We start from the raw sequence: 68870 nt of genomic DNA, 5'->3' as shown, positions 1-68870 counted from the left end.
TCCTCTGTTACTGCCGGTGTATAAAAAGCGCTATTGACTTTGGCATATTTATCATGTCTCTGGCTGTATCACTGAACTCTCATTATTTTAAATAGCTTTTCAGATGATTCTCTTGGGTTTTCCTGATATAGCATACTGTCTTAAAAAACCTGATTTCATCTCCTCCTCCGGAAATAATATCTATTATTCCTGCTTTGTAGAGACTTGCAGTGGGTGGGAATTCAAGAACGATGTGGACTCATAAATTACCCTCCGGCATCCTTTTCTCGCCCCAATTTAATGGCAATCTCTGTGGTTCTTCACTATCAAATGTAAGATGAAGTTTGATGTTCTGGTCTTCCTAATTTTCTAAAACGTTTCAGAAATGTAAACCGAAAATGAATATCACATTTTAGCAAATGCCCTTTACAAATGGCATTTGTGAAGACTTTTCATAAATGAATTTTACTAAATTAACAGTTTACCTACTATTAAGACATTGTTATAAGCTAATCTGATTTGGGGCTTGTGAATATTTACTTGTTTTTCCACCCACGTTTTGTATAAATAAGTGCACCTCTGTAGGTCCGTGTGGGCGGGCCCTGGGGTCAGAGTATACGTAGGAGCCTGTACACAATGTGCCTAAACATTGGAAAGCTGTAAGCCAAACTTATAAACCACTAACTAATACATACTCTAGCCTGCCTTTGCAAATATACCTGGACAATGTCAAAACAAATAATCTGTAACACTGTGATTTTTGTGTGATTAGAAGTTGGCAAAATGTTTAAGGAAGAACTGAATGGTTATAGTCCATGGGTGGGTGTGCGGATGACGGGCTATCAATGGTTGGGTGTGTAATACACTCTATAAGGACAAAATTCTTAAACTGCTACATATGTATTTAAAAATTCTTCTTATTTCTTCATTTATTCCTTCATTTCAGCAAATTCACTAATTATATCACAAGGATCCAAGTTATCACACAGTATTTTCTACTGACAGTAATGAGTTAAAGTATTGAAAAGTAAACATAACTGAATTCAAAGTTTGCAACATGTGAATATGTTTTTATAAAAATGTAATAAAAAATGCGAAGGACAAAAAAATTAAAAATTGTTGATGTTTCCTACTTACTTTTTTCTAAAATATTTACAATCATCTTTTATTAAAGGATAGAATGTGAAATAATTCATATAAAATTTTAAATTAGAATTACTCAAAGATTTATTTATTTATTTTTAAATTTAATATTATTAGATATTTTACTAAATATAAAACCCTTTGCAAGTCTAGCATATTTGGCAATGTGAAAAACCTATCTTAAGTTTCATGTGGGTTTGTCTATAACGGCGCTATCCAAATTTGGGAGTAACAGCAATTACGCAATACTGAAAAATATGCTCCCAGCGGCCTTGAGCACCTGTTGGGAATGCTGTGCTAATTTGTGAGGATCTCCAGAAGCACACATTGTCACATAAAAGGAAGCAGCAGAATGAACGTTAGGACTTTGGAAAAACGATACATTACTCAAGAATCTACGGCACCCTTGCTCTCCGAGAGGAAGGGTGGACCAGCCTTCCTTCTTACCCATGCATTCAAATCCTGCCCATGCTCAGAGGCAGGCTCCGTCTCCAAAATCAACAGGGACACCGCCCACATTCCTTCCCAGCACCTGGACACACTTATGTTTTGTTTTGACGACATGGGGCAAAAAACACGGAGACGCATTTCTGCTTCCCCGGGCCCTGAACAGAATTCATCACGAGAGTAGATGCTCAGGCTTGCACTGAGTCAGGGGCGCCGCCTCAGTGCCCCTTAATATGCTCATGTGTGTATGCACCTGCACACCTGTGTGCAAGAGTATATGAGTGTGTGTGTTTATGTGTATATATATATGTGCGTCTTGACGTCCACAACTTATTTTCAAAGGGACTGGCAGAAATGTGTGGATGTGTGCATGTGTCATGTGGATCCATACACATGTATATGCGTTTATATTTTATATGTAGCCACAAATAGGAGCTTAAAAAGAGGCAAGGAGAGAGCACCCATGTTTGTTGAGCAGATGGATTACAACAGTCAACCAGAACTTTAAGAGACAGACAAGGGGGAGTGGGGCATCCGGTAACGTGCTGTTTGTAAGAAACTGGAGCATTTCTAAGTGCAGTTGGTGAGAGCTTAGTCTTGGGGCCCCCCATCGAGATGACATTCAAGTGCGAAAGGACAAGAATGAGAATTCCAGGCCACACGGGAGGGAACACGCGGTGCCGGGCCCAGGCTGCAACAGGGACTGTTCTCTCACCATCCTGGTTAAGCGTGCTCCTGGCTTCCTTGATGCTGAGAGCCAGCGGCGCCATGACAAGTCCCCGGTGGGTATCCCTGAGGCATACACTTACGCTAAAATTAACTTGATATGTAGTTCTTATTCCAACACATGGCGTCAGTCATTCTCAATCAACTTTTTTCTTATATGCACAAAGCTCCAAGTTAAAGAAGCTCTCAAAATGGGTTGGACCTTCTTTGTATGATTCGTTTAGTTGAGGTTTTGGTTTCTCAGAGTGGGCAAAGCAGAGACCCTTCTGCACTGTCTTGGTCACCTACAGAGGCTACAAGTTGCAGATACGGGAATGGGTGGGACCAGCACAGATGGGAATAGAGGGTGGAGCTAAGGGACGGTGTCCGGGAACAATGCTGGACCCATGACTCAGCACATGTCAAGAAGTGCATCGACCCAAAGGATGTAGGCATACAGTGACAGGCAGGGCTGAGCACTGGTGTAGCAGGCAGATACCAGCTCTGAATAAGTTTGTCCTGTGGATGGGTACATAATGTTAGGTGAATCAACCTCCCCAAAAGCAGTCTCCCTACAAACTATTAACCAAATAATAACAATTAAAATGTAGTAGGCAATTATTTTTACTCCGCTAACTTAGCTGGACAACAAATATTACATTTTCTTATTTTTTAAATTTAAATTCACCTGGCCCTGACTCCCCATCCAGTTGGCTAGAAATTCATTACCAGTCCTCAGGAAGTGGGTGTGGGGGGGTACTCCTCTCTTCTAGGTATGTAACTGAAAAGGAAACTCCTACCAGGCTCATTAAATCATACACACTCCTTGGCTCTTCCATCCTCATGATGCTTCTGGGATGCTTGTTGATAAATCTGTATTGTCACAGGCGTGGGGCCTGACTCGCCAGTATCTGTTCTAAGGGGAATCTATCGCTGTCACCGCGGTCCCTTGGCGGGGATGGCTTTGGAGTGTAGGTCTTCCTGATCTGAAAGCTCTTTCTCACGCGGGCAGGCCCTATGCCCAGAGTTCCTAGAGTGGGCAACGTGGAGTTGGGGCAGACCTCTGAGTGGGAAGCCCAGTTTGTCCCCCAGCCTCTGTTAGAGCGTCACAGCTCCCTGATGTGTCATCACCACGCTCCCCAGGTAACGTCAGGTTGGTGTTTTTCACGTGAAGTTCGTGGTTTAGGTAGATATAAAATTCTCCATTGGGGGCAGGCCTTTCAGGGTCTCCACCATGAGCAAGGAAGCTGTGAGAGCAACCTTCATGGGGGTATCTGCCTAAGATAAGAAGATAAAGAACACATTTGGCATTCTAGGGCCATGTGATAACTTTAGCTGGAAAAAAAAATCTCTTTGCTGAAATGGAATTAGAGTTCACCTTTTAAAAAATATCTGGGTCTTAGCTCGTCAGAAAAAAACGTCATCCAATTCTGATACACACGCAAGTCCATGCAGCCAGGAAATTGTGGTCAATTGCCTTGAACCTTCTTGGTATGAAATTTCAGAGGCATGGAGGATTACATAATTGTTTCCAATACTCGGAAACACATAAACACTTCATTTCGTTGTTGGGTGGGTCCTAGCTGTGGTCTTGTGCTGGCGAACTCCAGAGAACCAGTTACACCGGAGAGTTTTTGTTCTCCCCCTCATTTAAAGTTGTGTGTGTGTGTGTGTGTTTGCATGTGTGCGTTTTGAAGAGGTAATATTCCCATTGTTCAAAATTCAAAGTAAATGAAAGAAATACAGTAAAGTCTTCCTTCAAACCTCTTGCGGGCATCAAGGTCCTTTTCCCAAAGATAAGCACATTTTCAGCAACTTGAACATTTTTTCCCCAGAACTATTTTATTCATATATGAATGGCAGCATACTATCCCCATCTCTCTGCTCCTTGCTCTTTTCATGTAGTTAATAACTACATAGACTTGATGATTTTTGCATATCAGTTCCCAAAAAGTCACAAAGAGTTTATTCATTTTTGTCTTCATCACATTCATTGCATGAACAAACTGTCATTTATAGACCAGTATTAAGGTTATTTTCTTTTTCTTTCTTTTTAATTTTTATTTTTGACTTTGTTTTATTTTTTAGCTTATTATTTTTTAAATTTAATTTTATTTTTATTTTTATTCCTATCCCCCATCCATTGCCATTGGCAACCATCTGCTTACTCTCTATATCTATGGGTGTGTTTATGTTTTATTTTGTTTATTTATTGATTTTGTTTTTTTAGACTTCACATAAAAGTGTATCATACGGTACCTGTCATTCTCTGACTGACCTATTTCCCTTAGCATAACGCCATCCAGGTCCGCTCATGTTGTTGCTAAAGGCCAGATTTCATTCTTTTTTACTGCTGAATAATATCATATTACATATATGTATCCAGAGAAGGAAAACTCTGACTCCAAAAAACCTCCGCTGCCTTGCGGCATACCTCTTCAGGGGAAAGGCTAAGGGAGTAAACCCCGACAGAAAATCCGGAGCCGGAGTCCCTAAGGTGGTTTGACGTTGTAGTCAACACCGGCAACTCCTGCGGCGCACCTGAAGCCAAGCTGTATTGACTCTGTCTTTCCCTTGGATCCTTCAGCTGCGAAGAGAGGGGGGGTCTGCTGCATGGGCAACAGCAGACCCTCCATATCACCCTGCCCAGGCTCTGTAGCTTCAGCTTCACTGGAGAGGACATTCCAGCATCATCGCAAGATGTCGATTCAACACGGGAGGAGACAGATACCGTGTCACTCCCGAGTCGGGCTGCACAGCCATTCTCGGCGGTGCAGATAGACTCTTAAGAAGCTACACCATCGTCTCTCGAGACGGACGGCTGCCGACGACGACATATATGTATCACATGTTCTTCACTAGTAATGTTGCAGTGAATATATGGGTGCATATATCTTTTCAAAATAGTGTTTTTGTTTTCTTTGGATATACACCCGGAAGGGAAATTGCTGGACCGTATAAGCTCTATTTTTTATTTTTTGAAGAATCTCCATAGTTTTTCATAGCGTCTGCATTAATTTACAATCCCACCCACACTGTACAAGAGTGACCTTTTTTCACATCCTCACTGACACATTGTTTGGTGACTTATTGATGATGGTCACTCTGACAAGTGTGAGATGATGTCTCATCGTGGTTGCCAAGTGCATCTGTCTGATGATCAGTGACACTGAGCATCTTTTAATATGTCTGTTGGTATCTGTGTGTCCTCTTGGGAGAAATGTGTATTCAGGGTAAATTCCTAGAAATGGAATTGTTGGGTTAAAGGGTATGTGTACTCATAATTTATTTTTATTTTTTATTTTTTATGTATATTTTATTGATTATGTTGTTACAGTAGTTCCAATATTTTTCCCCTTTGCTCCCCTCTGGTCAGTACCCCCTACCCTCCAGCAATCCCACGCCCCTTAGTTCATGTCCATGGGTCATGCAAATAAGTTCTTTGGCTTCACCCTTTCCTATATTATTTTTAACATCCCCCTATCTATTTTGTATCAACTGATTATGCTTCTTAGTTCCTGCACCATTTCCCCATTTCTCCCTCCCTCCTCCCAGCTGATAACTCTCCAAATGATCCCCATACCTGTGATTCTGTTCCTACTCTGGTTTGCTTAGTTGGATTTTGTTTTTATTTTTTAGATTCAGTTGTTGATAGCTGTGAGTTTGTTGTCATTTTAGTGTTCACAGTTCTGATCTTCTTTTTCTTAAGTAAGTCCCTTTGACATTTCATATAATAATGGCTTGGTGATGATGAACTCCTTTAGCTTTACCTTGTCTGGGAAGCACTTCATCTGCCCTTCCATTCCAAGTGATAGCTTTGCTGGATAGAGTAATATTGGTTGTAGGTTGCTTTTCATCACATTGAATACTGCTTGCCAGTCCCTTCATGCCTGCAAAGTGTCCTCTGAGAAATCAGCTGATAGTCCTATAGGCAGCCCCTTGTAGGAAACTCTCTGCCTCTCTCTTGCTGCCCCCAGGACTCTGTCTTTATCTTTCACCTTTAGCATCTCAGTCATGATGCATCCTGGTGTGGCCCCCTCTGGGTCCAGCTTGTCTGGGACCCTCTGTGCTTCCCGGACCTGTATGTCCATCTTCTTTGCAGAATTTGGGAAGTTTTCCTCATGTTTTTCAATTCTTGCTTCCTCATTCTGCACTGACTGACTTTTTTCTTCCTTATGTTGCAAATCATTAATTTGAACCCCAGTTTTCTTCCCTTTACCATTGGTTTTGTGTGGATTTTCCTTCATTTCACTTATCATAGCCTTCACTTCTTCTCTTACGCATTTGCCGTACTCAAGCATATCTGTCAAGCCTGTGAGCATCTTTATCACCAGTGTTTTGAACTCTTCATCTGTTAGGTTGGCTATCTCCTCGTCGCTTAGTTCTCCCACTGGAACCTTGATTCATTACCCCTTTTGGGCCATACTTCTCTGTCTCCTCATTCGGACAGGCTCCTGTGTTTGTTTGCCTCCGCATCCCAGGTAGAGCTGTCGCTCCTGTTACATTATAAGGGGCAGAGCCTTAGGGATTCATCAGTACAGGGCGACCTGTTTCACTACACTGTGGCACTGTATGTGGGGGAGGGGTCCGAGAGGGAACAATGCCCAGCACTCACCCCTTTTCCAGGCACCTCTCCCACTTCTGCACCAGACTGGCACCCCTCTAGCTGCTGCCCTGGCCATCGTTCCCAGAGTGGGTGGGTCTGCGGACATTCTAGGACCGTGGGGGCCCTTTAAACAAGTGGTCTCTGCTGAGAGACCAGCAGTTTCTGACTCCGCCCCAACTCCCACTGGTCTGCACAGTCAGAAGCAATGAGGCTTGATTTTCCCTGGCGCTGGGACAGTGAGCTGCGAGGTCCGGTGAGGAGCTGGGAATGCTCCCCAGGTGTCCCTTCTGACTTTTTAAAACGTGTGACTGCGCTTTCCGCCAACCTGCTGCTGCTGCCACTGCTGCTGCTGCCATCGCACCATGTCCTCTCTGCCCTGGCTCCACCCCTCCTACCTGTCTGGATGAGTAGTTCTTCTTTATATCTTTGTTTGTTGGACTTCCATGCAGTTTGATTTTCTGGAACTTCTGGTTGTTTCTAGTTTTGATGTAGCTGTGTTCCTTCTTAGTTGTGGAGGGAGACACAGCGTGTCTGTCTACGCCTCCATGTTGGCCGGAAGTCTAAGATTACTCATAATTTTGAGAGATATCAGATATTCCATTCCAGAGGCTGTTCTAATTTATATTTGCCCTAGGCATATACAAAAGTCCCCATTTCTTACACTTTTATTAACATAGCATCAACTTTTTTGATGTTTTCTAGTCTGACAGCGGAAAGAGATTTTCATTTATAGTTTTAATTCACATTTCTTTTCAGCTGAGTAAAGTTGAGTATATTAAGAGCCAAGCTCATTTGCTATATTATGAGCATTGATTAATATTTTTGCCCACTTTTATATTTGGTTGCTAATCTTCTTATCGATTTGTAAGAACTCTTTATATATTAACAGATTAGCCCTCTTTCCATGATATGAGTTGTATTTCCCCCAGTGTTTCCTTTGTACTTTGACCCTGCTTATAGCAGTATTTAGTCACACAGCAACTTTTTTATTTGTATGGAAACTTAGTAATCTTTTAAAAAATGGCTTTTGGGTTTTATTTCTTAGATAGGAAGGCACTGCTTACACCAAGATTTTAAATAGTTTCCTCATGATTTCTTCTAGTACTTTCAGGGCTTCATTTTTCACGGTTAAGTCTTTAATGTCTGTGTACTGAATCCTGGTGGGCACCGTGGAGGCAACAGGATAACAAAGAACTCCAAGTCCCAGGGGTTGAGAACCATAAAGGCTAATTTCTTGCTCAGAATGTATGTTTATTTGGGGTTAGCTGGGGACCCTAGGACCCAGGCTGACAGAGCACATAGTTGGGAAGCTTGTGGGTCTCTGGGCAGGAACAGAGACACAGTGACTCACGCCCTGGTTGTTAAAGGTCTGCCCTGAAGGGAAAGGCTTCTGCTTACATTTCATGCATGAAAGCAAATCCCAGGGTTGGAAGGAGAGGAAAAGTGGAATATTTGTGAAGACATAGTGATCACTACAAAACTCTCAGATCCCACTTTTTATTTCCAGACGGCAACTTTGCTGCCTCAACTTTGCTTAATGACAAATACACGTCTTCTCCATTGATTGGAAATACCCTCTTTATCAGAGTCTAAATGCCATAACCTATTTGGGGCTATTTGCCAATTTTCTATTTTGTTTCATTGATTAGTCCATCTCTTCATGTACCATATGGTTTTAATAATATGTTTTATAACTAATAAATTATAATTATATACTTTAAATTAGAAATATTATAATATGTTTTGTTATCTGGTAGAGAGAGTCCTCCCCCAACATCCTTATGTTTTTAGAATTTTACTAACCATTCTTGCTTATTTATTGTTTCATATGAATTTTAGAATCTTATTGAGTTCCTGTTAAATTTATAGCTTTGCTTGAGTATAAAGGTACAAATGTTGCTGCGTCTTCCTATTCAAAGCTATGATTCATCTTCCCTTTTTTTTTCTTTTCTTTTTGAATCTTCTTTATGTTCCTCAGCAACATTTCACACTTTTTCCTCATCTAGAGCTTTCGGACTTCTCAAGTGTGTTCCTGGGCTGATTTGTTTGTCACGATTACTGGTATTGCACGAAGAGGAGTCCTTCTTCCCTCTCTCCCTTCCCATGTTCTCCTCCCTCTCCTCTCCCTTCCTCTTTCTTTAGCCTTCTTTGTATGTGTGAAAGTTATTAATTTCTCCAACCCCCTTTAACATCACTAACCTGGAGGCAAAGACAGAGTGGACCAGACATGACCCAATGTTAACAGAAAGGTACGGCAGAGTTGCTCAAAGACATTTTCTTTCCCTTATCTAACCCACGTAGATCACAGGGCAATGAACTTGAGCTATATGATTGTTATTTACAAAGTAGGTTTGTTTGGAAAGTTGGCAAAATGGTGGCAGGTCAGTATCCAGGGAAAAAAGTACTTGAAAACTCCCAACCTGAGCCCCATCAGGCATTTCCCAGGCAGTGAAATGTATGAAGGCATCACTGGGCCAGAGACGTGATACCCAAGAGGACTTCACACCTAATAGTGGTTACACTGGATATTTCTGGAATAAAGCTGAGTTCATCCACAGCACTCGAGAGCTGGAAGCGGGCTTAAAATTAGCTGAAGCAGCAGCTCTTAGCTCTGGTTGCTCATGAGCATCCTGAGGGAACCTTTAAAAAGCCCAAGTATCTGAGCCCACTGCAGACCAGTGACGTCAGAAACCATGGGAGTGAGGCCTAGGGGTCATCACTTTTTACAAAAACTTTCCCATATGAGTATTTTGTGAAGCCAAGGAGGAGAACCCCAGCTCTGGGCCGCTGTTCTTGCTGAGCAGATGAGGAGAGAGTGGGAAAGTGAGAGAAGGTGAGGTGTCCATGGTCAAGCTGAGACCAGAACTGGGTCTCCGCGTCCCCAGCCCAGGTCACAGCAGCCAGGCTCTGTGAGGCAGCCGTGGGGACATGTTCCTAAGTGTTTTAGGGTTAGCGACTCAGGTGCCTCGCCAACCACCCCATGAAAGAGGCACTATGTTACCCTTTTTTACAAGGAGGTATGTGAAGCGAATTCTATGAGTTGCCCAAGGTTATGCAGCAAAAGGGCGCAGGAGAGAGGAGGAGAGGAAGAGGAAGAGGAAGAAGAATAAGAAGAGGAAGAGGAAGGAGGAGAAGAATGAAGGAAGAAGAAGGAGAAGAAGAAGAAGGAGAAGGAGAAAGAAAAAAGAAGAAAGAAGAACGAAGAAGAAAGGAGAAGAGAAGAAGGAGAAGAAGGAGGGGGGATGGGGAGGGGTAGGAGAAAGAAGAAGGAGGAAGAGAAGGAGAAGTAGGAGGTTGAGAAAGAAAGAAAGAAAGAAAGAAAGAAAGAAAGAAAGAAAGAAAGAAAGAAAGAAAGAAAGAAAGAAAGAAAGAAAGAAAGAAAGAAAGAAAGAAAGAAAGAAAGAAAGAAAGAAAGAAAGAAAGAAAGAAAGAAAGAAAGAAAGAAAGAAAGAAAGAAAGAAAGAAAGAAAGAAAGAAAGAAAGAAAGAAAGAAAGAAAGAAAGAAAGAAAGAAAGAGAGAAAGAGAGAGAAAGAGGGAGAGAGAGAGAGAGAACCCAGGGTTGCCTGACTCAGAGGCCTATGGGCCACAGGCTGGCTGGCCTCTTATCTTCCCTGGCCATGAAATCCTGGGATACTGTGGGCCACTTTCTCCTCCCTGGAAAATAATTAAATTACATACCAACAATTTAATGTCATTAAGAATTGTTTACATTTTAAATACTTTCAGCAGTGCAGCCTCTTTCTCCAGCAACCTTTTGGTTCGCAGGCCGCTGCTCCATCCATGGAGCCACACCAGCCAGGGCCATCTTTCTTAGCTGAAATCTTACTTCAAGAACAGGGAGCAGAGCCGTCCAACTTGGAGTGGGATGGGGGACACCGAGTGCCCCCCGCTGGCCCCCACTACCACTCAGAGAAGCACCGTTTCAAAAGTGCAGGAGGACATGCTCTCGGGACCCTTTCCTGCTCTAACATTGGACGATGAAGCCCGAAGGAGCAGAGGAACGAGAGGGATGGGTTACCCATTCATTCCCCGAGGGGCTTCGGGGAGCTTTCCACCTCTTGGCCGCTGTGAGTGATGCTGCGATGAACATCAGCGCACAGGCGTCCCTCCGAGGTCTGGATTTCAGTCCCTTCAGATACACGTACCGGAGTGGGAGTGCCGGGCCCAGTGCTGACTCTGTTTCAGTTTGCTGAGAAACCCCCATACTGTCGTCCACAGCAGCTGCACCAATGCCATTCCCACCGACAGTGCTTCTCCTCCACATTCAGGGTTCCTGCTTCTCCTCGTTCTTTCTAGCCCTTGCCTTTTGCTTTTTTGACAATGGTCACACTACCAGGTATGAGGTGATGTCTCCTTGTGGGTTTTTTTATTTTTTATTTATTTATTTATTTATTTTTAGAGAGAGGGGAAAGGAGAAAGAGAGGGAGAGAAACATCACTGTGTGGTTGTCTCTCACTCGCACCCCCAACTGGGGACCTGACGTGCAACCTAGTCATGTGCCCTGACTGGGAATCGAACCAGCGACACTTGGCTCGCAGGCCGACACTCAATCCACTGAGCTACAGCAGCCAGGATCTCTTTGTGGTCTTGAGGCGCATTTCCCTGATGATTAGTGATGCTGAGCATCCTCTCCTGTAACTGGTGACCATCTGTGTGTCTTCTCTGGAGCAACGTCTACTTTTAATAGGGTTATTTGCGTTTTGGCTCTTGCGTTGTAGGAGTTCCTGCTGCATGTTGGTTATGAATATCTCACCAAAAACATAATTTGGCAATATTTCTGCCTATGCTGAAAGTTTTCTTTTCACTTTCTACATTCAATGGGATATTATTCTACCTCAAAAAAGAAGAAAATTTGGAGTATGTGACATGTGGTTGAACCTGGAGGACGTGATGCCGAGAGGAGTCAGCTAGACACAGCAGGACAGATACTGTGTGACCCACTTCCGTGACGTATCTAAAATAGCCACGCGTACAGGCAAAGAATAGGAGGGCGATGGCCAGGGGCTGGGGGAGGGGAAAATGGGGAACATTATTCAATGGATATGAAGTTGTAGTTATACAAAATGAAAAAGTTCTCGAGATCTGCTGTGCAATTTTGTTCCTGTAGATAATAATACAGAACCGTGCATGTAAAATGTGTTAAAAGGGTAGATCTCGTGTTGAATGTTTTTACTAGGACCAAAGAAAGTCAAAGGGAGGGATTCGGCCAGGTCCCCTCACTTCACACTGCATTTCCTCTAGAGCTTCCTGTGAGCTTTTTGTGTTTCAGTTTTGCCAACCCCAGATCCAGCAGACAGAGCCCCCTGCTAAGGGATGGCCTGGTTTTAAGGGCCACACCTTTGGGACTCTCAGGTTACCCACCCGCCCTCTTGTATCAAGCCGGATGGGCATCAGGGGTGTGCATGAGGACCAACCATATTGGACCACTTTTCTCTGCCACCCCTCCCCCAGGCTCAGGGCAACCAGAGGCCCAGATGCCAAGCCTGGTTTGGGGAGATTTTCTCCAGCAGGCCCCGTCCACCCTGCCTGTCCCCCACCTCCTCCCGGTCCTGGCAGCTGCAAGAGGACCTCTAGACCTGCTAACTGAGGGGGCTGTAGGGGCCGGGGGCCGGCTCCAAACCGCCTCTGGAAACAATTTCTTGCTTTGCTTTGGGAATCTGTGCAATTTTCTCTCCTGTCTCCCTGCTGCCTTTCTCTGTGGCTGTCCCTGGGGGTCTGCTTTCCCTCTTACCCCAGCCTTCCATGTGTGTGTGCATGCGTGTGTGTGTATGTGTGTATGTGTGAGAGAGAGAGAGACAGACAGACAGACAGAGACAGAGGATGGGGCTGTGTTAACACCTCTCTCCTTGACCTCCATCTCTCTGTCCTCTGCTGTGATGTGGGGACAGCCCAGGTCTGCCCTGGGTCCAGCCAGCCAGCATCGTGCGATTGCTCACCCTGGCCCACGCACTGCCTCAGACTCCTGAAAGATGGCTTAGATGTGGTTCTTTGTGCTGCAGGCACAAGAGACAAACACTAAAGGCAAGATGCCCAGAAGGGAGGGCTCAGGGGCGGTGTGGGGACACACTGGAGGCTTCGCGGCAAACATGGCTTCCACTTGGGGACTCAGGGGAGGAAGTTACTTAAGCCTCTGTCCAGCCTCAGCATCCCGGGACCTGGTGGGGAATGCTCAACCTCAGACTCCAGCCCAGACCTAATGAATCAAAATCTGTTTTTTTTTCCCCAAGATGCCAGGGGATTTGGGCACGCAAGCGAGTTGGAAAATCACTTGATTTAGCAAAATGGATGAAAATGGAAAGAGTCAGGCTTTGAAATAAAACACACCTGCATCCCAGTTATGCTGCTTACTGGCTGAGGGGCCAGGGGCTTATGTCTGAAGTTCAGAGCCTCGGCTATAAGGAGGGGGAACGAATATTAGATGAAACCATAGAAAGGTGCCCTTTTGTGGGGGTAAAAAAAAAAAAAGCCAACTGTAATCAATTTCATGTGGTTCAGTTTAATACTTATCTTGTTAGGTTGTTGTGGGAATTAATTTTAACACGAGACAAAATGCACAATGCACCTGGTGCCGAGTAGATATTCACTCAATGGCGCAGCCTCAATCCCCCTTCCTACCCTCACCCCAGAGGCCCCCATGACTCACACAACAGAACCGAGGTACCCCTACTGCCTCATTAAACGAGCTTCTGTGAGAGGAGCTACTGGCATGGCTGCATGGAGCCTGGCCAAGGGTACCTACCACCATTGCCACCTTGAAATATTCCCCATTTCACTTCCAGATGAAGAAGGATCCCCGAAGAGCCTGGTGATGCCTCCCGGGCCACACAGAGACCGGGTGCTGACTCTGTCCCCTGCTCCTCTCTCGGGCTCCCCCAGCACATCACCCCAGTGGGTTTACAATCTTGCCCAGGAAAAGCATGCTTCCTGTTTCCGTGTGGAAGGTCATCACCAGGAAGGGCCGGCCGAGCTCAGTATCTGGAGGGGGTGTGGTGGCAAGGGTGGGGTGAGGCCCAGGACTGAGCTGGACGCTGGTGGCAGCGGCGGCCTCTGAGCCCTCTTCGTCCAGAGTCATCGCAGCCTTGTGAGTGACCTGTGAGGGAACCCAGGCATCGTGAGTGGACCCCACAGGAGGGATCAGCCAGACCCTTGTTTTCGCACTGTTTTTTCTGTTCCTTCACCTGACCCCACACTTAAGCATCTCTGCATTTGCCGGCTCGCCTGTTCTTTATTCACCCTTCAGATTCGGAACTTACTGTCAACTGATGAGCTACATATGTATTTGCCTATCTGTTGTGACTTCCCAGTCCCGCACTGGATTATACTTGTTCTGTTCTCTTCTCTGTCCCTGAACTTCACCGATGCCTGGGGGCTTCCCTCATTCCGTGAGCATGTCACCTTCCTTATCCCCGCTGTCCGTGGAAGATCACCTAAGCTGGAGTCAGAGGATCTGGCTCTCCATGTCCCTGGGTGATGGCACCTTGGACAAGTTGCTTCCCTTCAGACAGGGCCCAGGGCGCCCAATTATCTGATGAAGCCATGGAGGCTCAGCAAAGCTGCCCGGCTTGTCTGAGGTCACACAGCCAGGACGGGACAAAGCCAGGGCTCGGGCATAGGTCTGTGTGACCTTGAAGCCCACACTCCCTCACGCATCGTCCATTGCCCTTTCTAGAATGTGTGTGACAAGGAGGCCACGGGGACTCAGGGCTGTTCAAGAAAAAGAATGCAGGCCTTTGATGTTAAACGACTTCACTTGGCTCGGGTGCTGGCTGGACGCAAACTGGCAGTCGGGACCTGGGGTGGGTTTCTCAGCCCATCTAAGCCTGAGCTGCCCAATCTATGAAATGGGAACGAGAGCGCGTCCCTCACTGATGTCCTGCGAGGCGCGGGCAAGGGGCCCGGCCTAGCACAGTGCTCTGTGAGACCCGGAGATAGTGGCACGGGGGGTTGCTGAGCTGTGAGCCTCTCACTCGCCCTCCCTGCTTCCTCCTCCTGGGATTCTCCCCCCGGGGCTCCCAGCCGTGAACATGTCCCTCTGTTATCAGTACTCCAGCTGGGGCTGACCTGTGCCCCTCCACAGATCTTTCTAGATCTTTCTAGAGCACAAGTATGATCATGCTTCACACTCCTGGTGGCATCCCACTTGGCATCAAGATAGAGTTCCAGGTCACCAGCGCAGCATCCAGGGCCTTCTAGGGCCTCTGTTCCACCCAGATGAGGGACTCAGTTCCCGAGGCACCAGCCTCCCCTCCCAGGCTGTCCCCATGTTCCCTCTCAGGACCTGCTCAACACAGCTTGTTCACAGGCCCAAGGGCAGGAATGGCCTCCCAGGAGCTTCCTCTGCATATCCATCCCTGCCTTCCTTTTATCTGTCTGTCACCCGAGGACAGGAATGGGAAACCTACTCCCCTGGGGCCCCAGGGTCTTGGGTGGAAGCTGTGCAGAGAACACATGCAGAATGACGTGGCCTACATGCAGAGAACAGATGGTAGCTTGCAGTTCCAGGAGGCAGCAACCCCCATCTACAAGGAGCTACTGGACATCTTCCTCCAGCAGTGGCCCAAAGACACGGAGAGCCCACCACCACCCCAGAACCCGATCCCCAGGTTACCCTGGAGATGCTCAGTCCAGGCTGCCCGGGCAGGCTTCCTCCCATCGCCCCTCGCGGGAGGAACAGCTCCAGTCTGGAGGTACTGGAAATGGAGAACTTGGGGAAGTGGAAATCGAGTTCCCTGTGGAAAGAGAGACTCAGTTTGCTGCTGAGACCCTGAAAGGGCCTGTGTGTGTGTCACACGCACCACCATGGACTGCACCCCCCCCCAAGATCTCCCATCCTCGTTCCCACCTGTGGTCTCTCTGCCCCTTCAGCCCCGCCTCTCGGGGAGAAAGAGAGAGCTTTCTCAAGTGCATGCTGTTCCCTGCTGTTTAATTCTGTCTGTCACCAGGTCACCCAGGTTAGCACCAGACCTGGTACTAGAACCAGCCTCCCGGCTGCCGGTCCAGTGCCACCGACCAGGCCCCACCCTGACACTGCAGGGAGCCCAGGGACAGTGCTTGGGGTGACAGTCCCCTGGGGGTGACAGCACTCTGGGAGGTGACAGTGTCGGGGGGGGGGTGACAATCACTGAGGGCACTGCATGGTGACTGAGCAAGGAGGCAGGGAGCCATCTCCCCAGGCTGCTGCTGTGGGCAGTCTACCTTGTCCGGAGCAAGCTGTCCCACTTGATCAGTGTTTCAGGCAGCAGGGCGTCCTCCAGCTGCGGCAGCGCACCCCGGTTGGGGAAGACGAAGAAAGTGGTGGCATTCCCGGCGTGGTCCATCTGCAGCACGGTGCACCGCAGCTCGGGGTCATGGAGGAAGCGGTGGCGGGCCTTCTGTTGCATCATGGGCACGTGAACCGTCCTGTGCTCGTCCACAAAGAATGCCTTCGGGCTGGTGGCCCTCGGGTCAAAGGGGCGCGCCCACCCGGCTGAGGGGAAGAGAAACACTGGCGTCGCCTTGGAGAGTGGAGCATGGGCTCAGGGGTCTCCCATCCGGCAGCCCATGGGAACGGGGAGCCCACAGCTCAGATGCCAAGCCCGGCTTCATAACGCCCTCTTGGCTGGTCCTTTATTACCTGTGCGGACCTGGGAGTCCCAACCCTCAGCCACTCTGAGATTCCGTCTCCCGTTTGTAAGACGGGATAAGTACTATCACATAAGTAATGTAACAGGGTCACGGCAGTGTAAATACTACTTCACCCCCTGGTCTCCTTAATCACAGGTGGTTAATTTTAAAGGAAAAAAAAAAATCACTGTGGTCCAAGCTTCTCTAAAAACCTGCAGGTCTGCAGGCAAGGCTCTGCCCAGCCTGCGGGTCTAAGACAAGTCACCTGACAATGCGCCTCGGTTTTCCCATCTCTCAAGTGGACGTAATAATAACCAAGCTGTTGGGCTGCGAAGAGAATTCAATAAAAATTATATATGCACGGTGACGGGCCTGATAATGGGGACTTCATAATCCGATCGTGTGTGTGTGGGCAAACATGCTTCCGGAAAACATAGGATAAGTATTCCTAGGCATGTATTTAAAGAATGCCTTAGAGGCTCAGGCAAATCACTTCCTTTTAAATATCTGTCTTCTCACCTGTAAAATGGAAACATTAGCCTTAGCCTTCTATACTCCCTCCAGGTGAGAAGGTCAAGGGAGACGTTGAGTGTGAATAGCCCTCGAGACTCGCAAAGCCCGGGACAGACGGGAGAAGGACTGTGTTCTTCTGCTGAGTGAGGGAGTGTGAGTAAGCAGCCAAGCATATGACTCTATTGCCTCTTCTGGAAAAGAATAAAGGGTCTCCCTGCCTCGGGGCGCTCCCTGCTCTAACTCATGCCTTCTGGGACCTGCCAGAGGAAGGGAATTCGTGCTGTTTGATTGGGCTGCTTTCAGGGTCACTCAAAGGGAAGATCAGGGCCCTCCTGCAGCAGAATCATCCACGGGGGAAGGCAGGGGAGCTGCTTCAATACAGGGTCTGGAGTCCCTGACTTACCTACCCCCTCAATCAGAATCTTCTGGGGATAAGTGCACCATACCTGCATTTTAAACAAATTCTTCAGGGGGTATTTATGCACACTGAAGTTGAAAAAATTCTTTGAAAAAAACTCAACAAGGAGCATTAAAAGGCGGTTGGTGATGAGTTCCCTGTCACAGGAGGTATTCAAGCAGAAACGTTGAGGATTCAGTGGACCACCTATATTGAGGTCAGCAGGGGAGGCTTTCTGGATGCTCTAAGGAGCAGGGCTGCAGGGTGACTGGAGCCCCGGTCCCCAGAGGGAGATTCCACATTGGATATCCACCCTCTTACCTCTGAGGAGCACGTGGTTCACGAAGACTGCAGTTGTTTCATTCCGGAGTTCCTCTACCCAGGCCCCAAGCTTCCCCTGGGTCTGCTTCTCTACGTACTCATGGATGCATTTCGGGGCCTCCCCGGGGTCCTGCACAGCCCCAGGGCCCAGGCCAGCGAATGTGCGCTGGCCCACCGTCAGGAGGAGCTGGGGGCCCTGCGCAGGGAGCCGGAGCAGCAGATCGCTGAAGGCCTCCTGGATCTCGGCCTCAGGCACCGCGGTGAGGTTGAGCCCCAGGGCCTCCAGGAGCTGGGCCCGGCTGGCTGCAGGGGCTCCGAGGAAGAGCAGGGCCAAGGCTGCGGAGATGCTCGCTGGGGAGAAGAGAATGTTCTCTCCAGGGGCGTTCAAAGCCAGCCGTCTATAGAGGTTGAAGGCAAAGTCGATGTTGCTCACGGAAAGTTTGTGGCAGGGCAGGGCAGGCCTCGGAGGGACGTCCCTGGGGTTGGCATCCATGGGATCGGAATCTTCTCGCTTAACCAGGGCCAGACAATGGTTCGCAGCCATGAGCGCAGGGACCAGCAGCCACCACCAGGGGGCCTCCATCCTCTGCTGTCCTTGGTCTGGAAGTAAGGACACGGGAGGACAACAATGATGGCAGTAATTGTGCAAATACGTCCCAGGCGTGGCCTCTTTCATCCTCACCGCAGCCCAAGGGGGAGTCGCTGTTCTGACACCCGCATTTGACAGGAAGAAAACAGAGGCTTGGGAAGGTTAAGTAATTCACCCAAGGTCAAGCAAGGAGTGAGGACTGGAACCCAGAACCTGGGCGGGCAGTGGATTCACGATGAGATGAAAGGAAGCCCCAAGCAGGCATCCTGTCCGAGCGCCCTGGCCCCAAAGTGCATATGTGGGCTCTAGGTGCCCCAGGAGTAACAATCCTGAACCCTCTCAGGTCTCAAGTCAGCTGAATCTTCTCCAGCTCTTTCTGTGGCTTGCAAAGATGCCCTCTGCCCCGGACCGGGTGGTCCCCTTATGTCCCCTCCCTCCCAACCCCCCTACTTTCTGCTCACACACAGAGCATGGGTCTCATCAGACACACCCAGAGCCCCTCTTCCAATCCCAGCTCTGCCATAGCCCAGGCAGTGACCGGGGGCATGCTCTGGGACTTGCAGAGAGCTCCCGAGTGGGGGAGGCACAGCAGCCCCTCGTGGCAGAGGGGGGAGTCCTGGCAACCTGACCTGAGCTCAGGCTCAGCTGTTACGTAGCAACCAGACACAGAGACATTGGTCAAGTCACTTAAGAACCTCATGTCACAGGGTTGTAGAGGGTCAAAGCGATCACGCACCGAGCTGACCCCGCCCAGGGCCTGGCCAGTCCCCAAGAAAGCAGCAGATATTACCACCCCAGAGAACTTGAGGCCTCCCCTCAGCAGACCCAAATCACCCTAGAATTTATTTTAGTAAGGGCTTAATTTGACCTCGTTTGTCCACTCTGGGTTTGGGTAATTATTGACAGAATTCGTCATCATCACACTGCTCCATCCTGCTTCTGAATTTTCCGTGTGACCTTGGGCCGCCTGGGACCTTTCTAAACTTTAGTTCTCTCGTCAGTAAAGGGGAGAAGCAACTGAAACTGACCCTTCAGGAATGCCTTACGGGTCAAGGTTTGTTCCATATCGTTTATTTATCGGCAGAGAGGTTTCCATTTGGCTATTTGCCTGGTAATTTGTTTTGGTGAATATCTTGGCTTTGATGAAAAGTTTATGAAAAGTTCATTCCCTTATTCCATTTAACGTTCATTCATGTGTTCGATCGTTCGTTCATTCATTCATTCCCTGAACTAACATCGCCCGTAAGTCTGTCGGGACTTGAGCAACATGCTGGGGATGCAGGATGGATGAGATACAGTTGCTCCCTCAGGAAACTCGGGTTCACTGGGGACAGGCACACAGAATTCATGCAGAAATGTCTGTGAGCAGGTCCCCCACACCATAGAGCTTTCGAGCTGACAGGATGCCATGATGCAATTCAAGCATTGTACAGATGGGGAAACTGAGGCCCGGAGAGAAGCTTGTTCAGTCACATGTCAGCTCATTCAACAACAGTCAGGACAGGAGGGACTGGCAGCCTGGGCTCCGGAGGAAGCTCGCCAGCTTGGGGACGAACGGAAATGCAGAGAGCTGGCTACAGTTCCCTCAGCAACGACAGTCAGAGGTGACTGCCTATGCAGGGTGAATGGGGAGCCTGCAGGAGGCAGAGAGTTCCTGGAAGGCTCCCTGGAGGAGGTAGCCCCTGACCTGAGACTGGAAGATGGACCAGGAGAGAAGCAGAGGGGAGAGCATGCTCGAGATGCATGGGTGTGTACATGTGTACATGCACCTGTGTATGTGTACATGTGTGACTTGCGATGAGATACCTTTGGCAAGTTCATCAAGCTGGCCGGGGACCGTTGACTTCAGCCCCACCCACAGCCCCACACTTACCTGAAATCAAATGTTTTCCGTGAACCTTCAAAGGAGCTGGAGGGATTCAGCATTCTGCATGGCCCTGGGCACTGAAGTTTGTCCCTGTGGGGAGGACTGAGACAGGCCGGACTTCCGGGATTAACAGAAGGACTGTACTAAGGCTGCCCTTGGACCAAAGTCAACCTTCAGCACAAGCTACAGTGAGGAAAACAACCCGCCCCTCAGTTCGGGTTGTGTGAAAACCCACGCCCAGGGCAGAGCTCTGGAGCACAGTGGGGCCCGTGTCATGGGGGTAAGTCTCAGTTCCATCACTATTTGCAACAGGACAGTCTCCTGAGTCTCAGATTGTTCCTTTGCTTGCCTTCCCACTCCAGGTTGCCATGGAGGTGACGCATATGGACCGTCTTTAAATCTGGGGGAAGGCTGAGTTCATTGGAGCCATGCTCCAGCCTCTCCGGGTTTCATTCCTCCATGTGACAGGCATCTATGGACACCTGCTTCCTGCCCGACACTACTCGTCACAGAACACAGCCTAAGTCCTAGTTCTTGCCCCCGTGGAGCGTGGGCTGTGATTCTCTAAAACGTCGTGATTGTTGTTCATTCTGGTTATGATGTTTTTCAGATTGTAACGACTAGTTCTTCAGGAGTGTCAATAGACCCCTCCACTTAACGCAATGTAAACAACAAAGTTAATATGTACTCAACAGAAAGAGAGTTTGCGAAACTTTTGCAACTCAGATACCTCCTCTGTCCCAAGCTGGCTTGGTGGCAGGAAAGAGACAAAGGTGGCCTGTGGACTGAGTGCAGAGACAGGGTGTACATGGGCTAATGGGTCTGAGCCAGACCTAAGTTTCTCCCAGGTTTATTACTTTATTTTTATTCCCCTCATCCACTGCCTGGACATAAATACCCACACAGTCACTTCTTGATGACATCTCAGGATTTTCAATTCGTTCCCTTGATAGTCACTCAAGGGAGATACAGTGGGGTCCATTCATTCATTCATTCATTCATTCATTCAGTATGGAATGCCCAGTACATGCTGAAGATACATTCAGTACTGGGGAATAAGACACAATCCTGCCCTCAAGGATTTTGTTTGTTCCAAATTTGGATTCTGGAAGAATTCAAACATATACAACAGTAGAGAGAATGGGGTAATGAACCTCATGTACCCACAGGAGTTATTAACCATGGGAGGACAGCATCATTTTCTCCACCCAACCCCTTTCCCTTTTGGATTGTTTTAAAGCAAATCTTTTTTTTTTTTTTTTTAATAATGTATTTGTTTATTTATTTACTTATTTGTAGAGAGAGGGGAAAGGAGAAAGAGAGGGAGAGAAACATCACTGTGTGGTTGCCTCTCACTCGTGCCCCCAACTGGGGACCTGACGTGCAACCTAGTCATGTGCCCTGACTGGGAATCGAACCAGCGACACTTGGCTCGCAGGCCGATGCTCAATCCACTGCGCCACAGTAGCCAGGGCTAAAGCAAATCTTAAACATCATTTCATTTATAAGAATTTGTAAAAATCCTAGCTACAATGGTACATATCACACCTTAAAAAAACCCATAATGCCATAATATCATCAAACTTCAAGGCATTATTTACCTAATTGGTTTTTCTATAATATTTTTTTTACAGTTGTTTTATTTGAATTAGGATCCAAACCAGGTCTCAATAATCATTCCTCCCTGTCCACGGGGACTGGTTCCAAGGCCGCCAGTGTGTGACTGAAACCGCAGACGTGCTGACCCCTGTGCTGTGATTCCTCCTGTGCGGCCACACTGAGGATGAAGTTTAATTTGTAAGTTAAAATAGGAGATCAACAACGATAAGAAAAACACAGAACGAGTATAACAACATAGACTCTAATAAGTTATGTGAATGCGGTCTCTCTCTCAAAATATCTTACAGTGCTGTCCTCACCTTCCTCTCATGATGATGTGACATGCCCAGGGCCTGTGTGACAAGAGACGGAGGTGCCACCGTCAAGTCAGACCACACTTCTTTTTTCTTCTTCACAAGTTCACAGACAGAAGATTCGTTCTTACTACAGATCTTAGCAATGCCAGCACATATATATTTTTCTTTCTTCTTAAGTTGAGAACTTCCACACTTTCACCTAAAGGAAGGACCTGATGGATTGTCCTTGGCACATCCAAATGGCCCACATCACCGCTCTTGCGCTTGGGGGCCGTCATTAAGTCAAATACAGTCCTGTGATACCATGAGCCACCGCTACGTCCCATGGACCCATTCATTCACCACCTTACCCCTAAGCCCCACCCCTGTCCTCTTGGTCCTGGGGTGACAACTTCCCTCTGGGCTGAATGAGGTTTTGCTTCTTTCTTCCCCACACCCACTCACGAAGTCACACCGGTTCTCCTCACAGCCTTCTGATCATCCCCACTCTCCCTTTCCACCTGGGACCCGTTTTTGTCTCAGTTCCTGCAACGGCGCCATCAATGCCCAGGCAGCATTCCTGTCCTGGGTCCCTAAACATTTCTACACAACAGCCAGAGTCATTTTTCTAGTATGCAACTCTGCTCACAGTGACTCTCTGTTTAAACTTCTTTAAGGCCACCTATGGCTCTAATGAACCATAGCAGAACCACTGCTGAGCTGCCGGGACCTCAGCGACCCAGCAACTCCATCCTGGCCCCTTCCTCTCCTCGGCCCCACCACGTGTCCTTGCTCCGGAGCTGCCCAATTTCTTTCAATTTCTTGAAAATATCCTTATCACTCTTTTTCCTGCCCAGAACATTCTCCTCTCTGTTGACTTAATCATCGTAGGCTAGAAGTCATCTCCTCCAGGAAGCCTTCCCTGACTTCCCTATCTGAGTTTGGTGCTCTCCGAGTCTCAGCCTCATAATCTCTCTCACCCATCAGATCTTAAGTCCCATGAGGGCCATCACTGTGACAACCTTTAAGGGCAGAATTGCTTTGTGGTTTACAGTGTCCCTGTGACGTCAAATAAGTTGGGATAGCATTGTGCTGGCAATAATGACTAGCTGTGTGGCCTTGGGGGGAAATTACCAAGCCTGTGCCCCTCAGATTCCTCATCTATAAAATGAGACTAATAATAGCATCTCGCTCACAGGGTCATCACAAGGACTAAAGGGGTTATTCCGGGCAGACGTCTCAGCAGCTTGCCTAGCAGGAAGATCTCAACTGTGTATTCAGTGTTGCTGACATCTTTCCTGCTGCCGTGGCGACCCCTGGACAGCACACAGTTTCGGACCCCGTCAGTGCAATGAACGACCATGCGACTGCTTTTACTGCTGGTGTGTTTATTGCTCATTTGTTCCCACGTCCGCATTCCATCTTTCAGGGGGAGGACTCAGAACTGGGAACCTGGAAAGTAGTCACTCTCCCCGGGTCGGAGTGCTGAGGGGTGGGGGGGGCACGGAAGGGGGACATCCTTGAAGGTGGAAGGCGCAGCTCAGCTGCAGGAACAAGGGGTTCAAGGCCTGAGCCAGATGCAGTCAGGGTCGGGAGCCCCTGCCACGGTCAGCATGGGGCAGATCCTGGGGGAGGGACAGCGTGACACTGGAACCGGGGACCAGAGAGCCCACAGAAGGAGGAATTGGGGAGCAGGTTCCCCTTCTGGTCCTGGCCAGGCTGCTGACGCTGAAGGCAGAGGGGCCAGAGCCTGGGAAGCAGAGCGGAGCCCACGTGGGAGGTCTGGGGGCTGCCCTGCGCACAGATGGCCGCAGGGCATGGAGCCAGGCCAGTCAGGCATGGGGGTGGGCAGGGGGTGCACGCCCCAGTCCGAGGAAGACGGGCTCTTGCTATCGAGGGTCTCAGAGCCTGCGGAGGAACAGTCCACAGACTGTTGGGAGCCAACAGGCAGAGTCACTGTCACTTTCCCAAGAAGGAGCAGGCAGGGCCAGGCACACCAGCCCCGGGGGCACACTGGCCTGGCAGCTTAGCAGGAAGGCCCCAGTGCTTGGATAGGAGCTCTAGGCTTTGTTGGGGTTGACGACTTTGCCACAGAAGAGGATGCTCTGGGTGTCTTTGGAGAGTATGGCTAACAAAAAGGGCCTGTTGAACTTCACGGTGGTCGCTGGGATGCGTAAGGACATGAGGGCGATCCCGATTCCTGTGGCGGCTGCCGCCTCCGTGCCTTTCTCGGCCACGTCGATCCGGGTCCTGTGGACCACCTGCGAGCACAGAGGGCGTTACACACCAGAGGCGGGCAAGCAGGAGATAAGCCGCCTGCCTTAGCGCCTCTGCGGGACCGCCTGACATTCACCCAGCACCTGCGCAGACCTGCCATCGTGCCGGTCAACTTGTTCGGTGCATCTGTTCTTCCCAACAACCCTGTCAACTAGTTTTGCACAGTTCTGATGTGCAGATGTGCAAACTGAGGCTCCGGGCTGTGGGTGATGCCCCACAGTAAAGAGTAGGGGCACCCTGACCTGGGTTCCCTTCTGTCTGGGCCCAGAGACGGTGCTGGCCCCTCCCAGGCACCTGCTCTTTAGGGAGGAGGGGCAAGGGCAACCTAAGGCACTCTCCCTACAAGCGACTTCCCGGCAGCCCCTCCACCTGCAAGCGGCTGATGCAGACCGCATGGGTGGGTTGGCACTGCCTTCTGCACCTCTCCTGCCCCAGCTCAAATGTCCCTGGGGCCTTTGGCCACTTTGCATAGAATGTGGCTTCACAGCCTTGGGCCACGCAGCCCCCCATCCTCACCCCTGCACATGCCCTTCCATTATCACACCCTTTGGAAGGTGGGGTGCAGGGGAGAGGGGAGGGCTGCCCAGCTGCTCCCCTTTTCTCTGACTACTCTGCTTTGGGGCCTTCTCCCATTCTCTTGGTGCACTTTCATCACAGCCATCTTATAGCCATCGTCACTACCTACTGCCTCTCACCCGCTCTGCTGGGCACGCACACCAGCCAAGACCTGCCCTGCTGGTTTCCCCGTGCAAACACTGAGGGGGAAGAGGACTTTCGTTATTTGCCCTGCAGGCAGTAAAAGGTGGAGTGCGGGGTGGGATCCACCGCTGATTTCGTTGCAGGCCCTTCCCTGTGACGGGCTTCCGCCACAGGGGCCTGCAGGGAGCTGGGAACCAGCCTCCAGCTCCGTTAGAACCCAGCTCTCCTGGGCTTGGTGAGGCCCAGGGAGTGATTGGATAATGAGAAACGCACTTCTGTACGCAAAGTCAAGGTTACTCAGACGTCTGCCGGGCCTTCCTCATTCCCACTCCCACGCAGGGAGGGGGAGTTTGTCCAAACTTTAAAGACTCACCTGAGTAACCGCCAGGTTCTTGCTTCCTGTGACCCCTGACAGGTCAGCCTCTTGGGTGAAGACTTGGTTCATACCCAGCTCGGGGAGGGTGTTTTCCAGATTATAGCTGCTGGAGATGGAAAACTTGGGCAGGAAGAGTTCTATCGTTCTAGGAAACGAGAAGAACAAATTTGAACATTTGCTTGGCTGGGTGCCCACCTGTCTCTCACTTCATGGCATGGTCTTCCCCGGGTTCTCTCTGACCACCCCCTTCTCGCTGGAAATAGGTGTTTCTTTCCTCACTTTCTTGACCCTTATGTTTACTCTTCTCAATTCATTATTTATCCACTCATGTCAGCATGTGCCAGGCCGTGTGCCAGGGCTGGGGCTGGGGCAGAGCATGGCCTGGCCCTGCGCTTCCCCTGTGAGTTTGCAGTGCAGCAGAAAACACTGTCACCCGACAGAGATCTCAGTGTGCTGGGAGACTGCCCTGGGATGGTCAGCTTCATGGGCACCAGAAAGGCTTCCTGCAGGAGGTGACAGCAAGCCTGGGTCCCGAAGTGGGGAAGGAATTAGCTGGGTGAAAGGAGGGCAGGAGGCAGATGCATGAATTTACACGGGAAAAAAAAGGGGGTCCCCCATGACATGGAGGGCAGCCTTAGTACAGGGACAGGGGAGACTGAGGGGTCGGGCAGGGGCCAGGAGAAGGGCATGAAGGACCTGGGGACTGCATTCGAAGGACTTTGGGGATCCTGAACTAATTGAAGGTCCGCAGCTTGCCTCCCCAGTGAGCTCCTTGAGAGCAGAGGCTGCTTCTGCTGCTGCTTCTGAGCGGAGCTGGCAGGGAGTTCTTGGAGCAAGAGGTGATCGCTCCAGCCCCCGAGTTTCCCTCTCTCTTTGGTTGTACCTCCCCAAGACTCTTGTCATGGTGAGCCCCATCTTACAGTTGCCAGACATGAGGAGGCCATGTCTCCCATTGAACGCTGAGTCCCGTGGGAGCAGGGGCCTGGCCTATCAGCGCTCCCTGTCACTCACTCTGCTCCAGCCACTCTGGCCTCTCTGCCCCTTGAACCTATGAGCCTCGTTCCTGACTTAGAGGCTTTGCACTGGCTGTCCCCTCTGCCTGGAATGCTTTTCCCAGCATATCCACATGGCTGAGCCCCTCACCTCTGTCATGTTGATGCTCAAATTTTACCTAACATTTAAAATCACGAACTACTTCCTGGTCCCGTTTTCTTAACCCATTCACCCTGACCTTAACCTCCCCCTCTCATTTCTTACCCTTTTACACACCAAATAAGTTACTTACTATGTTTATCTAGCATCACTCTCTTGCCTAGTTACAAAGTAAGCTCCACGAGGCCCAGGGATTTTGTGTTTTATTCTCTGATATACCCTCAGGGTCTAATTTAGTGCCTGGCACACAGTAGGTGCTCCACTAACCATTCAACAAATGCTGAGCAGATGAATGAATGAATGAATGAATGACTATAATAGCCAGTGTGGCATCAGCCTGTGAGCCAAGCGTCGCTGGTTCGATTCCCAGTCAGGGCACATGACTAGGTTGCACGTCAGGTCCCCAGTTGGGGGCACGAGTAAGAGGCAACCACACAGTGATGTTTCTCTCCCTCTCTTTCTCCTTTCCCCTCTCTCTACAAATAAATAAATAAACAAACAAACAAACGAACAAATATATTATTATTTTTTAAAAATAGCCAATGTGAAGCTGCTTCTCAGAGCCTGCCTCACCTCTGCCCTCACCGACCACCATTTGGTCTGTGCTCCTCTACCCTCAGGAGGAGAGAGGAGGAGAGAACACGCAGGCGTGTTGGGGGCGGGGTTGAGGCTCCCCAGGACTGAGAGCAGGCTAGAGTCCGAGGAAGACTCAGCCTATGTCCCATCTGAAGTTATCGTCTTACAGAAGACAAACACTCAGGCCTGAAGCCACACAGGCAGCAAAGGGCAAGGTGATCCCGCCTGGCGCGTGTCCCACCACTGCGTGCCCACCTGGGACCTCAGCGAGGCCTGGGTGCTGAGGGGACCAGAGCAGGAGAGGAGCAGGGGTGGCCGATAGCCCCTGGGGCTGGGGACAGTCACCTCATCTGCAGCGAGTCTCTCCACCGCCTCAGCGTCTCGGGGAGCAACGCGGCCTCCACCTTACTCATCTTGCCCTGGTCCGGGAGGATGAAGAGCGCGCTGTCGTTGCTGCCATACTGGAGCTCCACCACCGTGCAGGAGAGCTCGCGGTCCCGGAAGTAGGGCGTGTGGAGGTCCTCGGCGCTCATCATGGGCACCTGCACCGACCTCCTCGAACTCACGTAGAACTTGGACGGGAAGGTGTCCTCGGGGTCAAAGGGCGTCATCCACTTGGCTAAAAGCAGAGGGAGCAGTGGGAGAACTCAGCTCGGTGAATGGGAGGGCGGCCCTGCCCCCACCCCTCTTTGGCTCCTGTCCCCTGGGCCTTGAAGACACTCTGCGCCCCAATAGCCAGGCCACAGCTCCTCCTGGGACGGCCCGGCCTTCGTTTGCAAAGATACCTGGGCACGTGGGGAAGCTCCATAGGTGTGGGTCGGAAAGGATACTGTGAACCCAAGGCCTCGTTAGTGTTCTCAGTGAGAAACCCACAGGGATCTGGGCATAGGAAATGCAGGAGAGGGCCTGGGGGGGGGGCGGTGCTGTGGGAGCCTGGGGGCAGGGCGGGGATAGGAAACCCCTGACTGCTTCCCAGGGAAAACCAATTGTCCATCTCTGGCATTGCAGGATATCAATTTCTCCTGGAGCTTGTGAAACAGGAGGAGGCATCAGCCAAGTGGGAACCCAGAGGGCAGGACGAAGGTCGCCGGAGGATTGGGTGGGGGGCAGGTGTCCCCCCATCCTGGAGGTCAGGGCAGCTTCCTGGGGAGATTATCCCCAGATCAGAGAGCTGGGGCTTCCTTGGAAACATTTAGCCACTTCTACTGTCCCCTTTGTTTTCCACCCCTGTGTGTCCCGGTGCCCCTTTGCTGGAGGCAGGAGAGGAGGGAGAAACTGGACTGGCTGGTGTGCCCTGGGTAGGGTGACAGAAAGGAAAGACACAGGAGACTCAAGGATCAGACATAACACGCCAGGCCTGGACCAGTTTTACAAAGGAATTTGGTTTCTCATCTTCATTTGCAGATGAAAACAGGCCCAAGCCTCGGCCAGGGTTCTCTCTGGGCCTCCCCACAGCTTGTGTGTCTCCGGTACCTCCCCACGCTCTGATGCAATGATCTTGCTCTGCATCCCTGTCTACTTTTTGTCCCCACGTGGACTGTGGGCTCCAGGAGGCGGAATCTCTCTGCTTGCACTCTGTCCCTTAAAGGAACGAGGTTTGCATTTGTTGTGTTCCCGTCCCTGGGATCTGGTGTGGGACCCGCCGGGAAAGTGCCCCGTTTTGGATAGCACCCTCCCTCAGGCTCTTCCCAGATGGTGGCCACACCATGTCCACCCTCAAGATTATAGGAGAGCAGAATCGCAGAACTGGGGACAGCCGGCTCCTTAGAGGCTGTCTTCGCATGGAGATGGTCCCCAGTCCCGCGCCTCCCAGAGACCAAGTCCCTGGCTGGGCTGGGACAGAGCCCAGGTCAGGTGGTGTGCTCAGGCAGGGGGCCCCCTGAGCACGTCGGAAGCATCTCTTTGGGAAGGACGCTCACGTTCCCACCCACCCAGGAGTGATTTGGAAGGACAACTACTTCCTTCTGGGAGCGGGGCAAGTTTAAGTGTCTCGGACAAAGGGTTAATGGGCTCCTCGGCAGTTATGTCCCGGAATGAGAAACTGATGGTGGAAACCCCTAGAGAAGATGGGGCCATGGTGCCCACGCCCCTCTTGCACCCCACCCCCCACATGAACCAAGGGCTCCCTCTTCTGTGGCTGTTTCCCTAATAACACAGGTCCCTGGGCCTGGAGAGCAACAGCCCTGAAGTCTCAGAGAAAAAGCCTGTTTCCTTCTGAACCCCCCGCAGGCACCCACCTTTAAAGAAGATGTAATTCACCAGGATCATCGCTGTGTGGGCATCGAGGTCCTTGACCAAATCCACGATTTTCCCCTGGGTCTTCTCCTTCACGTAGTCATTGATGAGCTTCTCGGCGGCGGCGGAGTCCTGGAAGTTGGTGGAGAAAGCCTCCGAGGCATACAGCGCCTTGGCATCATCTCGGAACTTGTCCAGGAGCTTCAGCCTCTCGTTGACAAACATGGCGTTGCCCACGCTCAGCTGCAGTGGGCTGCTGGGCTGGCTGAGGGTACGCAGGAGGTGCTGGAAGCCCTGGTGGATTTCGGTCTCGGAGATCTCTGTGAGGTTGAACTTGAGGCCTTCGAGGATCTCCGTCAGGGTAGGACCGCGGGCCCCCAGGGACAGGAAGGCCAAGGCCATAGAGATGCTCAGTGGAGAGAAGATGACATTCTTCCTGGGGTTCTTCAAAGCCAGCTGCTTGTAGAGGCTGAAGGCAAAGTCGGTGTTGCTGGAGGCCAGTCTGAGGTTGTCCACAGGCGTCTCCTCGTATTGGACCTCCTGGGTCACGTTCTCCTGGTCAAGCGAGCCCCCTGGGAGGCCGTGGACAGGGGGGCAGAATCCGGCCACCAGGAGCCCCAGAACGAGAAGCAATGACATTCCTTCTGCCTTTAACCCTGAAAAGCAAAGCTCCTTCAAGTCTCAGAGGGGCAGGGATGCCCCGACTGCCTCCCACGGACCCCCCCACAACCTGCTTTCCACGCTGCGCCTCTGTGAGCTTCGTGACCTCCCGGGCGCCAGCCATCTCCTGGGTACCCCACATACATAATCATGCCCTGTGCTCCCTCTCACTTTTTGAGGTAAGTACTGTAACTCTTGCCATTTCCGCCCAGTGGAAAAACTGGGCACAGAGAGGTGAAAGGGCCTGCCCAAGGTCACACAGCCAGCAAGTGGCAGAGCAGAGGTCAGTAGCTTGGTTTGCCGGCCTCCTAGGTGGGGAAGCTAGTGACGGGTGGAAGGGGCTGTCCAGTCAGAACGCAACCTCCTCTCCTGCTTGGTGAGCAGACACCAGGCAGAGGGGTGTAGGAAGCAAGGCTCCTTGTCCTGTATGATCCTTGTGCACCCCCCAAACAGAACCCCAGCAAGGAGACCCGGGCCGAGTCAGAGACCACAGCGCTGCTCCTGGCCTTTCGATGACACCTGTGGGGCAGGGCTCTCTGCGTGGCAGCTGGCCACAGTAAGGGCTCCTTTAGAAAGGGCGCAGAAAGCTGAGCGGTCGCTTGGTGGCCCTGCTAAGGGTCGGTGCAAAGACCGAAACAAGGTCAAATGTTCTTTTCAGCCTCTGCCTGGTTAACACCAGGTAGTTTTTTCTACGCATGGAAAGGGCTCCGGGTGAGGAGAAAGCAGTGTGGATTCAGAGCTGCAGAGGTCTGGGCTAGGATTTCATTCTGGCCCCTTGTCACGGCTGGGTGGTGACAAGCAAGTGACTGCACCTCTCTGAGCCTCAGTTCCCATGTCAATGCAACAGGCTGAGAGGCTCAGGTGAGACCAATGATGAAGGTGGCTGGCTCCCGACAGGTGTCCCGGGGATGCCATCACCTCCCACAGGCCCGTTCTGAAACCACGTGCCAGAGCTGCCATTCCATGGGAAGAAGGAAGGGGGCCATTGTAGACCAGGGAGAGATGGAGGTCAAAGTCGGGGACTGTAGCAAACCGGGTTATTTACCTTTGGCCTCTGCCCGCTCAGCCCCTGAGTTCAGAGGGCAGAAGGGCAGCTACAGTGGTGAGAAGGGGAGGGACAAGAGAGGAGGAAAGGGGAGGGGAGAGAGGAGGAGAGCGAGCTGAGCTGATTAGCATCAAGAAGGCAGGGGAACCCTCCTTGGACAAGCCGGGGCAGAGAAGCAGTTCAATTGCTTCGAAGGTGTCCTCTCTGGATTATGTAACCATTTCCTAGGAAAAGAGTTAAACTCTGCCCCCTCCCCCGCCCCAGAATAACAGAATAACTTCTGCAGAAAGAAGGCTTGTCTGTTTGAGCAAGTTGGCAGGCCAGCTCTCTTTCTGAGCAGCCTGTCTTTTCAGTTGCTACACAGCAGCCTGCTTGTCTGCTCGGCCGTGGGGGCGGGGCTGGGGCTGGAGCCCAGGGACAGCCTCTGTGGCCTCTGCCCAGAGGGACCCCATGCAATAATTCTGTCTGCACCAGCTCTGACAGCAGCACCCTGCACCAGGCGAGGGGAGGCCGCTCCTGCCCCTCGGGGAAGGTGTCATCCTGAGGGTGGCTACACAGCTGACGCAAAGCAGAATCCAAGTGTCAGGTGCAGAAAGGACCCTAGCTGCTCTCACGGTACGCCCGCCCGTTTACGGGTGTAAATCTCAGACCCAGACAGAGGACCGTCATCAGAGGGCACCAGGACTGGCCCCCCGCACTCTGGCCCACCTCCCCCGGGCTCCTTCCACCCCACAATCCATGACTCCAGGCCCAAGACCTAGAACCGCCCTGGGAAAATTGATTCCTTTGCCCCCAGGAGGGCAGCGTCGCGGATTACCTGCCTCGGAGAGCTGTCTGTAGTAAGAGGATGCCGAAGCCACCGCCTGTCCTGTGCTGGTTTCTCCTGGATGCAAACGCTTATTTATCCCTGCCGAGGGCTCCTCCCCTTGCTGGGAAAATGCTGGCAGGGAACGCCAGTTGTTCTCTTCTCAGACTGGAAGTGGCCAAGCGAGCGTTTAAGGGAACATGGACTGACTTGTTACGTCTGCTCAAATAATCCAGTTCCAGGTACAGCTAACATTTTGGCTCTTAAAACCCAAACCAAACCTTTCCTTTGTTAGGTTTTTCCTTATTTATGAAATACTCATTGAGGGACATCCAAAAACCCAGAAAAACATAAGAAGGACATTGAAAAATAGTTCCCAGGATCTTATCACTCAGGGGAAGTCCCCGCTAACATCTGTTGAAGTTCTGTCATTTTTCTTTGATGTGTGTGTACATGTATGTGATATGAATCTCCATACAGAAACCCAGATACATATGTTTTTAAACGCAACACTATTTTTATAGCTCAACTTGCATTTTGAGGCATGTCTCCCCAATTCCCAGAGGTGGGGGTGTTAGCCTGAGGGCCCCAAGCGTATGGAGAGCACACGTGTCCTGGGGACCTCTGGTCTCCAGCGTCATCTGTCTTCAGGGGCTTCTCTCCACTACAGGTTCACCCTAAGAGCTGGTTGGCCCTCATTCCTGACCTCGAGGTCTCCTCAGATCTCCCTCTGAGCTAAACACAGGCCTTTCCTGGGCTCATAGGGAAAACCTCCCTCCTGATCCCTAATTGTCACAACCCTCCATCCGTGACAACCTCTGACAAACCTCCGTGGAGCCCTCCACAGAGCACAGTTTGGAAACCACTGGGTTAATGGTGAGGGAACGGCTTTGGCATGAGGAAAAACTGGATTCTGAATGTACCGCTCACCTGCTGCGTGACCTCAAGGGATTTACTGGAAATCTCTCGGTCTTAATTTCCTCCTGTATAAAGCACAGGTAATGAGAGGGTGGTTATAAAGATTAAGTGAAATAATCCTAAATGTAAGCTCTATTAGAACCAGATTTTTGTTTGCTTGTTTGTTTGGTGCAACGTTGCGTCCTTAGAGCCCTTGATAAATATTTGTTGGCTGCAAAGCACTGAGGTGACCAAGAAGAGTTTGGCCTCATCCTCCCTGAAATGATGACTTAGGTCCTTTAAGGCTCCAAATAGTTTCAGAATTGAATACATAGTTTTAAGTTACATGGAATCCCAAAGAAACAGTGGCCAAACAAGACTAAATGGAGGCAGTGGGTTGACCTGATGGCTCCACTTTGTGAGGAACTCAGGATCCTTCCATCTCGTTGTCTGCCATTCCTCGTGTTTGTTTGCCAGGTCCAAGACAACCAAATGCTATGTCCAACTCCATCAATAAGAAGGGCAAGAGGGGAAGGGAAAGGTATGTCCTTTTCTTTGAAAGGAACCATTTCTAATGTATGTTATTTCCACTTTTGTGCCATTGGCCTGAGCTTGGTCCTATTGTCATACCTAGCTGCAAGGGAGGCTGTGCAATGCAGCCAATATTCTACATTATGTAACCATGTGCCAGCTTAAAATCTGGGGTTCTATTATCAAGAGAGAAGATAATAATGGACATTGGGCATGACTAATAATATTGCCCCAACATGTACCTGAGTGTTCCCAAATTCTTCAGTTTTCTTTAAAACTGAACTAACTAGTGTGAAGGCAGAAAATTTTCTACCTTCTCCAAATACCACTAAGGATTCTCACAGGAGGGCTGACATGTCCTGGGTGCCATGTGTTACCTGGAGCTCCAGACTGATGCTCCAGGGCCATATGTTATACCTCTTGCCATCTCTCAGTCACTTCTCTGGGCTCTTGCAGCCTTAACTGGTCTGCTTTGCCCCACGCATTGGTACAGGCCCTTCAGTTCTGCAAGCAATGTTCATACAAGGATGGCCATGTCACAGTGTTCTCTAGGGACTGATGAGAGCATAAGGGAATTATGACAGAAAAAGAGAAGCAAATCTGATGTTAGATACTAATGTTCTAGAACCCACTGGCTCCTCTTCTTTAGCACTGTCCCTTCCTGGTCATCTCTCTTACTGGCCACTGAGGCTGCAGTATCATTGGAGACTCTTTGTATCGTGGGCAGTAATCCTTTGAAAATATTCTTTCCTCTGAGTCAAGGGGACCCCCACCATATTTCTGAACCCCACAAAAAGAAGCAGAACAATTAGAAGTATACTAATGTCTGCAGATATGCCCCGGCCCATGAGGAAGAGAGCTTTGACACACTCGTTGTACTCAAAGTGTGGTTTGGGGACCAGCAGCAGAGAGCTTGTTTGAAAGACAAGCCCCTGGGACCCACCAGAGACCAAATTTGGAATCCGCCCCCTAATAAACACCCCAGGTGATCTGTGTACACCTTGCAGGCTGAGGAGGTGAAGGGAAGCAGAATATCTCACCCGAACTATGCCTCCTTGGCTGCCCTTCTGAAAGGGACATTTACATTTATAAGGGAAATCCCCATTGTAAAGGTGTCTCCTTCTATGTACCAGGAAGAGGAAGATGAGTAAACCTCTAGAAACTCTTACCAATGAAGAAGGCAAGGCCTTACATCTGTGTCACAAATATAACCTTGATTGCAGTGCGTTTCCTGTTCACCCCCCATAACTGACCCCTCCCTCCCCCAATATCTTCTTTTGTCTTTAGCTAAAGATAATATTTAAGGTGGTGGCTTAGGCCATTTCGGAGTGTTACTTGATTTATCTAGGTACCTCCCATGTAGGCAGGAGGTATACATGTTATTAAACTTTTGTTTGTTTGTTTTTCCTACTCATCTGTCTTTTATTACAAGAGGAGAGAACCAGCCAAGAACCTAGAAGGGGAGAGAGAATATTATTTTTCTTCCCCACACCAGATCAGAATCTCCTCTCTGCTTTTGCTCCCTGGCTTGACATTTTCTGCCTCTGCCTAAAGCTGCTCCAAGCCCAGCTCTCCCAGGACACAGGGAGGGCCTTGTTTAAGGGCAGAGGCCAGCTTCTCACCCAGAATTAGAAGGTGCAGCAGATTTTAAATAAGTATGTGTTTTTGTCCCCGTAACACATGAACTTCATAGGTTACCAAGTGCTTCCTATACATTACTCCCTTATTCATTTATTCTGCTTTTTTACCCCACAAAAATCTGCAGAGTGATTTCATGTACCAGGCATGTAGGCACCGGGCATCTAGCAGGGAATGAAACATGTAGAGATCCTGCTTTCAAGGGGTCATATCTCTGTAGATAATGGACCATTGTCCTTAATGGAAGATGGGACCTACAATTGAGGGGTCTGCAAATGTTTTCTGTAAAGGGACAGATAGTAAACATTATAGATTTTGAGGCCCCCATATGGTCTCCTCCATCTGCCTCCTTCCCTTTCCCCTCCTCTTCCTCTTCTTTTTATTAGATGTTTTTTTAAATGTAAAATAAATTATTGCTGGCGGTCAGACCCACATGGTGTCCAGAGCCGGCCACCAGTGTTTTCCCTCTTTCAGTTAGACTCATGTCCGAGCTTCCAGCCATGCATTCCTGCAGAGGCCTGGGGTCAGTGGGAGGAAAAATTCCAACATCTAATCTCATGTTTCCCTCGAGACCCCCCAATTGTTAAGTGATGGAGCTGGTGGGGATTGGGCAAAACCAACCCAATGCCAATCCAGCTCTCTCTATTCTTTCATGCTCTTTCTTAATAAAGAACAATAATAATAAAGAAAAGAAAGGAAAAGGAAGGCATTTGCATCCTCGAATGCATGATTGAAAATGACAATGTTGGGAGTGTAATTCTGGTACCGGTGTTAGGGTCACTGCTTTTTTTAAGGCTTCGGTCATCCATGGATCTGTGTGAGGAAGGCTGCCTCCTTTAAGTGGGGTGGCATCCCAGCTGAATGGGAGCTCTGTCCCCATCAGTCACCATCTCCCGTCTGTGACTACGAATGGGTATGTCCCTCTGACTTGAAATGGACCCAAGTGGGGAGCCCAAGGAGAGCTGAGGGGTCCATCCTGGCTTTAGTGGGGTCAGGGCCATGGTGTCCAGGGCTCAGGAAACCTGGTAGCACATGGGCATAAAGACAGGCACAGGCAGGAGGTGGGACCGGCCTGGGGGCCCGTGCGAGTGTGGCCGTAGCACCTGCCTCAACTGCGAGGAGATAGAAGGCCTACCTCACGTGGCCAGTTCAGACCCGGGCTGGCAGGTGCTCCGTCTGTAGGATGGTCACTCTCACTGTCCCCGGACACACAGGGAGTCCATGGGAGCTGGGCCGACTTGGACTTGGCAAGCTTGACCTTTGTGATGGTTCACTATTTTCACAGGCCATGTGTTACTACTTCTGGCTCCTGAATGTGAGCTGACACAGGTGGGCTAAGGAGGACCTTGGGAAGAGTCCCCACCTGGGCTGGGATTGCAGATGGAGACACGTGTACCTCTAGGGCTCAGCTGGGGTGGGGGTGGTCAGGGGGACCCACGTAGGAGGATGTCCCATCTCCATGGAGAAGGTGAGTGCTAGTTCCTTCAAAGAGCTTCTGCCTGGAGGTGGAGGAGGCGGGGATATGGGGAGGGGCTCCCTCACTGCTTTGGCATTGCGGTTCTGCCACCATGGGTGACCTGAGGGCAGCTGCTGCACCTCTCTGAACCTCTGTTGTCAGAGACTTCTTAGGAGAAAGGAAGGAGACATTAGCCACAGCCCAAACCTCAGAGCAGGTCCCGTCTTCTCTCTTACAAGCCGGCTTTCTCGGCTCTGAGTTGGAAAAGTACCGAGTCACCAGGCTGTTGTCGCCTGTCACCCAGGCCACTCTCTGGCTGTGTTGGTCCTGACCTGGTTTGTGGTCTTCAGGTAGGTGCTGGCCACAGATCTGTGGCACATTTGCCGATTACTGTCAGCGTGTCCCTGCGTGGTTTGGAAGGTTCCTGCAGGAGCATTGGGCAGGAGCAGGGGAGATTCCTGTGTCTGTATTGCAGGCTGCCTAGTCATTCATTCCTCCCGTGTGCTGAGCCTTGTCTTCTGAGGGGTGGCGACTCCTGTAACTGGCACCTTCGGCTTCTGTTGCAACGCTGCCTTCCTTCCACGTCACAGGTGACATCTGGAAGTTTCCGGTAAATGAGGACCCGGGGAAAGAGCAGCTCGCCCTGTCTCACCACCCACCAACCTTACACACACTTCAACTTCACTTCCTGTAACATGCGTGGGGCAGGAACACCCTCCTCACACACCCATTCATTCATTTGGTTCACGCATTTTCTCTTAAGATTCTACTATGTCTTCCTCTCCTGGATGCTCCGGTTACGATGTTCTGATCGTTTTAAATGTGTGTCCACAAACTTTTTGATAATCCTGACTTCAAGAAACCAAGCTTAATGACCCTCTCCAAGAATTGGACTGACTTAGTGACATGTTTCTAATGAAGTGGGTATGGAAAGGCATGGAGTATTATTTCCGAGCGATTGGGTTACAAAATGACCACGGCTGCTCCCGTCTTGGGTGTTCGCCACCCCCTCCCCCCACAGACACACCTCACGAGAAGCTGTGCCTGAGCAGCCGTCTGCACAGGCCCAGGGGCCGAGCGGCTGGGGCGTCCTGCCGACAGCCACGTGAGTGAGCGTGGATGTGGAATTCCAGCCCCGATCGGGTCTTCCGGGCCCACAGCAGCCCCAGCCCACGACTTGTGTACAAGCTCACGAGAGACCCTGTGCCAGAAACACCCAGCCCAGCCTCTCAGAAACCGTGGGACGGTAAACTGTTCTGTTGCTCCAAGCTGCAGACTTTCACAATGACTCACTGGCAGCCCCAGCTTAGCCCAGATCCACACCACCTGCCTGCTTGGCTGTCAGGGTTCGGAGAAGACAGTAATCAGAGGAACTTGAGTGTTATATAAATAAAAGGTCCGTTTCACCACGGGCCACAGAGCTGATGCCCATATTTGGGCGTTCCTTCCGACTCCCCAAGTTTGAAGCAGACGCTCCCCTGCCCGGCCACACAGAGGCGCAGTCATGCTGATGACACACTCATAGCTGTGCTGTTCTTTATGCTGCGAACTCTCCCCATACCTCCTGAAGCAGGTGCAGTGCGTCTACTTTACAAATGAGGAAACCGAGGACAGAGAGGGGAAGCAAGTTCCCAAGACCGCAGGTGTAGGCTCCCCGCTGGGATTCCACAGCAAGCAGCTGCTGGCTCTGAGCCCACACTCACCCTCTCCGGGAAACACTGCCACCCACCCCCCACCCCCGCTGACCTGCTCCCCGCTCCCCGCCTGGCCTGGCCTCGAGACACAGGCCCGCAGACATGAGCAGCCCACTGGGAAGGTGGAGGCGTCTGGACGCCAGCCCAAGGCTTTGACCATGTTCCGCGCCAACCCTACAGAGAGATCTTGGCATGCGGTCCAGAAAACCCAGGCTTGCCACCCGGAGATACTGATTATTAGTCATGAAGACAGGTTTCTGATTTCAGGGCCCCAGGGGGCATGGAGGTGACTGCAAAGCTCTTTGTTAACCTGGGTGCAGTTGAAGGGAGGACTGTGCACCCCCACTTCCTCTGTGGCCCCTCGCGTAGCCTTGTCTGGCCTCAGACACTGTCCTAGACCACAGACAGTCTCCGCTCTCCCCCAGCAAAGTGGTCTTTGCCTGCCATGTTCTCTGTCACTCTGGTCACCTCCCACCTCTTACCTGGGGTGGTGCTGAGGCCCTGACCATGACTCACAGATTTGTGGTACCCAGAATTTTGACACCAGTGCCTCCCAAGTGGCCTCTCACTCTGATCGCACCCTAAACAGAATCCCGTGCTGTTCTCTGCTCCCCATATTCCTCCACACGTCAGTAAATGCTGCCCCTGTCTCCCAGCTCCTCCAGGAGACTGGGGTCATCCTCCCCTCCCCCTCCCCTTCCCTGTGAGATGGGATCTTCCTCTTCCACATCCTGGAATCCACTCCATCTCTGCTGCCCACACTCCGGTCCCAACTGCTAGGACTCGTCCCAGTGCCGCGACCACAGAGCTGTCTGCGTACCTCCCGCATGTCACCTGCCCCCCCACCCCCACCAGCTGGTCTGCTCTGTACCCCGTCTCCAGAGTTTGTTTAAGCATACAGGTATTCAGGGCATTCTCTTGCTTGAAGCTCCCACCCCACCCCACCTCCGCCCCCTGGCTACCCTTCCCCGGTCTAGAAGGATCCATGTGGTCTTCCCCTCACCCCCCACGTCTGCAGCTGGGACGCCAGCAGTGCTGGGCCCTGCACACGGTGCCTCCAGCAGCTGTCCCTGCAGAGGCCACGGGCCCTGCAGCTTGATCCAGGAGAAGGGAGGGTTTCTACTCCCTTTACAAACCAGGGGACCTCCGGGAACCTTCTGTCTCGGGCTTTGGTTGGACGCAATCACAGATGAGTCATCCTCACTCCACTCCCCGGGCCTCACAACATATGGGAAGAAGACTCCTCTTGTTCGCCCAGACCGGTTCCCACTCCCCTTGCAGCAGGCAGCCTTGCCCGGCTGTCCCTGTGACTGCAGCAAGGACTGTTGGCTTCTGGCCAGCGGGACGGCCACTTGTCCCTCATCCTGGTTCCCACCGCTGGAGCTGCCAGATGTGGCAAACCAAATGCCTCACACGGCCTGGAAAGGGCTGCGTTAGCTGGAATTCATGGTTACCCAGGTGTGCTTTATGGGATCAGCAACCCCACCTGCAGGGCAGGCTCAGGCTGCGTATGCTGACGTCTGATGCTCAGGCGCTGGACTGGGGACTTGGAGGGGCCTGGAGTCTTCTGGAGCCTCCCCCCACTTAGCCCTCCCACTCACTCATCCAACATTAGCTGAGAGCTTGCTTTGGGCCAAGGCTAGTACTGGGCACGGGGGTGCCAGGCATGGGGGCACAAGGATGATTTGAGCCCGCGCAGATTTTAAGGCACATGAGAGGCACAGACCTGAGAGATGGGGACTACAGAGTGGAAGGTGAGGTGTGGGGGGTGGTGGGAACCCAGAGATGGCTCTGGGGGAGTCACATGGGTCTGGAGGACCTCTCACAGGAGTCCTGAGGCAGTGCCTCACCTCAGTTTGTAATTCTGTGTTTATTTGTTTGCTCACCTGGTTATTGGCCATGTCTGCTGGGCTCACCAGGGCGTCCTGTCCCTCTGCTGAGCTCTGAAGGCACCCCACCTACAGTGGCCTTTGAATGAATGAGCTAATAAGCAGCTGGGCATGGCTGTTCAGTGGGGTGTGGAGTGTTTTCTCTGGAGACCAAGGTCACTCGTTCTGGTCTGGGTCTCTGCAGGGACAGGGCGGGGAAGGAGCCCTGGGCCCTGGCATTACTCCCTGTGTGCTCATGGCAGTGCTCACAAAAGGACATGCTGAAAGTGAATGTGGTCAGAGAGGAAAATTAAAGTGTTTCCCTAAGAGCAAGAATGAACTTGACAATAGGTACAGGAACTCAAAGATAGGGTGGCTACTATGGGTTAAATTGTGTTCCCTCAAATGCATAAGTTGAAGTCCCAACCGCAGCACCTCAGAATGTGACTGTATTTAGAGACAGGGCCTTTAAAGAGGTGACTATGTGAAGACGAGGTCCATGGGTGTGTCCTCATCTGATAGGACTGGTGGAGGTTGGGACAGGAAAAGGTTCTGACACAGAGACTCAGAAGGAAGACCATGTGAGGACACAGAGAGAAGACAGCCATCTGCAAGCCAAGGAGACCGCCGAAGGAGCCAACACTGCCAACACCTTGATCTTGGACTTCCAGCCCCAGGACTGCAAGGCCGCCCAGCCTGGAGTACTTTGTTATGACAGGCTTAGTTAAACTAATACGAGTGGCTAAGCAAGAGGGTCCTGAGAGGACAGTCATGCTTATACGTGCAGGCACCCTACAGACCCCATCACCTGTTTCCCAGGTGGGATGATGAGGGCAAGCAGAGGAGCAACAGGTGGGGGTCGGAGCCAGAGTGGATGGATGTGATGGGTGTGAGCACCCCCTAGAGGAGCGAGTGGGAATGCCTACTGATGCACAGATGGGACAGCCAGCAAGGGACAGAGGGGCCGAGGGGATGCTCAGGGTGTGGCGTGATGGCCAAACTACCACGAAATCAGGATGAGAGAGAACAGACACACCACCATCCTTGTATTCAGGGTCCCTGTCATTGGACTGCAAGTGCCGTCCCCTCTCCCCCCAACACTGGTCCAGACTGAGGTCTCTGCTGTTCCCTGTGACTTCAAGTCCCATCCCTGATCCCAAACCTCTGTCCGTCAAAGTCCTGCTTGTCCTTCAGTCTCTGCTCAGTGCCCCCTCTTCCGCAGAAGCTCTCCTGACCCCCAGAAGTTCATCCCCTCCCTCTCTTCCCCTCTGAGCTGCTCTACTGTTTTGTTCATCCCAGGATCACGTGACCGTGGAGTGCCACGGCCCGCCAGGACACCCAGCAGGGTGCTTTAGTGCATGACACACAGCCTAGGCTCATCGGTTGGAACCTGGGGCCATCCCGACCTCACACGCAGTAACTGCTTGGTGACCATTTGCCTGGGAAACGTTAGACAGTGTTGGACCTTGGCCTTAAACACGTTACACAGGCAGAGCCTCCCCCTGGCCTTGGGCTGGCTGGATAAACGGATGCAGCGTTTCGCAAGGGAAAGGCACACAGGGGCGGGCCTGACCCCATTAGGAGGCCCAATCCCAAAAAGCTGTCCTGAGCTAAAATCACCAATGCAGACAAGCTGTCTGGGCCGGAGTGCGGCCAACTATCTTCCCACCAACCACCACGTGCCATCTGGGTCCCAGAGCCAGGGCTTCTCACTGTCGTTGGCTGTGGGTCTGGGCAAGCACTTAGGTTCACCTCTATAAAATGGGTGCATGTGATATGCCCTGCAGGCTGGTTCAGGGATTAATGAGATAGATCACAGATGCCAAGTGTCCCCTCAGGCTGGCACGCAGTAGGTGCTTATACTCTGGGGAGTGGTCAAAGGTTGGGGTTCCAGTCTTGTTAGTTCTAAGGGACACCCTTCTGTGATACAGTCCAGACTCCCGGACCTGCGTGGTATGAGCAGCCTCACGGAAAGCAAGCTAGAGACACGCACACAGGGTGGGTGTCAGAGTTGGGGGCAGCTGTTTAAGGGACAGTTTGAGACTGAGTGAAGGGCTCATTTCCTTAGTCATTCACTGAAGTGTCTTTAAAGTGTCTGATGCCCTTCATCTGATGGAGAAAGAAGTGTGGTGGGGTTTGTACAGGAGAGGGAGCCTATCTGATTGGAGGGGAGCTTATGGCCAAGAGGCTCCTGACTCAGGCTTCTGTTTCCTGGCCATATCCCCCCAGCAGATGAGCACAGGGCTAACTCTGTGGGTCTGGGGCCACCATGGGGAGTCAAATCCTGTCTGCACCCCTTAGGAGCCCGCTCTCTCAAGCTCCACCTTCCCCATCTGTAATATGGGGATAAGAGTGCCTGCTTCATAGGGGATCTTGTGAAGGGCAATGCAACCATCCAAGCGAAGTTCCTAGCACCTATCCTGGAACATGGTGAGCTATTAATGTCACCCTTCGAAGAGCTACTTCCTTAAGGACAATGACACCCAGTGTTTGCAAAATGCTTTATTGTTATGGTTGACACTAAAATCTAGCAGGATCTTCAAACGATACTCTACTCTTTGCAATAGGCCTCCACTCCCTCACCACTAGCCAAGCCCATGAGACTGTAACTTCATCTATAGGACAGTACAGTCCTGTGACAGGCCACGTCCACTTTGCTGTCCACTTGCTTTTCTTAAAGGATGAGTGGCACGCAAAAGTAGTGACATCAACAGTGATTGGCAGGTAACACCCCAGCCTTTTTACATGATTTTAAGGATCTTTCAGTCCTTGACCTGGCCCTTCAATGTGTACATGGAGAAACCAGAGTCCAGAGAGGGACAGTATTACCCCAATGTCACACAGCTGTTTGGCTGGAACAGACGCCCCATTCGAGACTCCCATTCCAGGTTTCTTTCTAAACCGTAATAAAAGGATAGCTGGTATTGCTGACAAGTGAGGGACTGGGCTTGGAAGTACACGTCCTGGTGGAAATGTCTACTGGAACAACCTTCCTATAGATCTTTGTGGCACTGGGCTGGGAATCAGGGGCCTGGGTTGTGGGCTTCTCTCTGCCACTAACATGCTATGTGACCTTGGGTAAGTCAAGCAAACTCTCTGGGCCTCAGAGCTGGTCTCCACTGAAGGAAGGTGAGGGCAAGACCAAATGTCCTCCAGGGTTCTTCACGGCACCTGTGTCTTGCAAGTGTGTGAAAAGAAGCGCTCAGCAGCGTATCAATGTTACCACGATTCTTTGCAAAAGTCCCACTAGTCAACTACACCTGTGTAAATCATTAGCTATCAGCAGAGCAAAGGCCGTTGTGCACCCACATCTCCCACTGCGGAGGCCTGAGACCTGTCAGGAAACCCCCCACCTCAAGGGTGGGTCACTTTGCCGAGGAAGAGGATGTTCTCGGTGTTCTCCACGATCACCATCAGGAAAGGCCTGTTGAACATGACCACCTGAGAGCCTATTCGGGCCGACCTGAACGCAAATACTGCCGTCGTGGCTGCAGCCGCTTTGGTTCCCGACTCGTCCACCTCCACGATGGCTTTGTGCATCATCTGCAGGGGAGACACCAGATACCATCAGATCACAGGGGCTGGGAGATGCCAGCACAGGAAATGGTGGAGCTTCCGCCTGTGGCATCTCTGTCTGGGTCTCTGTGCAACTGAGCCTCAAAGCACGTGGGGAGCGATGCGACCGCGCAGCTGTGTGCACCAGACACATGTCCACGTGTGTCTGTCAGTGACTTCTCACGGCTTCTCATTGTGACAGTGCGATGCTCCAATTTTATAGAGAGAAAGGAGGCGCAGAGAGGTCAAATCTTTGTTGGAGGTCGCACAGCTAGTGAGTGAAGGAGTTACTACCTGATTTTTAGTTTTGATGGCTTGTACGGGGCTCCCTCCCCCAAGGCAGTGCTGGATATGACTTCTCATCACACAAAGGATGTAAGATACAAAGTGAAACCTTTGCTTCTTGAAGGAAAAGAGGAGAAAGGGAAAGAATATGGAATGTGGAATGGAATAGAATGGAATGGAATGGAATAGAATAGAATAGAATAGAATAGAATAGAATAGAATAGAATAGAATAGAATAGAATAGAATAGAACAGCTATCTCCGAAAGCAGTCACGCAGGAGATTCTTGGGCTCACCTCAGACACCTGGACATTAGAGTGGTTGGTGAATCCGGTCAGGTCAGCTTGGGAGGTGAAGATGTCTCTTATCCCAAGCTTGGGGAGGACTTTCTCCAAGTGATAGGAGCCCTCAATGGAGAACTTGGGAAGGTAAAGCTGGAGCTTTCTAAAAAAAAGAGGACCTTTCTTAGACTCTTCTAGAGCTTCAGACCACTGGCTCATATCCCTATCATCTCCCCTTAACTTCATAATGACCCTTCAGCCCACTACCTGGAGCAGAGCCCGTCTCACTCTGCACTTGGATCTGGGCCACCCCAGAGGTCATTGCCCACTCTGATGGCACCACCAGGAAAGTGGGCTGGAAGCCAGGCCCCCGGGGCATGGGACTTCACCTGATGATGCTTCTAGGCTGGGAGGCAGCTCCCGGGCTAGGTGAGCCCTTCCCACCACTGCTGGGTGGCCCTAGGGGGCATGTGTCTCCCTGGGGGTGTGCAGGGTTAGGCTGGTCCCAACGCGATCTGAGAATACCTCTTTGTGGACTTCTTGAGCCACTTCCTCAGCATGTCCTGGCTCAGTCCAGCCTCCACCTTCTCCATCCTGCCATCGCCGGGGAGAATGAAGACGGCAGTGGCATTTCCTTGGTAGGGGACTGCCACGACCCTGCAGTAGAGGTTTCGGTCCAGGAGGTAGAAATACTCATTCTCACATCTCATCATGGGCACCTGCACCACCGTCTCTGAGGTCACGTGGAAGTCCTGCTTCTGCGTGCTCTTCTGGTCGAAGCTTGTCTCCCACTTAGCTAAGATGAATGCAAGCACAGGCAAGAAATGAGAAAGTCTCAGCTGCCAATGAAAACTGCGGAGGCCATAGCCCTGCTCAACAGAGCTCATCTTCCTCCGAGGAGTCTCGTCGGTAGCGGTGACTGTTGAACCGCCTGGGCCCCTTTGTCATTTGGGGGGCACATGCTTGAACTTTTTGTGGGCCTTTTGCAACATTTGCAAAATAAGGAGCTTGGTTTTCACGTCTTCAGAGACGCTTAACCCCTCATGCTTCTTTGATTCTCTGGTATGACCTAACCGGTCAGATATCCAAGCGGGGAGGGTAAAAAATATGGACAGCTGATATAAAGCCACACTGTCTCTGGGTGCGTGAGTCTATTTTTCACTCTTCTCCCAATGTTAGACTTTGATCTAAGTTTGGGAGAAAGGCTAGTAAGATTCATGGAAATACGTGATTTTTCCTACTGGGAAATCTTCAATTTGTTTCCTGCTCTGTCTGCTTCCCGTGGGATTTTTTTGATCAGAGTGATGCAAGTAATTATTTGCATCTTCTTCATAGTTATCAGACGTGGATCCCACCCCAATCCCCGACTTAGCTTAGCTCACATTTGTCCTCTGCAGCCTGGCGTAATGGGAATAGCCCTGGGCTGGGGTTTCTTGGCTAAGCAAGTATCCCCTGGGACGGTGAGAGTCTGGGGGGCAAGGGAGGGGCCTGGGAAATGCCCCTGAAGTTCCTGCTAAGACCCACAGCCCAGCCCTGAGTAGCCATGGTGTCAGTTTCTTTAGCACAGTGGCCATGGTCAACTCCTGCCTCAGAATCAGGTGTCCCCAGGGACCCAAAGACAGGAAATAGCTCTTCCCCAGCAGAGGAAACGGCCCCGAGGTCACGAACACCCGCTTACACAGTAAGATGGCACCCTCTTACCCATAGCTGCGGTTGGTTTCACTCTATCAACCGGCACCAGAAAAAATAAATCTACCCCCTCCTTCATCTGCGTGGGACTCGAGGAGTCTTTCAACAAAAGCAGTTAGCTGAAAAGAAAGGAAGTTCAGATTCGGGCCCCCGGGTCTTACCTTTAAAGAAAATGTAGTTCACCATAACCATGATCTCAGAGCTGTCGAGGTCGTTAACCAAGTCCACAATCTTGCCTTTCGTTTGCTTTGCCACATAATCATTGATCTGCTTCTGGGCCGCTTCAGGGTCCCTGAAGTTGGTGGGGAAAGCATCTGCCAGGTACAGCGTCCTCACAGCGCTCAGGAAGGTGTCCTGGAGGTGCACCGTGGGCTGGATGAACAGGGCGTTGCCGAGGTTCAGCTGGAGGGCCTCCCTGGGCTGGCGGAGCTCCTGCAGCAGCTGCTGGAAGCGTCTGTGGAGCGCCTCCTCCTCCGGGCCCCCCTGGGCGTAGAGGCCCAGGGCCTGCAAGATCTGTGCCTTTGAGTTGGACTGAGTCCCCAGGGAGATCATGGCCAGGGTAGTGGAGACGCTCAGAGGAGAGAAGAAGATGTTCTGGTTGGGGCTGGCTGCCGCCAAGGCCCTGTAGAGGTCGAAAGTGAAGGTCTGGTTACCAGGGGCCGCCGTGGGGACGACGGGAAGCTCCCTGACTCTCTTCTTCGACCTCCAGGAGCGGCGGTGGGGCAGGCTGGCCGCCTGCAGGCTGAGCAGCGCCAGGCAGAAGAGGAGGCAGAGCTGCATGGCGACGGCCTCTGGCTCTGGAAGGGAGAGTGGGAAGATGTGCTCAGGGGGCTCGCAGCCAGCGGCGCTTCTCAGAGAAATCACTGTGTGGAAGTGAGCGCGAGTGACCTCCCTCCCAGAGAACTGTCACCACCCACGGTGCAGCATCAGAGAGAAAGGCTGGACCTCTAACAGCAGGGCGAGGACGAGGGGTGTGGACCTAAGGCAGGGACTGGTAACCCGGGCAACACTCTTCCCCTCTCGTTCCCGTCAAGGGACACACTACAGGGTGATGGGACGTGGGGGTGGAGACTTCTCCCATGTCCTGCCTGGCTGGTGTCCCTGAGGTTCCCGGGGAACTAGCAGCCTGCTTCTACCCGTGACCTCTGACCCTCCCTTCGTCCTGGTTCTTCTCAGATCAGCCATCCCCATGGGGCTCACAGCACTTCTGGATTTGGCTTTGTTCATTCCGCAGCTATTTCTTGAGCATCTACTATGTGACAGGCAGGGTGCCATGCTCCTGAGAGTCATCAGTGTACACACACACACATGCCAATCAGTCCCCTTCTCCTCCAATGAGTCCACATAAGTGAGGCTCCCGGCACAGACCTGGCGCTCTAGGCGTGTGAGCTCCTGGTGTGGCAGCAGCTGGCCAGAGCCCCACCTGAGACCCCTTTCCATCAGCTAGGCCATGGGGGACATACTTTCACACACAACACTCTCGCGTGAGCCTGGCAGTGGTCAAGTCAATGACACCCCGGTTGCTGTCGGTCTGACTGACTCCTGCTGACTCCTGCCTGAGTGAATTCCCTTCAGCTGGGAACCTGCGCCCCCTCCCGACCTCGCATGGACACCATGTGATCAGACCCCCAGCCCCAGGGTGAGTGCTGCCAGAGTCATGTGACCCATGCAAAGCCAAACTCCAAAGGGCCCCCAATAGCTGCAGTGGAGGTTGCTTGCTGAGTGGCCCCCCACAGGTGAGGTTGAGGGGTGAGGGGCGGCTTGGGCGTCCGGCAGAACTGGGCTGCAGTCCTGTCTTTGAGCCAAAATGAGTGACTCAACGGGTCACACTTTCAGGCCCTGGCCTCCAAATTGTACCTGTCCGCAGAGCCTTGGGCTACCCAGACCCAGAGAGCGGCCTTAGTCATCCATCACCACCACACCGTGGGGTGCTGGGCACAGGCCTGCGCCCACTATTAGGCCCACGTTCTTCTCACATATGTCAACTCCTGCAGCCTCATGCCCACCATGGAGGGAGGCTCTACCACTAGCCCCGTTTTACAGATGGGTAAGCTGAGGCTCAGAGAGGTTGTCCCTTGCTAACAGTGGCAAAGCTTGGGCTCCCACCCAGTCCTGACTTTTAAAGCCCACATGGTAAACTGCTGTACCATTCGGCTTCCCCAGACCCCTAATCCTCCTCCGGGGCCCCCATCCTCCATCCCTTGTCACAGCCTCTGGATTTCGCATTCCAGACATTCTGGGCAAGAACAGCCCCTAATCTGCAGATAATGAAGAAATACTGCCTGGCCTTCCCAGGCTGACACTCCCGGTCTGTTCCCAGGAGTTGCCTCCCCTCCTGCCCAGTGGGAGAACCATCAATGTAGCAGGTTGCTGCTGAGCAAACAATTAAGCTCCACATCCCACCCCTGCTGATTAGCACTGAGCTGGTAAATGCCCTCAAAGAAAGGCTTTCAAAGACAAGTTACAGAACGCAGGGGAGTGCCCTGCTTGGACGGAGCCTAGAGGCAGCTGACCCAGGAGAGAGCAGGAGTGAACATCCTGGTCTCTAGCCTTCCTGCCTTCCATCCTCCCCTCCGCGGGCCTTGGGCCAGGCCCTTCCCCTCTCCCGGCCTCAGTTTATTCTTAAACAGCTGTAAGTCAGTCACTGTTTAGCCAGTAGCCTACCTCCCTATGGCTGTCCCCACCCCCTCCTCCAAGCACTTCCCTAAGTGCCCACTGGGTCTCCCTGAGGAGCAGGGTCTCCTTGGAGAGGCCCTGCCTCACTTAGGCTCCCCCGAGTGCAGGTTTGGGACCCAGAAATCTTGTTCCATTTGGGCCCACTCTCTTTTATTAAAGCCACTATTCATCCGGAACCTGTTCAGACAATTAATATTACTACACTTAATCTTCTCCAAAAGTGAGTGTTGTTAGCCTCGTTTGACAGCTAAGTAAACTGAGGCCCAGCAGAATGGACGTGGCTTGTCCCAGCCAGTGAGGGATGACACTGGATTAAAATTCAGATTCCTCTGACTTGTCCCTTCACACCCCAAGGCACGACACTTCGCTCCTGCCCCCTGTAGCTGCTGGTGCCTACCCCGGGGTCTCTCCCCTGCTGTTCGGCCATGTTAGCTCCCTGACAGTCCTCCACAGCAAAGTGGAGCTGATGGAGCATGATCGTAAGTGCACAGAAGAGGAAACAGAGGGTCAGAGTGGTCCCTTCCCCAGAACAGGGAGGCCTCACTGGACTCCTTTCGGGTTTCAGGGCCCAGGCTTGGCCATCACCCCCTGGGCCTCTGGTGGAAGCCCACAGCTTGGACAGTTTTGTGTCACCTTCGAGCCGGGGCGCCTCTGCTCCAGGCCCTGGGGGCCTGGTACTGGGGACACCAGTACCCAGAGGGCCAGCAGAGCCTGACCCGGCTGACTGTCCCCTGGGTGCCTGGTGCTGGTGTTTCTGCAGAAATGCGCCCACCTGCCAGGGGGAAGGCGGCAGAGCAATCAAGCACCTGTCACACCCCAGGCCATCGTGACTGGAGGCAGCTAGAGGTGGGCAGAGGTCGGGCCATTCTCCCAGTGATCCCCCAACATCCATGGACCCCAAATCCCCCTGGCTCTGATTCCAGATGTTAGGCTAAAAGGCCCTACCCAGGTCAGGTTTGGACTCAGCTGAGGGAGTTGTGGGGCTGAGGAGAGTCAGTCTGTGATCTGCTAAAAACAGAAGGTAATGAACCCTGGAGCCCAGGCAGAGCGGGAAGGACAGCTTCCCAGCTTCCCCTGGGTCCTAAAGCCCTAGGGCTCAGAGCTTCCTGAGAGCAGTGACCTAGGAAATTTCCACACCTCTCTCCCCTCTCCAGACCATCAGCAAAGCTTGGTGGTTTCTAGCTACAAAGGTGTCTTAAATCTGCCTGCTTCTCCCCATTTTCCCTGCCACCGTCTTAATGGAAGCCCTTTCCCTGTTTCACCTGCCCCCCGCCCCGCCCCACTTCTCCTGTCCCCAAGAGCCATTCTACAGAGCATCTGAACCTCCTTCCATCCCACACAAGGCCACCGTACTCCCCTGCCTACAAACGTCATTGCGGCCCATTCATTCGGGGTAAAATGTAACTCCTGTTTGTGCGGTAACCCGCGAGGCCCCACTCAGTCTGGCTCTGCCCGGCTGTCCCCAGCCTCAGCTCGGCCTGCTCTGGGCACACTTCTTGATCCACTTCCTCAGACATGGCAAGCCCCAACCTAGCCCTGGGCCCTTGCTCGTTCTGCTCCCTGAAGGCGACCTTTCTTCCCCGATCTCACCAGGGCCCCCTTCTCCAGAGACCTCAGGCCTCTGCTGACATGTCACTGCTCAGTGCCAGCCTGTCTGTGCTTCGCCCTCCCTCTCCACTGTCTCTCTGTAAAGTGGCCTCTTCAGTGTTTCTCTCATCTATCGGGTGATAATATAAGAGCAATTGCATGCGCATCTGTGGCTGGCCCCTTCTGTTTCAATGTCCACACACCCCGGCCCCTACAACCTGAAGATGTGTTCACAGCAAAAAGGCCCCTTACCCTTGAGCTGTGAACGAGTGAGTGAGCAAATGAATGAATGAATGAGTGAACCCATCCCCTCTCTGTAATTCAGGGGTGTCAGACCACACCCTGGACACTGGCAAGTGGTGAGAGGCAGAGCCAGGCTGGGGGTCCTGAGCGGAGCTCTGGCTGCTTTGGGGCTCACTTGCCAGGTGACCTTGAATAACTCCCCCACTACTGCTCAGCTTCCTTTCCTTTCCCTTTGCTTTTTGAAAACCACCTCGTTAAGGTAGGGCTGACTCACCCAAAGGCTTACATCTTTAACGTGTACGACTTGCTGGGGCTGGTGATCAGTACACACCCGTAAAACCATCATTGCCCCCCACCCAGCTCCTTCCCCCACCCCCGCCTTATCCTTCAGGCTGAGTGCGGGTCTGTGAAGGAGGGTGTTGGCCCAGGGAGGCAGCTTCCCTTTTACTGTTGCACTTCTTGCCAACAGCCCCATCTTTAGAAAAACTAACAGTTCCACTCACTTTATGTCTCCGTCTGTTTACTGAACAAATGGCCGAAAGGCCTCCGGAGCTCAGGCAGCTGCTGTGCACGAGCTGCGTGGCAGCCTCCAGCCAGAGCAGCCTTATCTCAGGGAAGCAGACGATACTTGATTATTTTCCCTGCTTTTCTGAAGGTTAGAGATTCCATGCACAGAAAGCAATATGAGCTCTGATTGACCCAGCACCTCCTGTGCACCGACATTTGTCCCCGCTACCTTATGTCAGGGCCTCCCAACCTCGGCACTGGTGGCATTTTTTTGGAGCTGAATCATTCTTTGTCATGGTAGTCGGCAGGACAGGGGGCGGGGGGGGGGGGGGGCTGTCCTTGCATCGTAGGATGTTTAGCAGCCTCCTTGGTCTCTGCTCACCGGGTGCCAACGGCAGCCCCCATCCCAGCTGTGACAACTAAACCTGTCTCCAGGTGTGGCCAGATGTGGCCTGGGAGAAAGTCACGCCTGGGGGAGAGCACCCGTAGTTCATCTTCACAGTCATCCATCCAGAGGGTACACTAAGTGTACCTGAGAAGAAACTGAGGCTCGGCAGCCAGGTTCAGTGTCCTGCCCAAGGTCATCTCTGCTGCCCGAGAGGCCCCGCGTTCCCCTAACACCGTGGAGAGTTTTTCCTGCGCGCTCTGGGACACCTCCAAAGCATGGGCGCCTCCAAACCCCGTACCCCCAGAGTCCATTACTTGACCCTCCTCACGTGTCCCTCAGGCCCTCAGTGTGCAGTGCCTGTACTTACTCTGTCCCGTGGCTGAGGGTGCTCACGGTGGAGGCGACAGTCCGTGGGCTCTGGACCACGCAGAGGCCTGGCTGGAGTGGAGCCAGCACTTGTCATGGGCCACAGGCGGGCAGTCACTCGGCCCCGCCCGGGCCCCGCCCCCCAGCACTGCCCGGCCCTGTCCCGGCAGACTTCCAGCCAGCAGTTAGGTTTCTGGCAAACCACCTGAGCTCTGACCAGGGTCATCCACCCACAGTCCTGCAAGTCTCTGAAGGGGAACAGAGTTTGCCACCCCGCAATATGCCTCTTGGGGATAGCGATTGTTTTAGTTTGGTTAATTTTAAGAAACAGCCCACAGCGGAGAAGCTCTGAGACCCAGTTTGTAAAGGCGTTGCTGCTGAAAATCTTCCACAGGGTCGCAAGAAAAGTATTTCACGAACCCACGCACAGGACATTGTGGTGTGGCAGGGTTTATTCGTGTGGAAATCTGCCCCTGGGTTTCCAATGTCCCATCTCTGTCCATCCTACCATGGAAAAAGTCCAACCTTGTCCTCAGTAAGGCCAAAGCCAAAGCCGGTGTCCAGAGTTTCTGCTTCATAGTGAAGCTTAGTCTTAGGGAGCCCGCACGGCTCTGCAGGCCCACACGGCCGGTAGACCCACATGATTGTATTTGCTCCCAAGCAAGAGATAATGCAAGAGCAAGCAGGACAAGTGCAGGTCACTGAGTGAGAGAAAGAGCCTCTTTGTTCCCCTGGGATTATATCAGCTTGGGTTTGGGACAGGCCAGGTGCTTTTTCAAAAAAAACCAATCAACTTTTCAAGCTTTCGCGGGCATTTGATAGGTCTACCCCCTAGTTAGACTGACAGGCCTCTGTGATCAAGCACCGCCCCCCCCGTACCCCCCCATCAAGCCAGTACCAGAGGTGGGAGGGGAGGAGGGTTAATCCCCTTGGCAGAGCAATGCTGTGATCCCTGGGGGTGTGAAGCTGCGGCTTCCTGGTGAAGCAAACAGGCTCATGCACCCCATTTTATTAAGCTCAATGACTCATTCCCTTTGCTCTCTTTCTTATTAATAACTAGTTAATTACCTAGGTGATTAGACAATTGTATTCTCTGCAGAGTGCCCCCCCATATATCCAGTACCCACCTAGCACCATACACAGTTATTACAATATTATTGACTGTATTTCCTAGGCTGTACTTACATCCCGTGACTGTTTTGTAACCACCAATCTGTACTTCTCAGTCCCTTCACCTTTTCACCCAGCCCCCCACACCCCCTCTCTGGAAACCATCAATCTGTTCTCTGCATCTGTGAGTCTATGTCTGTTTTGTTTGTTTGTTTATATTGTTCTTTAGTGTCCGCTATAAGTAAAATCATATGATATTTGTCTTTTCCTAACTGATTTATTTCACTTAACGCAATACTCTCTGGGTCCATCCATGCTGTCACAAAGGGTAAGATTTCATCCTTTTTATGGCCGAGTAATATTCCATTGTATATGTGTACCACAGCCTTTTTATCCACTTGTCTACTGATGGACACTTGGGTGTTTCCATATCTTGGCCATTGTAAATAATGCTGCAATGAACATAGGGGTGTATATATTCTTTCAAATAAGTGTTTTGAATTTCTTCAGATATATACCCAGAAGTGAAATTGCTAGATCATAAGGCAGTTCCATTTTTAATTTTTTTGAGGAAACTCCGTACTATTTTCCAAAGGGGCTGCACCAATTTACAATCCCACCAATAGTACATGAGGGTCCCCTTTTCTCCTCATCCTCACCAGCCCTTGTTGTTTGTTGATTTATTGATGATATATAACAAACGACTTAAAATCAATATCCCCAAAGGCAGTTTTAGGACGGCCAAGCTTTAGTTCCTGTCACTGGAGGTCTGAGGACTGGGACGTGAGGCTAGGTGCTTACCGCAGGCTTGGACCCCCTGGCCCGATTCAGGTGGAAATGAGAGGGATTCAGAGTCTCACGATGACTAAGATGAAGGGACCCTTGTACCACCCACTGCCCCCCCCCACCCCGCCCCCACGTAGTGCCCCAGTAACTGAACTGAGGCTCAGAAGCGTGAAGGGACTTTTCAGAGCAGGGCCCAGTGTCTGAGTTGCTGGCGTTAAAGCTAGCACCCTTGCTTAGAAAAGGGCCTTCCCTGTGATTTCTGTGGCCTCAGCGGACTGTCCTTATCTACCTTGAAAGTGGAGCTCCTGAGCTCGGCCCCACACTTCCAAGAGTATTTCCAAGAAGCTTGTGCTGGCTCAGCCCTTGTTTGAGTCCCAAGGTGGCCCCACCTGGAGCTTCCTAGTACTGGGTGCACTGTGTGTGACTATGATCCAGAAGGACACATGGGTGCAGGTGCCGTGTGGCATTGGCAGCGGAGACAGAAGGGCAGGCCTTAACCAGGGACTGTCATCTTGACCCTCAGCAAACAGTGTCCCCTCTACAGCCTCTGAGACATTCCCTTTCCCTCCCCACTTATGACCCATTTTCTGTTTTAATCCTTACAGCAATCTAACAAAATGGATCTTGAGCTGCACCTTAATCTAGAGACAAACACAGCACCCGGCGTCTGAAGGCACCAACCCTGCTGATGCCTTGACCTTGGACTTCTGGCCTCCAGAGCAGTGAGATGTACATGTCTGTTTGTCAGACCACTCAATTTGTGGTCCTTTGTCACAACAGCCCTCACAAACTAGCACACTCAGTAATTGGAGGGGTCCAGATTCGAACCTGGGCATTCTGGCTCCAAAACCCAGGCTCTATACTCAGTTCTCTGTGGTCTCTTGATGACTGGGAATGCTTGCCACTGAGCTGTGCTCACTGCGGGGCTCAGAGCATGGGAGCTGTTCGTCCTAGTCTGCTCGTTCTCAGAGAAGGATGGTGCATCACCTTCCTGGGCTGGACTGCTCCTTGACCTTTGCCCGCCATGGACAGGCAGAGCCAGGGCTGTATCTTCAGGGGACCCACATTCATCCTCCCTTCTCCACTGCTACAGCTGCTATGGGGCTCTGTGCCCGCTTACAGGCGAGGACCTTGAGATCCAGGGACATCAAGTGCCTGCCCCCCAGCACTGCGTTAGTGGAGGCGCTGGGGCCACAGCCCTCCTTGTCTCCCTCCAAAATGGAAGTGCTTCTCTTCCAGTGGGGGGACCCCTCTAGCTTCCTGGTGAGTGGCCAACCCCACTAGTAACTCTTGGTTGAATGAGAAAACAAAGAACCCAATGAACCCATGATGCATCTCCACACGCCCACTGATGCGGGCCGTGCCATCTCCGCCCCCTCCGCTGGCTTCTGGCGTCCCCCAGTCCATACCACCCACGCTCATGCCTCTCACACTGCCCCCTCTGCCTCTCATTCAAGGACAGAAAGACTGTGTCTTCCTGCTGGCCGAGAACTTCTGAAGTCCCAAACACACAGGGCCCCTCTGAACACTACACGCTGGTCCCAGAGAAGCGTGCCCCACATGTGGCATCGCCAGGGCCCCACACATAAGAGACCCCGTGGGAGAGCAGCAAACAGGGAGAGAAGGGGGCCGAGGCCCCACTCTCAGGGGACAAGGTGTCCTGCACGAAGTCTTTTCATTTATTTATTTTTCTAATGTTCCAAAAGGGCATTTTGAAATCTGAGAAGCAGGACTAAATATTTGCCCGATCAATTCCAGGGACCTGTCAGGGGTAATGCAGAGCAAATAGCTCAGGAGCCTTGCTCAACACGCAGGCTTTTCCATTCACTCATTCATTCATTCATTCATTCACCAAATATTTGTTGGGCCTCGGCCACATCAGATCCTACAACCAGTACTGGGCCCAGGTGCTGGGGTGAATGGGGCCCTCTCTTCAAGCTTCAATCAGACCAAGGAGCGGGGCAGAGGTTAATATCAGCCAACTATTTGTGATGGTAGGACGGAGGATGGCAGTTTGCCTTTGGGAAGAGATGAGGCATTAATGGGAGATCTTGGCAGAAGGCAGATTCCTAGAGACAGGGAAGGGGGCATTCTGGGTGCCAGGGACCTGCAGGAGCAAAGGCCAGGAGGTCAGAAGCTGTGGGCATCCTAGGAGAAGAGCAGGACTTTCTGTGATGGAAATCACTAGATACAGGAGGCAGGAGAGGTGGGCAGGGAGCAGAGCGGGGAAGCCATGGCTTCAGACAAGCACTTCATCTTGTAGGCAGCAGGGAGCCTTCAGTGCTTTCGAACAGCGGAGGGCTAAGCCCAATCAGGACAAGTAGGCATCACTCTCCAGGCTGAACCTAGGGGGGCTCTTCCCCCATCTACCCCCCTCCATCACTTCAGCGGTGACATTGCCATAGTGACCCAAGGCCTATGACTTCTTTCTGGCTCATCCAAGACTCTTGAATCTACCCACCCACCTGCCTCTGTAGGGCAAAGTAGGGAGTGAGTCAGCCTGACTTTATTTCTTGCCTGGCTGAAAAACAGAGTCCAACTTTCCAGCACGTGCAGGAGGACATGGACCAAGATTTTCAATAGCATGCTGGCTTTTCAGCCAGTAAACCCAAGGGGCAGAAAGAAGGGTGTGCTTTCCTTTGCGCCTTGGAGGGGGTCTTGAAGCATTTCCTGGTCTTTGTCCGCAGCCTGGAGCTGGTGGTGTGGGGACAGTCCTGCTCAGCCATGTCCTCACTGGGGAACTTTCCTTTGTTGACACTTCTGGAAGCTGTCCTCTCTGGCCCACAGCTTTGTTTTAGAGGCAGGGAGGGAGAGAACCCCAGAAACCGCCCCCTCTTCACACCATGAAAAAGTGGTCTGTCTCTTGCTGTAGATATTAGATTCCCACAACAAGCCTATTCTGAAAGCTGTGGCATTATTTGGGCCAGAGACCATGCCACACAGTCCCTGGACTATGGTGACTTGAACCATCAGTGCTGGAGGCGGCTCTCAGCACCTGCTCCTTAGTCACCAGTGTGGAGACCTCCTACCTCTGACGCCCTCAAGAAAACCCACGGGGCTCTGACCAGAGGAACTTATTTTGGGGTGGTGAGCTGCCCACACTGCCCTCCTTCTCCCACAGACACCTCGCCACCCCCCTGGAGCTCGGAGTGCCTCACCCAGGGGTGTCAGGGGACTGCGGGGCCAAGTCCAGAGGGCAGGGGAAGCCCATTTGAAACAGACCAGGCACCGAAACAGGCTCCTCATAGCCATCAGTTTGTTTAATTCACAGCGCCACCCTGGGAGGGGGTCTCCTGCTCTCCGGGGTGGAAACCCACCCGAAGAGGTTAGACAATGCACCCCAGGTTGCAGGGCCCCGGGGAGCTGCGTGCCCACTCCACACTCCTCTGGTACCCACCGCCCCCTCCCCTCCCGCCACCAGCAGCTCCTGCCCAGGCTCTAGCATCTTCTGCACAGCCCCCCGGCTCCCGTCTAGAGGTGGAGCTGCTCCCGGCCACGGTGCCCTGCAGCCAGCAGCTCCGGGGTTTGGGGGGCTACGGTTTCGTGGGGTCGACCACCTTGCCCAGAAAGAGGATGCTCTGGGTGTTGGTCGAGAAGATCACCACAAAGAAGGGCCGGTTGAACATAAGAACTTGGCGGTTGTGTGAGGCGGAGAAGGGGGTGGCGGAGAGCATGGTGGTGGCCGCAGCTGCGGTGCCGGCCTCGTCCACGTCCAGGATGGCCTTGTGGAAACTCTGCAAGGCAAGTCACAGGCGTTACTTTCGAAGGAATGGGGGTAGCAGCTGGGGGGAGACTGGGGACCCTGATCCCAGAGAGCCATCCTGCGGTTGCTGCACCCAGAGCCACTTGTTGGGGATCTCCCAGCAGGACTTTCTACCCTGGGCGGCTTATTGAGCTGAGCGACCTCCTGTTAACACAGTGATGACCGCTGTCATTCACTGAGCACCTGCTGTGTCCCTGGTGCTCTTTTTCATCTTCAAAACCACCCCAGGAGGGAAACACACTCCGAGACGAGGTCACTCTGACGGCATGAGAGGCAGACCTGGGGTCCTGCTGTCCAACCCGAGGCTCTGCCCTCTAGGGCATGTCTGTCTTACTGAGCTGAAGCCTTCGGTCCCTTTCCCTCGCCTATGAAGTCTCTCTGATGCACACGCGCCCAACCCAGCCTCATCTGTATCCTTCCTGCTCCTGGCATTTAATTTGTCACTCCATTGCCGTGATCTAGGAAGGTGCTGTCCCCCCCGACGTGACTGGGAGTGCTGAGGACAGGGGCTGGGGGGCCACTGTAGCCCCAGCACTGAGCGCCACCCTTAGCATATGGTGGGGCGGTTTGCGCATGTCCGTGCCTGCGGGTGATTGAATGGACTCAGGCTCTGAGCCCGTGGGGTGGCGGGAGAGCAGCTCCTGAGGGGCAGAGGTCCCCACACAGGTCCCGAGGTGTCGAGGGCCACCGAGGACTTACCTTGGACACCAGCACATTTGGCAGTGTGCTGATGCCGGACAGGTCAGAGCTGTCTGTAAACATGTCCCTGATGCCCAGCTTGGGCAAGATCTCGTCTAAGGCATAGGAGCCAGAAATGGAGAACTTGGGGAAATGGAGCTCGAGCTTCCTGTAAAAGGAACTGAAAGAGGCATTTACACACTGGATTTACACACGAGCTGGGCATCCAGCCAGGCCGGGCGGCACCCTCCAGCTGGGTCCACTCCACCCGAGGGTCGCCCCAGCACCCATCTGCTTGCTCTGTCCTCCAAGCAGTGTCTTCAGAGGCCTGAGGCCAGGCCCCTTTGCCCCAGGCACTGCTCTGTGGGGCCTCCCTGCCCCTGTGTGGCAGTCTTGTCTTTGCCTCTGCTGGGGCCCTGTGGTTTTCACGTCTTTGGGACCATCTGATGTCTTTGGATTGAATTCCTATGCCACGTGAATTGGGAGAATTTTCCACCCACGTATGGCCTCAGGTGGAGGTCCTTTCCTTGCCTGTGGTTGGAGACTTTCCCTGCCCGCTCATAGCCCCAGGGTGATGGGAGATGGCCTTGCTATTTGCTGGGCTGGGAAGTTGGAGTTTTCTCCTGCCCCTCAATGCCCCTCGACACTCCAGGCAGCCACTGTACAGGAGTGGACCCGACAGGGGCTGGCCCCACCTCACCCAAGGCTTGTGCATTCAAGGGCTGCAGCTAGAAGCGGGACTCTTCACTCCCAGCCTGCTTCTCTTGCACTGAGGAGGGCCAAATCATGTTGTGGAGGCAGCAGGTGAGTTTATTACTGAAGCAAACCCATGGGAAGTCTTAGGGCAAATGAGGACTCTTTCATAATTTGGCCCCACCCCGTATTTTGGGGCACTGGCTCTAATTGGAAGGGTCCATTTGAAGGGCAGGGCCACCCGTTCAGCACCATGTGGCCCCGGCTTACCTCTTCTGGAGCAAGTTGTTCCACCTGGCTAGCATCTCTGGCGTCAAAACCGCTTCCACGTGATTCATCTTGCCTTCGTCAGGAAGGATGAAGAAGGCCCTGGCGTTGCCTTTGTAATCCATCCTGAGCACTGAGCAGGGCACGTGTTCGTCGTGAAGGAACCTGTGGTGGTACCTGCCTTGATACATCATGGGCACCCTGACTACCGTATTCTCATCCACATAGAAGTCCTGCAGGTTGTTCTTCTTCGAGAGGGCAAATGGTTTCTCCCACCGACCTGAAGGGAAGAAGGAAAGAAGGTGCTGGCAAGCCATCAGCAGGTCCTCCGGCGCAGGGAGTGCCCCCCCACACACCCAGCTCATCCCAGCTCCCAGTTTAGGTCATTCACCACCTGCTGTGCCTGAGAATGGACCTCCCAGGGGCTCATTTGGAATTGAAAAGGGGAGCTGCCCAAGGATATCTGCAGGGTTGCCTCATGTCTTCACTGATGCCCTAAAACTGTTGCACTTACTATTTTGGGCCCACGCCCAGTGCAAGCTCCCTGCGGTTTCGACGTACACTCTCTCGGTGCAAAAGGAGGCTGACTCACTTTCCCCAAGTTTATTGACCAACTAGATGTCCTTTGTTCTTAGTTCAGTGTCAGCTGATCTTTTTTTTAAAGCTGTATTTCCATAGGCCTGTTTCTTAGTGATCGGAGGGGTTCTTTCTGAATGCCGGCTGAGCATCAGTTATGTGTGTTGCAAAAACATTCTCTTCCTTGCAGAGGGTCCTTTCGCTCTCATTTGCTGGTGACTGAACGCCCTGAATGCAGTGAGCCTATCAGAGTTTTCCGTTAGGGTTAGGTCTTCCTTTAGGAAACTCCTTGGTTGGGAAAATGTTCCCTACTCTACGTTCATGAAGACGCTCTTCTATAGTGTCTTTTAGAAGCCTTAGTCTTGCCTTTTCCATTTAGGACTTAATTCAACCTGGAGTAAATATTTATGACTGGCAGGAAGGAGGGACCTCCAACCATTTTTTCCCATATGGACACCTAACTATCCCAGTACCATTTTTTTGTTTTTAAGTCCATCCTTTCCCCAATGCTCCTTCATTCCATCTTTGACAAATATCAAACGTCCATATATTCATGGGGCCATTTCTGGCCTCCCTCTGCTCTGTTATATTTGTACCACATGGTCTAAATTAACACAGAGTAATAATAAGTTTTGCTCTCAGGCAGGCAAGTTTCCTATCTTAGCTACTCTTGGCCATTTTAAAGTCAGTTTGTTAACCGTCACCAAAGAGGGGGGAAAAAAAAATGTTAGGATTTTGATCGGGATTACATTAAATATTCAGATTAACTGGGAGCAGAATGGACATCTTCACCGCCCTTTTCATGACTAGCTTATCTGTTTTTTATTTAAGTCTGCTTTAATATCTCTCAAGGTCAGCTGACCAGCAGAGATTCTGCACAGCTTTGGTTTGGATTCTTCTAGGTACTCTGCATTTTTGAAGATGAGCCACAATGGTCCCCCTGCTCTCACCAAGTGACTGACCTTAAGGCCTTGGGGCTGCATGTACATCCCCAGGGTGCTGGGCATATGTCAGAGAGCAGGATGTGTCTACCTCTCTTCTATTTCTGGAGAACCTCTCTTTCTTACGCCAAGGACACTAACCCAGTTGGAACTAGGTTTCTTTCAGGAAGAGAGCGCCAAAAATCTTCATTACTTCTGGCCAGAGCTTTGGGTGGGGGTGTATACAATACATTTAAATTATGTTTTAAAAGGAATAGAGTCAGTATAATATTGTGCAGCCACCAACATGAGGTCTAAATAAAGTTTTCCATAGCATAAAACCGCACACACACGCAGGCACACATGTACATACACATGAGTGCCTGCAAAAAAAAAAAAAAGAAAACAGTAAAATCTGAGCAAAGTCTGTAGCTTGTACCAATGTCAATGTCCTAGTTCTGCTATTGTCCTACAATTATATGAGATGTTATCAAGGGGACGCTGCGTGAAAGGTACATGCCAAAGACTGGAAAGAATTATGCCAAAATGTTAACACTGGTTGCTTCAGGGTGATAAAGTTATAGGCAATTCCTGCTTTTCTTTTATACTTTTCTGTATTTTTAAAGGTTTTCAAAGTGATGATCATTATTATTGGAGTAATTATAATTACTGCAATTATTTTTTTGAAGGGGTCAGGCAAACTTCCTTTGCAAAGGGCCAGAAAGTATTTTAGGCTTTGCAGGTCATTCTGCCTCTATAGCAATTGCTTCTGTGTGTGTGTGTGTGAAAGCAGCCAGGGGCAATATGTAAATGTGTGGACATAGCTGTGTGCCAATAAAACTTTATTGACAAAAACAGGTGACCCATCAGATTTGGTTGGGGGCTGTAGTCTGCCCATCCCTTTAGCCCCTCTTCTAGGTGTTACAGACACCTGATATCATTTGAGCCTCAAAACAGCTTTGAAGCAGCTCTCTATCGTCCTTACTCCAAGAAAACAACCTGCCCTGTTTGCAGGACTTCCGTATACATTTAGCATTTCAACTCGTGATCATTGGTTATAACGCATTTCATAAATTATTGTTATTAAGAAAATAAATAAGAAAATGTGTCTACAGCTATGAAGAGATGGAAACCTCTATACTGCACAATCTTCAATATCTGACACTAATGTTACATTTTCTAAGGGGTGTTTGATCCTATCGGACCCAATCCATCCACTTTCTTTTATTAAAAATATTTAATTCATCAGGAAATTAGTGGAGAGAGAGCAGAGATGGGACGCTTACCATCGAAGTAAATGTAATTCACCAGCACCATCACTATATCTGGGCAGAGCTCTCTGACCAAGTTTTGAATCTTCCCTCGAGTCTCCTCTTCAACGTGGTTGTTGATGAGCTGGGCTGTGCCCTCAGTGTCGAGGAAGTCGGTGTGAAAGACTTTGGCCCCGTAGAAGGCCATGGTGTCATTAAGGAATCTCGGCAGGAGCTCTAGGTTCGGGCTCAGGAATAGGGCACTGCCCACGTGTGTCTCCAGTTGGCCGTCCGGGAGGTTGAGAGTGTGCAGCAGGTGCCGGAAGCCCTGGTGGATGTCGGACTCGGACACCTCTGTGAGGTTGAAGCCCAGACCCTCGAGGATCTGGGTCCAGGTGTTTGAGCGGGCCCCCAGGGACATCATGGCGTAGGCAGCAGAGATGCTCAGCGGGGAGAAGAAGATATTGCTCGTGGGGCTTTGGGAAGCTACCAGGTGGTAGAAGCTGAGGGCAAAGTCTGTGTTGCTTCGGGCGATCTTGAGGCTGGGGGAGCCCTCACTTGTGCCTGGATCCTCCTGTTGGTGGCCGTCGGTCTGACCTTGGCCATCATGAGAAAGGGCCAGTAGTCCAACAAGGAGGAGGAACAAGTGGTTGGCAAGGTGCATCCTCTGCGATCTCAGGTCTACAGGAGGAAAGAGAGTATCCAGGAAATTTTCTCCACAGAAGCCCCAACCCCACTGAAAAGTCAGGCCAGGGGGGTGTGCCCCGTCAGCTCCTGCAGTTGGATTGAGGACAGACCAGCAAACCCCAGCACCCTCCACATGTGTGGGGACAGTGTCGTTCTCTGGCACCCGCCTTGTATCCGCCATCTCATTTCCCATCTCTGTGAGCTGTGCCTTGCATTCATTACAGAGCGTCCCTAAGTGACTAGGCCAGGTTGCCCACTGGTTCATATCTGAGCTGGAACACAACTCCAGACTCTCTGACTGGGGCGCCTTGTACCACATGAGTTTCTTACTCTACCCCAGTGACTCAGTGCCCCGAGGACGCTAGTCAGCAAAGGTTATTTTAGTATCTGCTCCACACACCTCCAAGGTGTGCTGGACAGTTTACAAAGTCACTTGTCTGCTATTCTGTTCAATCCTCTTACCCAGGTGGAGAGGTCAGTGGACCTGGTATTCTTATCCACCCATGAAGATGAGACCCCAGTTGTTGGACAAATGATCTGCTAAGTCACAGGGTTTCTTCTCCTAATGAGAGCAGCCTGTTCAAAACAGGATGCTTGATTTTTGCCACCAAATCTGCTCTGCCCCCTCTGGGGACCCTCCCACGATCTGGTTCTCAGCCCCCAAACCCAGTTGTCCTCTCTGACCCCTGTCTGGCCTTCCATCCACCCCCATCTCAGTCCATCGGCACAGCTCACAGCTTCTTCCGTCGGCCGCTGAGCCCCTCCGCTCCCATGACCCCCACTCAGGTCTCCAACATCTCTCACCCGGAGCAAGGCTCAGGGGACTTCTCCTATAAGGGCCAGAGAGCTGCTGTCTTGGCTTCGTGGGCCACACAGTCACCGTTGCCTCTCCTCAAGTCTACAGTGCCAGCTGGAAACTGGCCACAGACAGGACACGCATAACGGTCGCGGCTGTTTGCCAGTAAAATCGACTTATGGGCACTGAAATCTGCATTTCATGTACTTTTGATACGTCACAAAATAATGCCCTTCTTCTGATCTTTTCCCAACCACTTACAACTTTTATATTTATTGTATATCTTCTGTTCTTAGCGCACGGGCACTACCAAAATAGGCGGGGGACCAGATTTGATCCACAGGCCACTGCTCACAGACCCCTGACCTAGACCCCTGCAGTAGCTCCGTGACTGTTTCAGACAGCTGTTGGGGTGTCATTTAAAAACACACATTGAACCCCTTTGCTCACCTGCTCAACATGACTTTCTAGCAGTCCATAATGACTTCTCCCCTGCCCGCAACGCTCTTTACAATGAGGCTACCCAGAATTCCCCTCGGCGGGAGCTCTCCAAGGCATCTGGGCGAGGAGCCAGAAGACCTGGTCCCAGGCTGTGTGTGGCCTTGGGGGAGGATGTTCTGGGGTCTGGGCACTACTTTCCCCACCAGTGCAGGGAGGAGGTTGGTGCCTATGTGTAGGGATCTCTTTAGCCTTAGGATTTGTCACTTCTAGGGAGGGTGACTCATTGTCCCAGTTTTCCAGGACTTTCCTAGTTTTAGCTGTGGACCAAAAAAAGAAGGTGCTATACTAAAGCTGAAAAGCCCAGTGACAGAAAGTAAGGGTGATTTGACCAGAAATTCCTAACTGGGCAGGTCATGATGGGCAGTCACATCCCAAGGATATGACCTCTTTAGTAAAGGTTTATTTTTGCCTTAAGCAAGCCTTGCCTAAAAGGAGCTGCAAACTATCATTCTAAGAAGCATGTTTCTCAGTCTTTTGAGACCTTGCTTCCAGATATCTGTTTGGTTCAAATAAATTCTAACAAACTCATAAATTTTTTCTACAGGCTTGAATATTCTCACGTCGACATGACATGGGACATCTGGTATCCCCAGTCCTCCCTATAGAGTCTACACAGTGGCCCTCAGAGGGTTACTCACGTTGGCACAGTTGATTCTGGAGTGGTCTCCGTGCAGATGTCTAAGCTCTAGAGGTGGCCCAGGAATGTGACTTGGGTTAATAAAGCCCAGGAAGATGGAAGAACTTCTATCAGCACCGCCTACCACCTCCCCAATTAGATAATTATTAATAAACAGATCAATAAGTGTAGCATGAAATCCTGGCACAGAGAGAAAATGCACTGGAAGTTGGCTTCCCTCCACCCAAAGGAACTCCCCCTTCCGTCCTGGGAGACCCCATGAGGCTTCGTCCCTTCTTGATTCCATTATGCACTGAGTTGAGGTTTGCCCCATGCTTGCTCCTCCCTGACGCTCAGGGGTATCCCTCAGTGGGTCTGGTTCCCTCTCTTGGTTTTTGTCTCCCCATTCTCCCAATTTAACCTCCCTTCCCTGCAAAATGAAGAGCTGGACTAGACCAGGTGCACCAAACTCCAGTATCTTCATGAAGTAAAGCCGCTTCCCGGGTGACAAGGGGGCAAATGCAGAGCATATGGAACTGGAAACACTCAGCTCTCTGCAGCCACACAAGACCCATCTGGGGCCTGGATCCTGCCCAGGGCCTCCAGCTTGCAATCCCAGACTCCGTGGTTTTTGAGAGCCTTCCAACTTTAAGTGGCGTGATTCTGTGATGGAACCCGCTGAAATGTCCTGGGTTGGCCTCCAAACACAGTGCACCCCAGGGGCAAGGGGGGTGTGGGGTAGGACCAGACCCCTCCTTGGGCCAGAAATACAACTGCACATTTTTCTCTTGAACTATGGAACTTGAAGCTGCTCTCTCTCCAATAATCAGTGAGCCTCAGCTTCCTTGGACAATGTTGGGGTAGCTGGTGTGTGGATGACATGTGGCTGTTCCTCAAGCCATTTGGGAAAGGACCAAAGGAAGTGATGTGGTCCTCGGTGTCACACTGAGGTGTGAATGAAATGCCCCTGAAATTAAAGCTTCCTCTAGTTGACTTTTCTGAATGTGTCTTCAAGTACTTGGGGCCTTGGTGTGCATGAAACATGCACCACTGAGGAGCAGGATCGGGCTGGGAGCCCCCAGCTGGGCAGAGCACCGAGCGATAGAGAAGGTCCAAGTTCAGGCCTGGACCCAGCTGGCCCGGGGCCCAAATCGCAAATCTGATGTTGGGCTCAAAGAAGTTCAAGGTGTGGACAACAAAAAGATTTCTGTGGACAGTGACCTCACAGGTTGATCTGACCGTACATTTCTAACAGGGCAGGTCATGGTGTGCGGTCACAGCCCAGACATGGAGCTTCTTTAGTGAAAGGATGGCCATTGCCTTCAGCAAGGCCTGTCTGCTGTTTCTGAGCATCTATGGTAACAGGCCTTTGAAACAACCCTCTTCTTACAGCACGGCCCCTGCCTCCCAAGGGCCTAATCTTGTTAACTCCCCTGGAATCCAGGCCCTGCCTTGTTTTCTCTGTTTATCTCAGTCTGCTGAGAACTTGCTCCCAGGAATATCCTCTGACTCAAATTTCTGTAAAATCTCTCTACAGGATTGAACATTCATACATCGATAAAGGGCATGTCAAAGTTCACAGGACAAAAATGCATCAACACCAGGGCAAGACTGGAACTTTTTTTTTAAGTATATTTTATTGATTATGCTGTTACAGTTGTCCCAATTTCTTTTCCCTTTGCTCCCCTCTTCCCAGTACCCTCCTTCCCTCCAGCAATCCTATCCCCCCCCCCCTTAGTTCATGTCCATGGGTTGTGCATAGAAGTTCTTTGGCTTCACCCTTTCCTATATTATTCTTAACTTCCCCCTGTCTATTTTGTACCAACCGATTATGCTTCTTAATCCCTGCACCATTTCCTCACTTCTCCCCCTGCACCCTCCCAGCTGATAACCCTCCAAATGATCCCCACACCTATGATTCTGTTTCTATTCTGGTTTGCTTAGTTGGATTTTGTTTTTATTTTTTAGATTCAGTTGTTGATAGCTATGAGTTTGTTGTCATTTTAATGTTCATAGATTTTATCTTTTTCTTAAATAAGTCCCTTTAACATTTCATATAATAATGGCTTGGTGATGATGAACTCCTTTAGCCTTACCTTGTCTGGGAAGCACCTTATCTGCTCTTCCATTCTAAATGATAGCTTTGCTGGATAGAGTAATCTAGGGTGTAGGTACTTGCTTTTCATCACCTTGAATACTTCTTGCCAGTCCCTTCTTGCCTGCAAAGTTTCTTTTGAGAAATCAGTTGATAGTCTTATAGGCATCCCTTTGTAGGTAACTCTCTGCTTTTCCCTTGCTGCTTTTAAGATTCTGTCTTTATCTTGAATCTTTGGCATTTTAATTATGATGTGTCTTGGTGTGGCCCTCTTTGGGTCTAGCTTGTTTGGCACTCTCTGTGCTTCCTGTTTTGTGTGTTTATTTCCTTTGCCAAATTAGGAACATTTTCTTCATTATTTCTTCACATAAGCTTTCCATTTCTTGCTCTTCTTCTTCTCCTTCTGGTGCCCCTATGATTCAGATGTTGGCACATTTAAAGTCGTCCCAGAGGTTCCTAAGCCTCTCCTCATTTTTTTCAATTCTAGTTTCCTCATTTTGTACTGGTTGACTGTTTTTTTCTTCCTTATATTGCAAATCATTGATTTGAACTCTGGTTTCCTTCTCTTCACCATTGGTTTTGTGTGGATTTTCCTTCGTTTCATTTAGCATAGCCTTCACTTCTTCCCTTATGTGTTTGCCATATTTAAGCATATCTGTCAAGTCTGTGAGCATCTTTATCACCAGTGTTTTGAATTCTGCATCTGTTAGGTTGTCTGTCTCCTCATTTGTGAGGCTGGCTATCTCCTCGTTGCTTAGTTCTCCCACTGGAACCTTGATCCATTCCCTCTTTTGGGCCATACTTCTCTGTCTCCTCATCTTGACAGGCTCCTGTGTTTGTTTGCCTCCACCTGTGACGTTTAAGGTATTTGTCAGTACAAGGCAACCTGTTTCACCACATTGTGGTGCTGTGTGGGGGGGAGGGGCTTGAGGGGGAACAATGTCGCTTGCTCAGCACTTACCCCTTTCTAGGCACCTCTCCCACTTCCGTATGGGATGGGTGCCTCTCTGGCTGCTGCCCTGGCCATCGTTCCCAGAGTGGGTGGGTCAACGGACTTTCTAGGACCATAGGGGACCTTTAAACAAGCGGACTCTGCTGAGAGACTGGCAGTTTCTGCCTCCACTCCAACCCCCACTGGTCTGCACAGTCAGAAGCAATGAGGCTTTATTTTCCCCAGCGCTGGGACCATGAGCTATGCCGTCTGGTCTGGTGCTGGGAGCGCTTCCCAGGTGTCCCTCCCTACTTTTTAAAATTTGTGACTGCTCTTTCCTCCGGCCTGCCACCAGTGCCACTGCTGCTGCCACCACACCGCGTCCTCTCTGCCCCAGCTCCACCCCCCTACCTGTCTGGATGAGTGTTTCTTCTTTATATCTTTGTTTGTTGGACTTCCATGCAGTTCAATTTTCTGGAACTTCTGGCTGTCTCTAGTTTTGAGGTAGTTGTATTCCTTCTTAGTTGTGGAGGGAGATGCAGCGTGTCTGTCTAGGCCTCCCTCTGGGCTGGAAGTCTAAGACTGGAACTTGATGTGCCAGATAAGAGTCTCTCTCTCGATAGTTCTCTCTCTCTCTCTCTCTCTCTCTCTCTCACACACACACACACACACACACACACACACACACACACACAAAGTTCTATCTTTATCCCATTTGTGAGGAGAAAACTAAAGCCCAGAGAAGTTGTAAGATCAGATTCTGAGTCAGGATTTGCACCCTGGATCATTCTTTCTCTGCATGGACAAACCACCCCCCCACAAGCCCGTCCACTCCAGTTTTCCTTAGTATTCCCCAAGTGAAAGAATGAAGGACAGATGGTTGATGATGTTTGGTCTCATGAGTACAAGACAAACGATTCCCTTTACGATGGCCCACAATTTGGGTTTTGCTTTCTCAGTCTGGCTCCTGCAGTGACCCAGAGGCTGATGCAACAAACGTGCAGGTTCATGTGTGCTTAGCTGCAGCTGGAAGGACAGGTGGCGTGAGCCCACTGTGAGCACACAGCTACTGCCCTTGGCCCCTGGCCCCTGGCCCCTGACCCCTGACCCTGCCCCTGCCACGCTCTGGACAGAGGTTAAGCTTTGGGATCAGACGGGATCTGCCGCTGCAGAGCTGTGCAAACTTGGGCAAGTCACACCACCTGTCAGAACCTCCCTTTCTTCATTTGTCAGATTAGGAGTAACTACTGATAGGAAGGGCTGATAGGAAGGGGACAGGTGGCAGCCTTGCTATGCCCCCATTCTACATCAGGCTCCAAGGCTGTTTCCTTCTTCCATCCCAGCTTGCTGCTCTGCTGGAGGACAGGGGCCCGGACTCACACTGGTGGGCTGGATCCCAGCTCCAGCCCTGGATAAGTTACTCACGTGCCTCAGCGTTCTCACCTGTAAACTGTGGCTAATAATTGTTCCTAAATCTCATGGTTGTCATGAGGAATCAGTCAATTCACATCTCCAAAGTGCTTAGAATAAGGGGTGGCCCCAGGAAGTGTGGTATAAATGTGAGTTATTCTATGGTTGTACACTAGTCATTGATCCCAAAATGTGTAAATAAGGCTAAATGAGAGTTTTCAAAAATCTCTGCATTGTGGT

The 68870-nt window shown here is 51.3% G+C and overlaps 4 protein-coding genes across 5 annotated transcripts; all 4 read right to left on the bottom strand.

Annotated features, from left to right (window-relative positions):
• Positions 1–13357: 13357 nt before the first annotated feature.
• LOC150017230 (putative serpin A13) lies at positions 13358–20780 on the bottom strand. The gene is made up of 5 exons (XM_090272138.1): positions 20178–20780; positions 17716–18315; positions 16077–16347; positions 15490–15610; positions 13358–13971 (listed from the first exon to the last, which is right to left on the bottom strand). Exons 2-5 carry the CDS (start codon positions 18296–18298, stop codon positions 13762–13764), a joined length of 1185 nt encoding a protein of 394 aa, XP_090128264.1. The 5' UTR covers positions 18299–18315; positions 20178–20780; the 3' UTR covers positions 13358–13761.
• Positions 20781–24004: 3224 nt separating this feature from the next.
• SERPINA3 (serpin family A member 3) lies at positions 24005–31965 on the bottom strand. Of its 2 annotated transcripts, none has more exons than XM_090271357.1 (5): positions 31908–31965; positions 29384–30037; positions 27492–27765; positions 25416–25563; positions 24005–24327 (listed from the first exon to the last, which is right to left on the bottom strand). In XM_090271357.1, exons 2-5 carry the CDS (start codon positions 30018–30020, stop codon positions 24127–24129), a joined length of 1260 nt encoding a protein of 419 aa, XP_090127483.1. In that variant the 5' UTR covers positions 30021–30037; positions 31908–31965; the 3' UTR covers positions 24005–24126. The 2 variants fall into 2 exon arrangements, with proteins under 2 accessions (XP_090127483.1, XP_090127482.1); XM_090271356.1 differs by having other exon boundaries at positions 31904–31962.
• A 10497-nt stretch (positions 31966–42462) lies between these two features.
• On the bottom strand, positions 42463–51653 carry SERPINA5 (serpin family A member 5). Its single transcript, XM_090271354.1, has 5 exons — positions 51553–51653; positions 45946–46581; positions 44621–44891; positions 44111–44258; positions 42463–43518 (listed from the first exon to the last, which is right to left on the bottom strand). The coding sequence occupies exons 2-5, from the start codon at positions 46562–46564 to the stop codon at positions 43330–43332; spliced, it is 1227 nt and encodes a 408-aa protein (XP_090127480.1). The 5' UTR covers positions 46565–46581; positions 51553–51653; the 3' UTR covers positions 42463–43329.
• A 5033-nt stretch (positions 51654–56686) lies between these two features.
• On the bottom strand, positions 56687–62271 carry SERPINA4 (serpin family A member 4). The gene is made up of 4 exons (XM_090272137.1): positions 61631–62271; positions 58852–59128; positions 57910–58069; positions 56687–57181 (listed from the first exon to the last, which is right to left on the bottom strand). Exons 1-4 carry the CDS (start codon positions 62256–62258, stop codon positions 56981–56983), a joined length of 1266 nt encoding a protein of 421 aa, XP_090128263.1. The 5' UTR covers positions 62259–62271; the 3' UTR covers positions 56687–56980.
• Between the last annotated feature and the right edge of the window lie 6599 nt (positions 62272–68870).

This window comes from Furipterus horrens, unplaced genomic scaffold, assembly GCF_987537825.1.
Source record: "Furipterus horrens unplaced genomic scaffold, mFurHor1.1.pri manual_scaffold_3, whole genome shotgun sequence".
NCBI lineage: Eukaryota > Metazoa > Chordata > Mammalia > Chiroptera > Furipteridae > Furipterus > Furipterus horrens.
Note: the sequence above shows the minus strand (reverse complement) of the source record. Positions and strands in the feature narration are given on the sequence as shown.

Coding starts and splice junctions, on each gene's coding strand:
- SERPINA4 (XM_090272137.1), bottom strand. CDS start 62,258: ATGCACCTTGCCAACCACTTGTTCCTCCTCCTTGTTGGACTACTGGCC. Junction 59,129..61,630: donor GAATTACATTTACTTCGATG/GTAAGCGTCCCA, acceptor TCTTCCCTTCAG/GTCGGTGGGAGAAACCATTT. Junction 58,070..58,851: donor AACAACTTGCTCCAGAAGAG/GTAAGCCGGGGC, acceptor TGCCTCTTTCAG/TTCCTTTTACAGGAAGCTCG.
- LOC150017230 (XM_090272138.1), bottom strand. CDS start 18,298: ATGGAGGCCCCCTGGTGGTGGCTGCTGGTCCCTGCGCTCATGGCTGCG. Junction 16,348..17,715: donor GAACCACGTGCTCCTCAGAG/GTAAGAGGGTGG, acceptor TCTTCCCCTCAG/CCGGGTGGGCGCGCCCCTTT. Junction 13,972..15,489: donor CTGGACTGAGCATCTCCAGG/GTAACCTGGGGA, acceptor GTTCCCTCACAG/GTCACTCACAAGGCTGCGAT.
- SERPINA3 (XM_090271357.1), bottom strand. CDS start 30,020: ATGTCATTGCTTCTCGTTCTGGGGCTCCTGGTGGCCGGATTCTGCCCC. Junction 27,766..29,383: donor GAATTACATCTTCTTTAAAG/GTGGGTGCCTGC, acceptor CTCTGCTTTTAG/CCAAGTGGATGACGCCCTTT. Junction 25,564..27,491: donor AGAGACTCGCTGCAGATGAG/GTGACTGTCCCC, acceptor CTCGTTTCCTAG/AACGATAGAACTCTTCCTGC.
- SERPINA5 (XM_090271354.1), bottom strand. CDS start 46,564: ATGCAGCTCTGCCTCCTCTTCTGCCTGGCGCTGCTCAGCCTGCAGGCG. Junction 44,892..45,945: donor GAACTACATTTTCTTTAAAG/GTAAGACCCGGG, acceptor CATTCATCTTAG/CTAAGTGGGAGACAAGCTTC. Junction 44,259..44,620: donor CTCAAGAAGTCCACAAAGAG/GTATTCTCAGAT, acceptor TCTTTTTTTTAG/AAAGCTCCAGCTTTACCTTC.